The sequence below is a fragment of the Castanea sativa genome, chromosome 7, assembly GCF_040712315.1.
Source record: "Castanea sativa cultivar Marrone di Chiusa Pesio chromosome 7, ASM4071231v1".
Classification (NCBI taxonomy): Eukaryota; Viridiplantae; Streptophyta; class Magnoliopsida; order Fagales; family Fagaceae; genus Castanea; species Castanea sativa.
In genome coordinates this window covers 26,603,427-26,664,374 of record NC_134019.1, presented here as the reverse complement: position 1 = coordinate 26,664,374, position 60,948 = coordinate 26,603,427, and the positions used below count along the sequence as shown (strand labels likewise).

General features: G+C 35.2%; 1 pseudogene; it reads right to left on the bottom strand.

Annotated features, from left to right (window-relative positions):
- Window positions 1–21,303: 21,303 nt before the first annotated feature.
- On the bottom strand, window positions 21,304–25,505 carry LOC142642868 (protein TRIGALACTOSYLDIACYLGLYCEROL 2, chloroplastic-like; annotated as a pseudogene).
- Window positions 25,506–60,948: the final 35,443 nt, after the last annotated feature.

Below are 60,948 nucleotides of genomic sequence, written 5' to 3'. Positions count from 1 at the left end.
ATCTCCAAAGATCAACGTCATGGTTCTCTGTTATGTTGCACCTACATTCTTTAATCCAACAGGCATCACCTTATAAAAATAATTCCCAAAGGGTGTTTTGAAAGCAGTCTTTGGAGCATCTGCTAGGTCAATTAGAATCTGATTATACCCATTACCCATCCATAAAGGAGAAACACTCATGACCAGCTGTTGCATCTACCAGGATATCAACGTTAGGAAGTGGGAATTCATCCTTTGGGCAGGATTTGTTGAGATCCCGAAAGTCTACGCAAATCCTTATCTGGCCATTTTTCTTCTTTACAAGAACTATATTTGCTAACCAGCTTGGGCATTCAATCTCTTCAATGAATCTTACCTTTAAGAGCTTCTGCACCTCAAGCTTTATCTTTTCTTCCACATCCAAATGATACTTCCTCAGTAGTTGTTTCACAGGCTTAGCATTAGGATCCACCTTCAGCTTATGCACCACTAAGTTCGGACTTCAACCTAGCATTTCTTGATAACTCCAAGCAAAAACATCTTTGTACTCTTTCAAAAAAGCTATCAAATTTCATCTTTCCTTTTCAGGCAGATTCTTACTAATCTTTACCATCTTCTCACCTTCTTCACCTTCACCTAGATTGACTTCAATAAGTTCTTCCTGCACATTCTTGACACCATTATTCATACATTCAGGAGCTTCTTTCACACACTCCTTACCTGCATGAACTTCCTCTGGCTGTTGTATTGGATTAAGGGAATTAGGCTCGCCATCCTTCTCATCCCCTTCCTTTAACCGTTAGAATTCATATACCACCCGGCCATTAGGCCTAGTGATCCTTCTTATCCTGGAAGGCCTTTCTAGTTCTACCACTTTGCCATCATCTTCTTCTTTTTCTTGTAAAGCAATAGGGTTGAAAGGAAGAATCCTATTCTCGCCTTCAGGTTTGTACTCTTGATACAAAGCTACTTTAGCAAAATGAAGCTCTGCCCTATCAAAAGGCATCCTAGTGGCCTCAATGATTACTTGCTTGTTTCTCCAAATGGCCTTTCACACATTGATAATATGTGGAAGCCACTGCTTTGTGCGCTCTTAACCATGGATAACCTAGGATAATGTGGAAAGATGTGTTCCCTTCCATCACGTGCATGAGAGTAGGTGCCCGAATTGGCCCAACCTTAACGTCCAAAGATTCATGCCCAAGGGTATTCTGCTGTAAAGCTTCTATTCCTGCCACCTGCATTGGCTCTAGAATAATTCTTTCTCTCGAAATTCCCAATGCATCAAAAGTTGGGAGAGGTAGAATATTAATGGATTCACTAGTGTCTACCAATGCTCTTTTGATCCGAGATGCTCCCATAAAGGCAGTAACATACAAAGGTCTATCACCATCATCAACTTGGTTGACTAGATCTTTAATAGAAAAGGTGACTGAATCCTTTGCTTCCTGGTATGCCACTTGCATTAAACTCCCTTCAACAATGGCCACTTCATGATTCCTTTCCATCTCCCTGGTCAAGGCTTGGGCTGCTTCTCTTCTAGCCATTGGCTTGAGACCTATTCCTTCAAGAAAGGAATGTATTTTATCTTCCTGCTAGATTCTCGCTATCATTTCTTCGTCTAGTGATGGCGGTGTCCAAATACTACTAGCCATATTCTTTTCTTCTTCTTCTATAGGATCCTCACGACCTATAAAGAAAGTCATTGCTACCTTTAGTCTACGCATTCTTGGATCAGCTCTCTTTCCAGTTTTGATAACCAAATCTCCCTTGGCTACCCTATCATGGAAGATATTTCTTAAAGCATAGCAATCCATAGCATGGTGGTCACATCTCCTGTGATACCTACAATAAAGTGGACTTCGCTTTTCCTCTTTTGTAGGCTTATGCTTGCATTCAGGCAACGTCACTACACCATCTTTCAGCCAAGCTTTTAGGATGCTATACAACTATTCAGTGGACATAGTAAAAGGAGGGGGAATACCGCTTCTGTCCTTCTTCTTTACTTTGGCCACCTTCTTTGGTTCTTCTGTCACAGCAACCTCTACTTTCTTGTTTTCTCTCCTCCACGGTTTTCTAGGAGCATTCATAGTTTGTCAATTTCAACTCTTTGAAGGCTTTCTTATATACATACTTGTCCTCCTTGCAGCCTCTACAAGTCTCGTAAAGCTAGAGATCTGAAGATTCTCTAAGTAAGGCCGATATTCATACAACATACCCGTGATACAAACATCCACTAGCCTTTCTTCCTCCACAGGATCATAACACAGCAAAGAGAGATCTCGAAACCTGCGAATATACTCCAGCAGTACTTCAAATACTCTTTACTTCTCGTGTTGTAGATCTGATTGTTGGGGTTTATGCCATAAAATCCAATTTATTGGCATGTTATAAATAATCAAATTGTTTAATTATATGAGACCATTTGTAAATGAACTAATGAGACATTATCATAGTCCAAGAAATGCATAGTATGTGATTAATGTGATTTAGTCACAGAAGATATAAATTACAAGTTTTTTGTAAATTCAAAATTTTAGTTCGTAGTTAGTGATGAAATTGGGCATTTCATCTGCGAAGACTATAATATATCAACTAAGATAATTTGTCTTGATTGTGGAAGTGGAGAGTTCTACTTGATGTGTTGATATATTTTAAGAGTTAAGACATATTGAACTGGACTATTGTGAGATTTATTATTCTCCTAATGACTGTCAATTGAATAATAAATCTCACGACTTCTATTTACATGAACTCTCAATCCTGAGAGAATAATGAACTTGATCATGAAGTGTAGGTTACTTTGATATATCAGGAGTGAGATCTAAAGTCACGATCAAAACCTCAGTATGTTGGGCAGCCGTGTTTAATGTTGATAGAACATATATTCTCAAGATGGAATTTATAATCTCTTAACGGAGATATAAAATATTCATTTGAAATAAGTTTAATGGGTTTGGTTATTTAGAGTGTTAGGCCAAACCACTTTAGTAAGGAGTTACTAAAGTATACAAATTGGATTTCATAAATATATGATGAATAACTTAAAGAATTAAACCGGGTACTCAAGGATTAAGATGTGGTAATCTTCAAAGTGGCAGTCAACATTCATGACTTTGTATTACTACGAATATTTTAATGAAGGGGTTGCTTGTATATTAAAGTCTCGGGATATAATTTATTAATAAGGCCTAGAGTCCAATTATATATATATATATAGTGGTATTAAATATAATTAATGGTAACATTGAACTTGTCAAGAGTTGATAGAAAAGCCTAAGGCCCATTGGAGCTAGAGTCTTATTTGTTCCTTTTTAGTCTCACTCCAAGCCACATACTAAAGCCCAATTGGAATGGCCCAAAAGGCTAGCTCAATTAGATAATCAATTATATATAAGGAAAGAAACATACGGAATTTCATAAGGTTTTATGATGAATGAAATGATATGTATGTGAGTGTAAGCCACTCTCTTATTCTTCCTTAAACACATACATGTAAACTGATTGAGAGACCACACTTCTTGGGCAGAAGTGGAATTGGAGTGAAGATTAAAAGTGTTCCCAACAACTTCTAATCTTTGGTTTTAAATTTCACTGCACAAAGGTACACTTTCTTGTTCTTAAATTCTAGAACTTACATAGTACAAGTTATCTATTGCGAAAGAAGCATATTCATTAATTTTCTGCTGTGTATGTTTTGTATGCGATAGAAACATGTGTTTTTCCAACAATTGGTATCAAAGTGGTCTTCAATTTCGAATTTGTATAACATGTTTTGTGAGTTTTGGAATCAAAGATAATAATTTCATGATGTTAGAAGATTCTACAATCAATTTTCTGCATGGTTATTGAAATGATTGTTTGATAAAAACTGATATTGATGTTATGACGTTGTTTAAGTTTGATATTAAGTGTGTTAGATTGAACTTTAAGGCTATAGCATCAATGGAATTCAGTTTTGTTCTCAATCTCTTTCTAATGTGATCAAGAAACTATGTTTTGTTCAAGTGAAACGTCAAAAACAGTTACCAAAAAAATTTGTAAAAATTTAGTTTCTCTAGTTTCGATCAATCGAGAATCACTTTCGATCGATCGAGTCAACCCAAGACTTTGTGATGAATTTCTTCAATTTTTCGATCGATCTAGAATTCCCTTTGATCGATCGAATGTTCCTTTTCGATCGATCTAACAGGAATCAAGAACCAATCAAGTCATCCAGAAACTTTGAAATGGATTTGATGAAGATTTCGATCGATTGAGAAATAGCTTCAACCGATCGAAATAAACTGTTTTTAAATTTTCACTAAGTGTTAAAACATAGATGAAGTGCAAGGTTATGTGTGATGAGATTACACATGGTTCTATATAAAGTGATTAATTTTTATGGTCCTTAAAATTTAAGGACATTTATTAATCATTATCTAAATTAAAGAGCTAATGAGATCAAAGATATTAGTTAAATAGAACTCTTAGTCCTAAATAGTTTGGGACTTGTCCTTTTAAGAAACCTTCTAATGAGATTATAATTTTTGTATGATTAAAAGTCCTTAATTTATTTTAATTAGATGTTTTAATGAGATTAAAGCTTTAATTAAAAGGTATATAGTTTCTAATGAGATTAGAATCCTTTATTTAGTAAATTAAGGATAGAGTTCTTTATAAATAATTTTTGATCCATTAGGATTTAAGGAATCCTAAATAGTTTAGGACTTCCATTTTTAGTTAGTGATTTCTAATGAGATTAGAGTCTTCAACAAGTGCAAGGTTATTAGTTGTGATGGGATCACAATTATTTAAAGAAAAACCCAAATAACGAGTGGGAGTTCTGAACCAACGATTTTGTTAAGTTTATTGTAATGTGAATAGGCACCTTGTCTTGGCCTTGAGCTTTGCATTCCATGCGGAGGGTATTTACTTCACGGATTACAAAGTTAAACTTCTTTGTGATTATGCGAATGTTTGTTACGCTATTGTGACGTGACTTAGTAAGATCACATCGAATTTAAACAATTAAACACATTTGATGTATAGGGTTAAAATTGTGATGAGATCACAATGATTTCAATACAATCCACTTGTTCTAAAATTTCAAGTGGGAGAGAGATACAAGGGTTGGATCTCATGGCCTCCATTATCAGTTCGTAGTAGTGTGGGTAAGCACCTCGTCTTGGCGTATACGCCTCGCGATCCCAAAGGAGGGTGTTTACTTTATAATACTACAAGATTGAACTTACCCGTTTAAAGTAGTGTGAACAAGCACCTCGTCTTGGCATATATGCCTCATGATCCCAAAGGAGGGTGTTTTGTTTCATGGTACTAAAATTTTAAACACTATAAGGGAGATGAAATGTGGCTACACATAATTCTAGATAATAGTGTACACTAAACTAAGTGTAATGTTACTCCCAAATGAGCTATGTCATTATTATTTAGAGGCTAAAGGAAGAGCGGCAAATTATTTTTGTTTGGTAAAAGTTACCATGATAGCATTAATAATGAGAATAGTTCTCGCCTGATCATAGTAGTTGGTATTCACTCTATGCTAAGGAATATTAAGTGCGGGATTAGGTTGTCGTTGCATCTAGTATAGTATGGTTTTCGGGTTCCATATTATATAGTTATGGATGCAAAATTATAATATCTTTGTATTTATGTTCATAGTCTCAAAATAAAGTTGTCATAAATTTTTGTTCTCTAACTACTATTTTAATTGAATCACATTAACTAAGAAATAATTTTGGACATGGTGCTTAAAGGAGCTGAAGTACATAACTATGTTTCGATTCAACATTGTCATAATTTCCTATAAATGATGTATTTATGGAATATAGCTTATGATGTTATCATAGTCTTCATTGAAATGTTAAAATGTTTCATTGGTTTTTATCTCAATTGTGCTACAATATGAGATGCAAGAGTTAGTACTAGACTTAAACTTTATATTAAGTCTAAATGAGATGTTGTTGGGGTTTATGCCCTAAAATCTAATTTATTGACTTGTTATAAATAATTAAATTGTTTAATTATATGAGACTATCTATAAATGAACTAATGAGACATTATCTTAGTCCATGAGATGCATAATATGTGATTTATGTGAAAAGTCACAGAAGATATAAATCACAAGTTCTTTGTAAACTCTGAATTTTCAGAATTTTAGTTCATAGTCAGTAATGAAATTGGGCATTTCATCTATGAAGACTATAACATATCAACTAAGATGATTTGTCTTGATCATAGAAGTGGAGACTTCTAGTTGGTATGTTGATATGTTTTAAGAGTTAAGACATATTGAACTGGACCGCTGTGAGATTTACTATTCTCCTAACGACTGTCAAATGAATAATAAATCCCACGACTTCTATTTACATCAACTCTAAATCCTGAGAGAATAATGGACCTAATCATGAGATATAGGTTGCTTTGATATATCAGGAGTGAGATCTATTAGTTACAGTCAAAACCTCAGTATGTTGGGCAGCCGCATTAAGTGTTGATGGAACATATATTCTCAAGATGAAATTCATAATCTCTTAACTGAGATATAAAATATTCACTTGAGATAAGTTTAATGAGTTTGGTTATTCAGAGTGTTGGGCCCAACCACTTTTAGTAAGGAGTTACTAAAGTATATATTTATGAAATTGGATTTCATAAATATATGATCAATAATATAAAGGATTAAACCAGGTACTCAAGGACTAAGATGTAGTAATTTTCAAAGTGGTAGTCCACATTCATGACTTTGTATTACTACGAATATTTTAATGAATGAGTTGCATGTATAATAAAGTCTTGGGATATAATTTATTAATAAGGCCTAGAGTGCAATTATATTCATATAGTGGTATTGACTATAATTAATGGTAACTTTGGATTTGTCAAGAGTCGACAGAAAAGGCCAAGGCCCATTGGAGCTAGAGTCTTATTTGTTCCCTTTTGGACCCACTCCAAGCCACATACTAGAGCCCAGTTGGAATGGCCCAAAATGCTAGACCAATTAGATAATCAATTATATATAAGGAGAGAAACATACAAAATTTTATAAAAGAGACTTTTCATAAGGGTCTTTCATTAAGATTATACAATTAATGAAATGTTTTGTATATGAGTGTTGGACACTTTCTTATTCTCTCCTTGAAAACTGATTGAGAGACCACACTTCTTGGCCATCAAGTGGAATTGGAGTGAAGATTAAGAGTGTTCCCAAGTACTTCTATTCAAATTGTTTTGAATTTCACCGTACCTAGGTACACTTTCTTGTTCTCAAATTTTGAAACTTACATAGTACATGTTATCAATTGCGAATGAAGTAGATCCGTTAATTTTCCGCTGCGTATGTTTTGTATGCGATACAAACATGTATTTTTTCAACAGATGTTTGGTATGAATCATATTGAGTGCTAAGAAAGGCTCAAGGAGTTCCAATTATATATCATTTTATGAAGATATTTTGTTTTTTAAATGAATTGGAATTCTTGGATGTAGAGACTAAATGTTAATCTCATATGGATATAATCCACAAGTCCTTGTTAGAATCATTTGATCAATTCAGATTGTTTTGAAAATAAATACATTTTTTTTATATTATCTGAATTGATAAGTGAGTTCTACACAATGGAAGACATCCTAAAAGTTAAGGCTAGGATCAACATGATTTAATTCAAATTCTTAGTCTAAACCAAAAGGTAAGGATGGAAAGAAGAGGAATTATAATACCAAATAATTAGACAAGCTAGTTGCCCTAGTAGTTGCCAAAAGGAAATTAGACTCAAAAGTATGACCAAAAGGAAAGTGTTTCCATTTTGGTAAAGCTAAGCATTGTCCATGATTGTTTTCTAGATGGAAATTTACATGTTTTACTTTTTAAAGAGAGTTTTCATCCTTTGGTATTGTATGTTTTGACACTTATGTCTAGATCTTATTAATTTGAATGATATTCAAGATTAGTGAAAGACGGGCTTTTAGAACCATTATTTTGTTATATTCCCAATCTATGAATTCTATTTAGAGGATAATATGATCTAGGGCTCCTTTATTTTAAAGGAATATAGTTTCAATGACTTCTTTAAGTCAGTGCATACATTAAGGAGGAAAAAGACTCTTTTAGAAATAGTAAAGTACATGATAAGTATTTCCATTTGCTTATTTCTTTTGGAGATATACTCTAATTATTACTATACATTTTATAAAATTGATTTCAAAAGTTTGTTCTTAGGACATTTGTCAAAATGTGGATTGAGTGAAAACCTAGTATATGATACTTCCACTTTTGGAGATGTCCAGCACTTGTGCTAGAAAGGAAGTTTGACAAATTGGAATCAAAAGGTAGAAAAATGTGTGTTTATGTTGAGTATCCAAAAGGAATTGCGGAAGATTATTTTAGTAGTCATAAAGATGACAAGATGTTTGCAAAGTACAAATACAAAGTTTCTAGATAATGACTATGTGAATAATCTTAAAGCTAACTGTAGAATTGTTCTAGAAGAAAAATGCCAAAATTTGTTGTGGGAGAACAATAAAATACATTTAGAAATGAGATGGTAGTATTAGATACACCACAAGACATTATTCTATAGATAACTATTACATCGACACAATATCGTAGTGGGAAGATTATCAATTAGCAAATAAATTTATACTTTTGGGATAAACTTTTGAAGTCATTCCACAAGGATATGAATTTGATCCTCAGTCCTACATAAAGGCAATAGATCATATAAATATGGATTACTGGATCAATGTTATGTGAATAGAATTAGATTCTATTTAAAGTCTAGAACTTGTAGAGGCACCTAGTGGCATTAAGCATATTGTTCTCAAATAGGTCTATAAGAAAATGAGATTGATAGATTTGAAGGTGCAAACCTTCATAGTCAAGACTAGTGGCGAAAAGATTTATTTAGAAAGAAATATTTTGACTATGAAAAGATTTTTCACCAATAGTCAAGTTTGACTCTATCTAGATTCTCTTATCCATTATATTTCAATTGGATGAAATATGACAATGGATATAAAAAAAAGCTTCTTTTAGTAGCAATCTTGAGGAAGACATCTATATAATGTAACTAAACTTGTTCATAGCAAAGAACCAGTAGTGTTTAGTATTTGAGTTGCTTAAATTCCATTTATGGACTAAAGCAAACATCTGAGTCATAAAATATCATCTTTGATCAAGCAATAAAATTGTTTGATTTTGATAAGTATTAAAAGGCCTTATGTGTGTAAAAGCTATATAGAATAATAAATCTCTTAATGTATGTTGATGACATTCTAATCATTTAGAATGACTAGTCACATCCTAAAAATTAAACTTTATTAAAATTCAAAAATTAGGATGTTGGGTCTGTCTCAAACTACTTAAATAGATTAGATTCTAGCCAAGTATAGCATGTAATACTTCAAGAAAGAATTCTTTCCTTTTAAGTTTGAAGTTCCTTTATAAAGGACTATAGTCCTAAGATATATAAAAGGAAGAGCATATTAAGACGGTTCCTTATACCAAATCGATAGGAAGTCTTTATGCTATGCTATATACTAGGATAAATATCTATTTTGTGGTGGGCATGGTAAGCAAATATCAATCAAATCAAAGATCACTTAATTTAGTGGGAGTAAAGCATATAATTAAATATCTTAGAAGAATGAGGGATTATATGCTTCTCCACCAAAGTGAGGTTTTGATAGTTACTGGTTGTACAAATACTGACATGTGGTTTGATTGTGATTCATGAAGTTAGACTTCAAGATAAGTGTTCATCCTAAGTGGTGAAGATACACATTAAGCGTAAATATTATCTTATTAGAGAGATATGAGTACGTGAGATGTAGTAGTAGAAAAGATAATTTATACAATAAATCTGGCTGAAACTTGTTTCCAAACCTTGCCTTAGAGTGACTATAAATTACTCTAAAAGGAAATAACTGTCGGATATATGGTAAATTGTCTTTGAAGGCAAGTGTGAGATTTTGGGGTTTATGCCCTAAAATCCAATTTATTGTCATGTCATAAATAATTAAATTGTTTAATTATATGAGACTATTTGTAAATGAACAAATGAGACATTATCATAGTCCATGAGATGCATAGTATGTAATTTATGTAATTTAGTCACAGAAGATATAAATCACATGTTCTTTGTAAACTCGAAATTTTAGTTCGTAATCGGTGATGAAATTGGGCATTTCATCTGCAAAGACTATTACATATCAACTAAGATGATTTATCTTGATCATGGAAGTAGAGACTTCTAGTTGATGTGTTGATATGTTTTAAGAGTTAAGACATATTGAGTTGGACCGTTGTAAGATTTATTATTTTCCTAACGACTGTCAATTGAATAATAAATCTCACGACTTCTATTTACATGAACTCTCAATCCTAAGAGAATAATGAACCTGGTCATGAAATGTAGGTTGCTTTGATATATCAAGAATGAGATCTAAAGTCATGATCAAAACCTCAATATGTTGGGCAGCCGCATTTAATGTTGATGGAACATATATTCTTAAGATGAAATTCATAATCTCTTAACGGATATATAAAATATTCCCTTGAGATAAGTTTAAAGTGTTTGGTTATTCAGAGTGTTAGGGCTAACCACTTTAGTAAGGAGTTACTAAAGTATATATTTATGAAATTGGATTTCATAAATATATGATGAATAACTTAAAGGATTAAATCGGGTACTCAAGGATTAAGATGTAGTAATCTTCAAAGTGACAGTCAACATTCATGACTTTGTATTACTACGAATATTTTAATGAAGGGGTTGCATGTATAATAAATTCTTGGGATATAATTTATTAATAAAACCTAAAATACAATTATATTTATATAGTAGTATTAAATATAATTAATAGTAACTTTGGATTTGTCAAAAGTTGACAGAAAAGCCCTTGCCCATCGGAGCTAGAGTCCTATATGTTTCCTTTTGGTCCCACTCCAAACCGCATACTAAAGCCCAATTGGAATGACCCAAAAGGCTAGCTCAATTAGATAATCAGTTATATATAAAGAGAGAAACATGCAGGATTTCATAAGGTTTTATGAGGAATGAAATGATGTTTATGTAAGTGTAGGCCACTCTCTTATTCTCCCTTGAACACAAACGTGTAAACTGATTGAGAGACCACACTTCTTGGGTGGAAGTGAAATTGGAGTGAAGATTAAAAGTGTTCCCAAGTACTTCTAATCTTTGTTTTTGAATTTCACCGCACCAAGGTATGCTTTCTTGTTCTTAAATTCTGAAATTTACATAGTACATGTTATCTTTTATGAATGAAGTAGATCTGTTAATTTTTCGCTGCGTATGTTTTGTATGCGATACAAGCATGTGTTTTTCCAACATTGACAATGTAAGCTTCTCTTCCAAAGCAAAGAAATTTTCATGAACTGTGTTGCCAAATCGTTCAAACTCAGGATTGACCCTAGTGCAAGGCTGGTATATGAAGTAAAACCTCGACCCTCCAAGGACTTAGAGAACTATCTGAGCCTCAACTGGTGATCATGAGAGTAGCTGTCAGCGCGTCTACATATCATTTGATATGCTTTCTAGTGTTCCCTATTATGCCATCATACTTAGGGAATATGGGGGTGTGTAGTTAGCTCGGAAAGGTTCTCTTGCTATCTTTTCAGGATTATGAGGTCTGGTATCAACATAAACAACACTTTCCATCTTCTTGGCTTCAATAGAATAGCATGTATATCTTCCCTAGTCAAGTAAGGAGACCCATGAGGACCTTGAGGAGATTGAGGTATAGCTATCTCCTGATGTAAGGACTGAAACTCTGCCCACATAGCATCTTGAGAACGTTAAAGTTTTTCAATGGCAGCCATCATCCCCTTGCTATGACGATGAGCAGTTTCGCCTGATGATTTTGCGCCCTTAGAATGCATGGACATGTGATTTGTGCTTGGTTCTGACCAATGATTCTTACCCACACCAATCAGTATCCCAGTAACCACCTTCTTCTTGGAGGCATGAAGAAAGTGTCTACAAAGAGGAGTGTATAACCTAACAAAAACACTCTAAAGATGGAAAATAACCAAAGATCCCGAGCAGAGTTGCAAAAAATGTACGTGCAAGTTAGATTTGAACTTATTTATGAGAGTGAAATAAGTTATCTAACAGTACATTTACATGAGAGAGCTTGATAAGATGCAAGCTTTGACATGACAGTCAAGAAAATAAAGAAAGTGATAGTAGGACATGAAAAAGTCGCACATTTAGAGAAGAAGAAGAAGCTAACTTTCAAAATAATACAAGATGTACATGAAAAACCCTAGAGAAGGGATAAAAAACCACAATTTGAGAAAGAACACAACATTTTTTCTTGACTTAGTTTGTATTATGTATCAGAAAGAGATTAATTTACAATGAAGTTGCCATTTTCTTCCTATCAACTCTCCACTTTCATCTCAAAATATCTAGTTGGGTTCTTGCCCTAAAAGTTCAGTTGCATGTTCCTTTTATACTTTAAGGAACATGGTTGAGTACAAGGACATGTGTCAAGTTATTATAATCTCACTCTCAAGATCTTTTTACAGTTGTGAAGTTATCTGCTGACTAAAGGATAAGGATTGCGCTAATGTGGCACTGGGACCTGTAAGTAGGTAGCCTTGCCATTGTTTGGGAGACAAGTCTTGGTCATTAAAAGGGATGTTAGGAATACTGTGATCAGCACACATGTCTCCAAGGAAACTCACCATGCATTCAACCAATAAGGGATGTCCTCATAGCCTTCAGATCTGAAAAGTTACTGTGTCCCTTTTTGGTAACACTTGAGTACCGTGTCAGGTGTAAATCTGACTTCCTTCCCAAAGCAGTCACGCATTTGGTCCTAACCAAGACAAAGTCTCTTAGCTATCAACTGCTCTCCCTTATCTCATAGCTGCTTCAAGTGTAGAGTTTAGATTCAATCACTTATGCATTCTCTCGTGCCTTAGTGGTGTTATGTTCAACTATAAATGGGAACAACCCCATAAAAACTGAGATCTCTATTAGAGAATGTGGGTATTGAGTAAAAAGAAAGGAGGTAGATGGTTTGGTGGAGGAAAATGGATGGGTTGGTGGAGGTGGGTCGGGAGAGGGATGGATCGGTGGAGGTGGAGGTGGTTCAGTGGAGGAAAATTGATGGGTCAGTGGAGGTCAGTCGAGGGAGGAAGAGGGATGGATCGGTGGTGTGGAGTTGGGTCGGTAAAGGAATATGGATGGGTTGGTGGATGAAGATCTGCCCAAACTACCTTCATCGGTGGTGGGGCTTGCATGCACAATGGCGGGGCGTTGGGTCGGGGACGACAATCTGAGCTTCACTGGTGGGGTTGTGGGTCGTAGATGATCTAGTCTTCATCAGCTGCCAATCTCTCCATCCTTCGGGTTGGGTTTGATGTGACACGTGAGTGATGAGAGTGAAAGTGAGGAGAAATTTTTTTTTTCAGCAGGAGTGTAAATGGTTTGAAGGTAAAATCAGTGTGTAAAATATTTTACATGTCTGGGTGGGTTATTTTACGGTCAAATATATTAATTTTCAGTTTGACTTTATTTTCCTAAGTTGCCAAACACCATCATTGATGTAAAAATTTTCCCAATTTTCCTTTACACCCAAAACAAACACAGCCCTAATGGGGAAAAAACAAGCCCTCAAGTGAGAGCAGTTATCTATACTACTATTTAAGGGGTTTTCCCAGTTTGGATTGGACATTTTTGTGGTTCAAAAATACCCCTACACCTCTAGATTTAAACAGAGACAAAAATAGGGGTCCATTAGGTTAGAGAAGTGGAAAAGTGAGGATAGAAAATAAGGAATGGATAGAAAAGTTGGAGGATAAAAAAGATTTAATTCTCTCTCCTTTGTGTTTGGTTGGGAGAATAGAAAACTTATTTGTTTGGTGAAAAATAAAGTTGGTATAAATTTACAATTATATCCCTGTTAAATAAAAAAAAGTAACACATTTTTTGATTAAAAAATTGTGTATGGAACCAAATTTTTTTTTTTTTGGTTGAAAAAAAAAAAGAACAAGCCAAAGGAAGATGAAAAAAAAAAGGGATTGAAAAGTATAAGAAAAGAAAAAAAAATATAGAAAAAAAAAAACTGAAATACATAGTATAATAGAGAAAAAAAAATAGAATATAAGTTTTAGAAAAAAAAAAAAAAAAAAGGAATAGAAGCATGAGAAAAGACAAAAACTAAAGAAGATGAAAAAAGAAAAAAAAAGAAAAAAAGAGACAGATGGTAGTATAAAAAAGATGAAAATCAAAGAGAAAAAAGAAAAGAAAGAAAGACGCACTGGTAGTGGCAGGAACAAAACCCAGTGCAGGGCATTTTCATCCACTCTAAGTGTTTCTATTTCCCACTCAGTTTTCTTCCCATTTTGAGGAGAAAACATTTTGGTATGCCCGGAAAGAAAATATTTGGGCCCACCAATTTTTCCTCCCCTCCTTTCAACCAAACACTCACCAAAAATGTTTTCTCTCCCTTTTTTTTTTTTTTTTTTTTTTTTTTTTTTTTTCCATTCTCTCTGAAATCCGCTCCACCAAACATACCCTAAAGGACACCTTGGAAAAAATTTATCTCTAACTCCTTACAAATTTATCACTATTCTGTTGGTTTTCAAACTCAACTCTCTCATATTCCTCCAATCACTAGAAAACTCACCCAAGTTTTCACTTTTTTTTTTTCTTTTTTTTTCCCTTTGTTAAGATTTATCTATTTCTTTTGTCCTTTGTTTTTTCAAAAAAAAAAAAAATCAGATTCCTTTCTCTAATCTAATCTCACATTTTTTTTTCAAATCTCGTCTTCTTTATTTTGGAAAAAAAGTCTCCTACTATAAAAATCACGACTATAATTTCTATCCACATCCTTAAATTTAAGTAAGAGACAAAACTTGAGGATAACACTATAATAATACATCTCTAACTCTCACCTAAAACATTTCCTACAAGATGGGATTACTCTCCCTCTAAACCACTTCTTCAAAACAACTAAAAAAATACAAGTTAAAAAAAATTAAACAATCCCTTTAAAAAAAATCCTCAAGTGTATCTTCTTATCAAATTTTTTTTTTTAAATCCTCATGTTTATCCAAAAAAAAACTAAATAGATATATACTGTTAGGATTAGTGCTCTTAAATCCTATTGTATAATACTATATATGACATTATGTATGATTTAATGTTGTAATTAATAAAGTTGTTTTATTATTATCTAAAATATTAGTAACATGAATATTTGGACATTTTATCTGCGAATACTATAACATATCAACTAAGATTATTTGTCTTGATCATGGAAGTTGAGACTTCTAGTTGATATTTTGATATGTTTTAAGAGTTAAGACATATTGAATTGGACCGTTGTGAGATTTATTATTCTCCTAACGACTGTCAATTGAATAATAAATCTCACGACTTCTATTTGCATGAACTCTTAAGCTTGAGAGAATAATGGACCTGATCATGAGGTGTAGGTTGCTTTGATATATCAGGAGTGAGATTTAAAGTCACGATCAAAACCTCCAGTATGTTGGGCAGCCGCATTTAATGTTGATGGAACATATATTCTCAAGATGGAATTCATAATCTCTTAAAGGAAATATAAAATATTTCCTTGAGATAAGTTTAATGGGTTTGGTTATTCAGAGTGTTAGGCCTAACCACTTTAGTAAGGAGTTACTAAAGTATATATTTATGAAATTGGATTTCATAAATATATAATGAATAACTTAAAGGATTAAACCGGGTACTTAACGATTAAGATGTAGTAATCTTTAAAGTGACAGTCTACATTCATGAATTTGTATTACTACGAATATTTTATGAAGGGGTTGCATGTATAATAAAATCTTGGGATATAATTTATTAATAAGGCCTAGAGTGCAATTATATTTACAGAGTGGTATTAAATATAATTAATGGTAATTTTAGACTTGTCAAGAGTTGACAGAAAAATCCAAGACCCATTGGAGCTAGAGTCTTATTTGTTCCCTTTTAGTCCCACTCCAAGCTACATACTAAAGTCCAATTGGAATGGCCCAAAAGGGTAGCCCAATTAGATAATCATTTGGATATAAGGAGAGAAACATACAACATTTTGTGATGAGATGAAATGGTATGTATGTGAGTGTGAGCATTGTCTTATTCTCTATTGGAAAATGATTGAGATACCACACTTCTTGGGCATAAAGTGGAATTGGAGTGAAGATTAAAAAGTGTTCCCAAGTACTTCTAATCTTTGGTTTTGAATTTCACCGCACTAAGGTACGCTCTCTCGATCTTTGTTTTAAAACTCAGAAATTACATGCTATCTCACATGAATGAAGTAGATCTGTTCATATTCCGTTGCGTGTATTTATATATGTGTTTTCCCAACATATACATGTTTGATTACAATTTAAACTGCTTTTAATTTCTCTTTTAAAAAAACTAACTGCTCTTAACTTCTTATACTTATCCTTATTTATTTACACGCACTCAACATAAATTAACAATATCAAATCCTTCATTGTTCATAATTTTGTCTCTATAAGTTGGAAGTCTTGAATCCAGAGGTTTAATGTGATTTTATGGTGTTTAATCATTAATGTTGTTTTGAAAGTCATATGCCTGATTTTAGGTTCACCGCTAATGCATTATGTTGTTATTTACTTATTTTTATTCTTTTGTGGATGAATTTCTCGGTTAACATTTTTGCCTTGCAGATTGTGTTGGGACCTCAACTATCAGACCTCTTTAAAGTTTCAGGTTTAATGTTTCAAATTAAAAACAATGTCAAAATTTAATCTTGCTTTAGACACTTCTTCACATCTATCATGTTCTATTTTGCTTTAGTTTTTGATCTCGCACATTCTGTCTTTCTTTTTCTTTCTTTTTCACCCATGAGTTATGGAGATGTGTTCCAGTCTAGCAATACTGATGCGGTAATAGGGATGAAGGGAGGACTGTAGCGAAAAGCGAGAAGAGAGAGACAAGAAGGGAGCATGGACTATGGAGTAACCACAACTAAAGCATCTGCTTTGACGTTTTGTGACAATGCAATAATAGAGTAGTTGAGTTATGAGTCTATTACTAATGTTGGGGTTGTCATCTACCACATCAAGGGCCGATCTACAACACTGCATGTTCTTCTTCTTCTTCTTTTTTTTTCTTTTTTTTTTTTTCCTTTTTTCTACTGGGGTTATTGTTGAAAACTTGGATTTGGGTGGTAATGCAAATTGCACAGGATAAGTCTTCACGTGTAGATATAATAGTTTTTTTTTTTTTTTTTTTGAGAGAGTTAGGAAGTTAATCATGAAAGTTACAATGGTTTTTTATTTTATAGTGTCTGTTTGAGAATTACTTATTTCAAATAGTTTATTTGTATATGTGAGACAAAAAAAAAAAAAAAAAAACTGACTTGTTTACCAAAAAGAAAATTGAAAATTAAATTATTTGAAATAAATTTGAGACAAAGATTAATGTGAGACTCACAAAAAGTACATAAATAAGCGAAAAGGCTATCCATATTATTTAAATAAATCATACATTTCATTAAAATAGTCATAGAACTAAAATTATACATTGATAATTTTTTCAACTGCCACATATTAAGTTTGAGAAAAATTATTCCAAATCGATTTGGAACAAATTCATTTCCTAAAATAATATCTGCATTAAGAAATAGATTGATTAAGGAAAAGTAACTTACTTGAAAACTAGCAATTTAATTTTTAAAGTAATATTCCAAGTGAATTATTTTTTGGAAAAATATCAACATTATGTATGAGAGGATCTATTTCAATAGCTAAGTTGAGCGACGTGATAGTATTTTGCAACACTTTGATTAATGAAATTGTATTGAATATAAAATTTTATCAATGATATATTGAAATTTGTTTGGCACAGAAAATCGCAAAAATCAGCTTAGATCTCCTCGAATCTCGCCAACTATGGTTGATATCACATCGGATCTCCTTGAATCTGAGCTTGATCTTGCCAGAGTTGGCTGAATTTGTATATAACATCGGTCGGGTCGGGTGGTATGAGTTTTAGAGAAGAAAACCCACCACTCGACCTGCGAGAGTCGGGTCTTGGGCGCGGAAACCCGTCACCGACCGACGGGAGCGTTAGTTCGAGCTGAAATTGGGTGGGGATCGAGCGGGTTGGTTAGTCCGGCAGGTCTAGGTTGGGTCTGGACACCCCTACCCACAATCAACATGAAGAGACCAGGTATAGAATTTTTTTAATTAAAATTATTGTAATTTATGTGAGTATAAATAAATAAAAAAATCGTGTCAATTTTTGAGTTAGGTCTATGCCAATAGACTCAATACAACTCAACTTGTTTATTAAATGAGCTAAATATGTTGTCTTTGTCAACACAATACTACATGTTTATTAAGTGTTACGTGGATCATGTGTTGTCTACCTAGTTACTAAACAGACAATGTTAATGTTCTAGGGTTTTGACATGATTGTTAAATAGATTGTGTTTGTGTCAAATCATGTAGTCAAAGTATTCAATTAGAAGAACACAAATTGTAACCCCATTGTAGAGTGATATGGGTGAGTGAGTCTGCAGGTTCAAGTATTTGATTAGAACAATTGCATATTATGTTATCTTGCGGTGTGATTTGTGATATAGAAACCTATATAGTGTCAATAGTATTGTATTAAACTGCATGAGAGCATGGTTATATATATATATATATATATATATATATATATATATATATATATATATATATATACCTTTGGCTTTTCAAAAAAAACAAACATTGTTAAGAAGTGAAGCTGTCTAGTTCTATACTCATTTACCTATAGATCTTAGAATATTTTACAATTTACACAAATTTTTTAGATGAAAGGAAGAACACAGATCCATTTGGGACTAAAAGTAAGAGTCAAGGCCCCTTATTTTTCTGCAAAAGCTAGGTTTGATTTAAACTATACAGTTGAATCTAAGTAAGGTTCGTATTCTGTTAACAAATTATTGCATACTTGCTTTAGTAAATGTGTGACCTTGACATAATGAAACTAAAACCGGATACAAGCTCAGACTAGAATATTCACTGCTGTCTTTCTAAATATTGTTTAATCTTTCGAGTAATTTATGGGTAATGACTAATGTCTCACCTCTGTAGTCTACCTTAGTCCTTAAAAAGCCCTCAATTGTAGAAACATTTAGATTTTATATTTTGCTATGTATGTCAATGATAATTTAATTACCTTAAGCAAAGCTTGGCCGTTGAACTGTCTATCACATTATCTAATCTGTGGAAGCAATGACATATGAAAAGTGCCAACACCCAAATGAGAACTGGTTATGTTTATGCTTTAAGGACGTGCCAGCCGTTTTGTGAATATGCTGCAGCATTTTCAACAGTCAAATCATTGCCTGGCACACAACTACAGGTATACATATTACAGTTAGCATTATTTTCTTCAAATTGTCTTCTTTAATTTTCTCCGCAATGTTTTACAAAGTTGTCTTGTTCATGTTTTGTTTACTTTTGGAAACAGTGATCTGTCAGTTTGGTGTTTCTACTGCGATGCCTATTTGGATGCTCAAGTGATTATGCAACTGCGGCCTGTTTATGAGATAGCCTACATTCTGAAATTTGGTAAGGCTCCACCATTTCGCAGTCTAATAATTAAGTTTGCAAGATTGTCAAGCTAGGGGTTGAGGGTTCATCATCAGGCAGTGGAAGTTTGACATTGTAGAATTTGAAGTTTACCTTTTGGTGCATAGGAGGGTTGGAGTTTGAACTTACTGAAGATTCAATGTACTACTCACTTAAATCCAACACTAAATAGGAAATTGTAAAAGATTATTGATATATGATTGTCACATGACCAGTGCATGAGTTGGACTTTCTGTTGCAAGCAATCTTTGTACCTGACCAAAGGTAAAAATATCTATGAAAGGACCTTTTTTAATCTCATATGGATCCATCCAATGATTATAGTGGGCACATTGCAAGTCACTTGCAAACTGAGAATTTAGGTTTGCAAAAAAATTTCCTTTGTATGTATGGTATTCTCTAAATTGGTTGTCTTGCCCCGGTAAGCTTTGTGGCAATGTCTAGCAGTAGCCAAGCTCCAGTTATACGTCTCTTTGTATGTTGATGCACATCACAAAAGGTTAAGAGTAGTATATCAAACCTGTTTCTTTCAATTAATTACTATTATACAGCGCAAGGCATGAAATTACAGGGTTCTTATAAAGATGCTACAATGTGCCATTTTGGAGGATGTCATTAATGTTTGGTTGTTTGAACATGCTGGACAAGTGGGCATAGGGTTTTATCATTAAGGACATAGTTTGTAGGGAGTTTTGGGTAATGTCTGTGGAGTCAGAAAGGTTGAGATGTTCCTTCAAGCTGCGCAGGAATCGTGTAAATTTCTCAACTGATGCAGTCCTTTTCTCCAACCTGTTTAATATAGCAAAAAACATGTGGCTTCTTTTTAAGTAAGAGACAAACTGGGCCTGGTTGGTCAAGTGAATTAATAAGAATTGTTAGGTTGTCTGTTATAAGAGAGCCAGATGGTTATGCTTTGGACCATTTATAGTGTGAGTTTGGCATGAATTATTTTTGCCAACTTATGTTATTATTTAACTTATTTTTGCTACTATTTATGGATCTCACTATACTATTTTAGCTAACTTTTAGTGTTTTAATTTAATGTTCAACTTCTTAGGACCACCATGGTGTTGCTTTGTCTTAACTTGATGGGAGTTGCAGGGTGGGAATGGCATTGCCAAGCGTGAAGCAAGTGTATCTTGCTAGGGGTTGGCTGCACGGCCTTTTCTATATGGATAGCACATACATCAGATTGTTCATATTGGACTATTCTTGGGGCCAATAATTTTCCATGTCCTACTGTGCAACAAAAATGGCATTTCCATGTAAGTGAAAAGACCAAGGCAGCGCAAATACATGCTCTAGAAGCTGCTACATGTCCTTGTACTGGAGATGTGGTCTTCAAATATACCAGTAGGGACAAGACAACCACCACCCAATTATAACAAGGAGTCTTTGGTAGAATCATGGAAATCGAGTCTCAAATTGCCAGGCATATAGAAAAATATTGGCTGAATAGCAACAACTGTTGTCTAGTTATAAGTTACTAGACGACTAGGGTAAAATGACGAGTGAAGAAACAAAGAACTCAATAAAAAGGAATGTAATTCAGTCCCATTAGACTGTATAGCATCAGTTACAAATTCCAAATGTCACGAGCTAATCTAGGCATTCTTTTTCCTTAGCTGCATCTGCCAACTCAAATTTTAAAAATTAAAGGGAAGGAGACAACCCGATATGAGAAATTTATCCATGATCATATGTTTGATGTTGCAATAAAACCCTTTGCAATAAACAAACGGAACCTCCAAGCCAAATGCTGAGAATGCATACTTTGACTAGAATTCACATTTAAACCAGATAAAAGTATGCAACTTTTACCTTTAGCATCAAAGCCTTTCTATGCAAGTGCAACCAAAAGAAAATCCCAAAAAGGACAAACTTCAGATTCTCCCTAAAATGACAATGAAAGAAGCGCACCGTTTTTAACCATCTAATTAACTATCATAATATGTTTCCCTATTTCCAACTTTCATTTGTCTTCACATTAGCCTGCTAAGGGACCTGACAAGTGCTTTCAAATTCTGTTTTGTAGCCTCATCACCCGTAAATCCCTGAATATCAGAGCATATATTCTGCAATGGTGGTTGGACCGAGAAATGGAAATGTATAGAGAAGGGGAAAAATTAATAAATAAATAAACACAGCTCAGGACTTATAATCAGCAAAAATTTTAGGCAGTTTGTCAATTTAGGATCTCACCTCAATGTTCTTCAAGGTAAAAAGCAAAGTTTGAATAGAATCCTGAATCAGTAAAGTGTTCTCTGGGGTCATGATAGTTGAATGTACCCTGCTGCACAAATAAAAATGAAAATATTAAAATGGTTTCCTTTTTGGGGTAGGGAAAAGCAAAAGGGATTAGGATCCCTTTTCATGGCAAATGACAAGGATCCTTTTCCGGGTATAAAGTGTTAGAAATTAGTTGGAATCTACTAAAACGGTAACCATGTGATACAAGATGTCAAACCTTATATGTCCAGATTTATACATAAAATAAAGGTTGCACAATTCACCTCAATTCCTCACAGGATTCTGTAAGGCTTCTGGTTAATTTATCAACGTCCTGTAGCAAACCACTATCACGAACTTCAGCCAGCAAAGGTTGAACATCTTCAGCCAGGGCTTTGATCTGAGACATAACTACATTAAAACTAAATAGTGCACAAGAAACATTAATGCTGATTACACAAATGGATCTTTCTTAGTTATATAGATGCATGCACATGACAAAACATAGACACACAAATTCCAATTTCTCCTGCATAATGAATTTTCTAAATATTGTTGAAGTTGCCAACTTGTCATGAATCTTGGCACAATACATCAGGCACTGCTACCATGTCCCTGAAAAAAGCTAGGGTAAACTAGAACAGTTCACCATTTTAGTTTTAACATGAATAATGAAACACAGTTATCTTAATTGCCATGATGTGGTTCTCTATGACAAAAAAATAGACACAGCAACAGTTACAGATAATATAACTCAATATGCAAGGATCAGGTAAGCTTAAATGCAAGAGAAGATATGCTGGAAACGTGTCTAAAGTGTGTCAATATATCCAGAGTTGTGAAAGATCTACTAACTTCTTCAACATAACACTGACATTTCTCCAAGTGAGATTCCTTGAAGGATCACAGCCCTATTAAGCAACTTTTTAAATGACTATTTCCCATCTGATTTAATTACTTTTACCCCAATAACTAACTGTGGAAAATGTCCAAATGCTTCCTGTAAATAGCATAACTGTAGAACAATGAAGGCATTATATGTTCTCTTAAAGCCAAAGCCAAAGATGTCAGAAGTTCCCACTCACAATACGTCTTACACCTAATTTCTTTAATAGTGTAACACATAATGCTCAAGAAGATAATTCTTGCTAGTGGACTTGTCAAACTAAGCCGCAGATGGCAGACTAGGATGTTTATCTCATTACACACTTTGCCAATTCCCTGATGACAACAACCCTCCTAAACAATTTTGAAAATCTGATCTTGAAGAGGACTACAAGAATATAAATGGGTGAATTCCTCAAGGATTGTCTTAAATTGAAAAATAATTGGACAACAGGAAAGTTCTTAAAGAAATCAAGTTTTTAAGGGACAATACTGCATACTCAAGATGTAACTTCCTTAACTATGTAACTTATACGCTAGATTTTCAGTTTGTATAATCCTCACTTCTATCTCCATGGATATTCAATTGATTTGATGTTTATATGGCAATTTCTAAAGCTACTCTCACTCCACTCCACATATATTCAATTTAAGAATTGAACTCTTTCAAGCTTTGCAATAAATCCATGTTTCATATATCAAAAAGCTTCATCCATAATCTTTAAGGACTGCCCCACTGCCACATCTCTTTAGATATGTTTAAGGATGTAATCGGTTTCCTATGGTAAAGGGCAATGCTCTGTTAAATTCTTTAGATTAGGCACATTCATTTGGTTTGCACTTTTCCCTTGTAAATAGATGCCTCAACAATTTCTTGCATGTAGACACTCGACCTATCTTAATAAATCAAATAGGGTAGCTTAATAGGAAAGTATGTAGCTACTACATTCTATATCTTTACTAACAAATTCTTCATTTTTCCATAAACTTGCTTGGCATTTGCAACAGTAATACCGTTATCTAGTTCTACAACGCAGTCAATAACTATTTTCAGTTAAACATATAAACCAAGAGATGCACATCCTACCTTTGAGAGCAATGGCCTTGCTTCTTCAATAGCAGATAAAACTCGTTTAGCCAGTGAATAGTGGTTGGCAATACCAATGTCCTCCACTTCACGTCCCAAACGGGTGAATATCCCCACCAATGCATCCAAACTTACTCCATGATTTCCCTTTATCTTGTGGCGATCACATACAATTAGTCCTTCTTCAGAACATTTTGGGTCACGTGGCCCTACTGAAGGTGTTGGAATTGGATTGCGAGGTGTAATTTCAATTAAAGTTTCCATGAGAAGACCCGATTGGTTCACCTCTATAAATGAATTTTGAGGTATGACTGTTTTATCGTCATCAACCTACAAAGAGAAGGCAATACATTAAAGTAAAATACGTACACCAATTTCATTGTTGAGATGGAAACATGAACAAAATTATGCATCTGTAACAAGATTATGGTGTCAAACTCACCTCAACAACTGCTTCAATACTTCTCAATGAAGGATTAATGCAGATGACATTGCCAACATTCACCCCTCTGATCCTCACTGGTGTTCCGATGCTAATACCACAAGCTTGAGCAAACTCGAACACAGCCTGAGACTTGTGGAATTTATGCCGTATTTGATACCCCCTCAACCAAGACAAACTGAGAGCTATGAGAACAGTACCAGACACTAGAAACAACCCAACACCACCTTCCTAAATGCTCTTCCGACAAAACCCAAAATCATTCAATGGCCACAATGTTTGCCACCAAATAGTTTGAGGAACATCCAAAACCAAAGAAAATGGGTTCTTAGTTTCCACATTAGAGGGTGGGTGACTACGTCCTGTATCAGCGGATGTAGCTCTTATCCGGGCTGGTTTCCTCTGTGATTTCAATGGCAACTGGGGCAAGCAATTTGAAGAACTACTCGGTAAAGTAAGAATTGGTGAGTATAGCACTTTTGGGCATCCTGAGACATGGGCCATAGGATTTCCAACCATCTTTTACTCAACCCCAGCTGAGAAATGTTTGCATCAATACCCCTTTAAACAATGGCAAGAGCACTAAAGTTTGAAATTTGCAACTATGGTCTATCAAGAACAAAAGGAAATGTGGGTTTTATATGTCTAAAGCTGATATATATATATATATACACACACACACTCCAATTTGATGGATTTTACACTCCCTTTAGTTACTATGAAACTGATAAAAAAAATTATAAAAAAAAAGTTCCAAGTCTTATGATCTACGTTCTTATTATCTTTATGCACACAAAAAATAATAATAATAAAAAATAAATGCAACTTGTTTAACAAGAATAACTAAATAAATGACTTATATTCAATAATTGGTTTTCTTTTTGAAAGGAAAAGAAAGATATAAGAAAAGCACACCTAAACTAAGAGAAGCACTTGTATTCTACCAGAGTTGATTTAGGCTTGCCTTCCGTGTCCCACTTACTTTCTCTTCACTTCCTTCCCTATATTTTCTCACAAACCAGACAGAGAATGTTGTGAAAATGAAAAGCATGCATAACAAAATATATAGAAAATACTAGCAGTCTAATGAAAACCAAAAAGCAGGATGTCATATCTATATATTCTGACATTTTTACCTTGGCTAGGACTCAAGGTATCTGAGAATTGTGTCACAGTCCGTGACACAATTCGCAGGATTTTCCGACATGGGAAATCTAATCACGGTGAGGTTTCGATTCTAACATACGCAGTTGTACTTTGTATTGGAGTATAAAGTACTATAAACTATATATAAGTCTAGTTGGTCAAAAATGAAGAGGAAAATGCTAAAGGTGCTCGTGCGGCACGTGACTCGCACCTGCCAGCCCATTGGTTTTATAAGACTCTTTTTTTTTTTTTTTTTGTGGAAACGGTTTTATAAGACTTTATAAAGTGGTTGAGCCTGTGCTACTGTCTTCATCACCCTTACATTGTCACTTTCCAAGATCACCTCCATAAAACCAGCATCTATAGCAAATTAAAGAGCTTCGTGACAAGCCAGCACCTCCACCTCTTCACTATCCCTCACTACTCCACTCTTGGCCGAAATAGCAGCCATCACTTCACCATTCCCATTACAAACCACAACCCCAAAACCCGAAGTAGCTCCATTATTAAAACATGCTCCATCAAAGTTCAGCTTGAATAATGTTAGAAAATCACATATTTGTATCGCATGCAAAACATACGCAGCGGAAATTTTACAGATCTATTTCACTCGCAATCGATAACATGCACTATGTAAGTTTCAGAATTTAAGAACAAGAGAGCGTATCTTGGTGTGGTGAATTTCAAAACAAAGATCAGAAGTACTTGGGAACACTTTTAATCTCCACTCCAATTCCACTTTATGCCCAAGAAGTGTGGTCTCTCACACTCACATACACACCATTTCATATACTTCTTAAATTTTGTATGTTTCTCCCTTAATATTTAACTGATTATCTAATTGGACTAGCCTTTTGGGCCTTTCCAATTGGGCTTAAGTGTGTGGCTTGGAGTGGGACCAAAATGGACCAATATGACACTAGTTCCAATGGGTTTTGGGCTTTTCTGTCAGCTCTTGACAATTCCAAAGTTACCATTAATTATATTTAATACCACTATATACATATAATTACACTCTAGGCCTTATTTATAAATTATATCTGAAGACTTTATTATACATGTCCCTTCATAAAATATTCGTAGTAATACAAAGTCATAAATGTAGACTGTCACTTTGTAAATTACTACATCTTATCCTTGAGTACCCAGTTTAATCATTTAAAGTTATTCATCATATATTTATGAAATCCAATTTCATAAATATATACTTTAGTAACTTCTTACCAAAGTGGTTAGGCCTAACTCTTTGAATAACTGAACCCATTAAACTTATCTCAAGGGAATATTTTATATTTCCATTAAGAGACTATGAATTCCATCTTGAGAATATATGTTCTATTAACATTAAATGTGGCTTCCTAACTTACTGAGGTTTTGACCGTTACTTTAGATCTCACTCCAAATATATCAAAACAACCTACATTTCATGATCAAGTCCATTATCCTCTCACGATTAAGAGTACATGTAAATATAAGTCGTGAGATTTATTATTCATTTGATAGTCGTTAAGAGAATAATAAATCTCACAGCAGTCCAGTTCAATATGTTTTAACTCTTAAAACATATCAACATATTAACTAGAAATCTCCATTTCCATTATCAAGACAAATCATCTTAGTTGATATATTATAGTCTTCACAGATGAAATGCCCAATTTCATCACCGATTACGAACTACAATTCTGAGTTTACAAAGAACTTGTGATTTATATCTTCTGTGACTTTTCACATAAATCACATAAATCACATACTATGCATCTCATGGACTATATGATAATGTCCGAATATTCGTGTTACTATTATTTTAGATAAAAATAAAACAACTTTATTAATCACAACATAATGTCATACATAGTATCATATAATAGTAATTAAGGGCACATATCCTAACAAATAAATCTCCTTGCGGTAGCTGCCATCCCTGACTTACTGAAACGTGAACTGTCACAGGTACACTCAGATGCTCTTGCACTTCATGAAACTCACTCAAATAATCCAAAGCTAGCTGGTATGACCATGATGGATGTTGAAACGAACCCCCATGCTAGACCGAGTTCCGCTGAAGCCAAATTTGCCAACAGATCACCCAAAATAATTCCAACTCTTTAAGTGACAACCTCCGCATGAGACTAGCAACCAGTTACCCAAAATCCACTTGCATAGCACCGAATTTTTGAAACCTGATTGCACTGCCAGCCCAAACGTCCTGTTCTGCCCTACACTCCCAAAGCACATGCAGCACCAATTCATCTACTTTATGACAAAAACAACACCGAGCATCCTCTAACACCCTCTTTCGCACCAGGTTGTCCTTTGTAGGCAATATATTATGGCATGCTCTCCATGAAAAAATTCTAACCTTATTTAGAACCTCAGCCTTCCATATCCGTGACCACAAGGAAATATTTGATCTTTGCACTGAAACCTCCCCATACTCTCCGCCAACCTCAGTTGCTTAGCCACATGGTACCTGGACTTCACATTGTACTTGCCATTCTTTGTAAAGGACCAAGCCAAGACATCCTGCACCCCTCGCCTACTTAAGGGAACTTAGAGAATAGCTTCAGCATCATACGGGTGGAACAAAGTAAGGATTCAATCTCTATCCCACTAGTGGTTCTGCCAATCAATCAAATCTGAAACTTTCTGCTCCCAAATTTGCTCCTCAGGTTGGAAAAGAACACTCCTTGTTGGCTGATTAGGTAACCAACAATCCTTCAAAACATGGATAGAAGCACCATTCCCCACTCTCTAATAACACCATTTCCTCAATACCGGTTGAGCAACTAATAAACTCTTCCAAACATAGGAGTTGTTCTGACAATCCTTCGCCTCAAGGAACTCACACCGTGGAAAGTACTTTGCCTTAAAGCAGCTATACAAAAGAGAGTTTTTGTCCTGGAAAAATCGCCATCCTTGTTTAGCTAGCATAGCTAGATTAAAAGCTTGAATATAAATCCCATCCCTCCCTTCTTCTTCGACTGCGTCAGAAAACTCCAACTCTTCCAGTGAATTTTCCTTTCCTCACCAATTTGACCCCACCAAAATCTAGCACGCATAGCACCCAATTCATCACATATTTTTCCAGGCAATTGAAACACCCCCATCATATAAGTGAGAATAGATTGAGCCACTGCTTTTATCAAACCTCATTTCCAGCCCTTGAAAGCATCTTCCCCTTCCAACCTTGAATCTTTTTCCAAACCCTTTCCTTAATGAAATCAAAAGTTTCATATTTCCTTCTTCCAATCAAAGTAGGCAACCCCAGATAGGAATCAAACTTAGCCACCTCCTTCACCTTCAGTTGGTCAACAATCCATGCTTTCTGCTCCACCTTCACATTGCTACTGAAATAGGTTGAAGACTTCTCAAGATTAATGCATTTACCAGAAGCATCAGCTTATAGCTGTAAAGTATCTGATACAACCTGCACTTCCTCGTTATTAGCCTGACAAAAAATCAAAGAGTCATCAGCAAAAAGCAGATTAGTTATATGAGGAGCATTCCTACAGATTGCCACTCCATGCAACCTCCCATCTAATTCTGCCTTAGCAAGGAGCGAGGTAAAACCTTCTACATAAATCAAAAACAAATAAGGGGACAGCGGATCTCCTTGACGAATACCTCTAGAAGGCATGATATTCCCATAGGCTTTTCCATTGATCTGAACTGAAAAGGACGGTGTAGAAATACATTTCATAATCGTATCCACCCAGACTTCCGGAAAACCCAATTTAATCATCATACCCTGAAGGAAGCCCCATTCCACCCTGTCATAGGGCTTACTCACATCCAATTTAAGAGCTAATGCCCCCTCTTTTTGCATTTTTTTCTAATATGCAAGGCATGCAAAGTCTCATAGGCTACTAGCACATTATCAATAATAAAGCAGCCAGGAACAAAAGCACTTTAAGAAGGAGAAATAATCTGTGGCAAGATCAACTTCAATCTGTTCGCCAATACTTTTGAAATAATTTTATAAATCACATTATAGAGGCTAATCAGTTTGAAGTCAGCCATTTTTTCCAGTTTCTTTACTTTAGGAATCAGCGCTATATGAGTATAATTAACATCAGGCTCTATATTACCAAAATGTAAAAAATCTAACACAGAATCAGTCACCTCATTACCCACAATATTCCAAATTTTTTTTATAGAAAAGTACATTAATACCATCGGGACCAGGAGCCTTTGTTGGTCCCATCTAAATCAATGCTGCTTTAACTTCTTCACTACTAAACGGCCTAGAAAGCACCTCCAGCATATCATCTGTAATTTTGTGATTTATTGTGCTGAGACATTCCTCCATTCTGTCACAAGTACCTGCATTAAAAATATTCATGAAATAATTAGACGCCACCTTAACCACATCCTCAACTTCCTCCACCCAAACCCCATTAGCATTTTTAATTCCCTCAATAAAATTCTGCCGCCTTTCTTTGGGAGGCTTTGGAATGAAAAAAATTTAGTATTCCTATCTCCATGTTTTAGCCATGACACTCAGGATCTCTGACGCCCAAAATATCTCTTGCTTCAACAATAGGTCCTCAAGTTGCTTACTTACATAGAAACTCACTTCTGCTCTCTTCGGTCAGCTCAAATTCATTCATCACCTCCAATTTTTTTTTTGAAGCCTTTTAATCTCTTCTGTTTCAGGTTTGGTCTTAGAAGAACCCCATGCATGTAGTTCAACCCCACAAGCTTGGACTTGATCCCTTTGTCCAAGCTTCAATCACGGCTTCCTCACAATCTGCCCACAACAACCAATTCTCTTCAAACTTGAAACCACCAGCCCCCCTTCCCCTAACCCGCCTATCAATCATGGTTTTCAAAAGAATAGGAATATGATCAAAAGCAGGGTTGAACAGATGGGATACCGAACTTTCAAGAAATTTGTCAATCCACACCCTATTAGTTGTAGCTCTATCCAACCTTTGTTTTTTGTGAGCTGAACCTGGCCACCTATTAGTCCATGTAAATTTATGCCCAATGAACCCTAAGTCAGTCAACCCGCAATCCTCTAAGCTACCTAAAAGTCCTCCATCTGATTATACTAAGGTGCATGGATACTTTGCTTCTCAGAAGCATGAAGAATGGCATTGAAATCACCTATACAACACCAAGGACCCTCAATGAAAGACCATAAATGAGATAAAAGAGCCCAAGACTTCTGCTTTTCATGCCTCTAGCCACCCATAGAATCCTGTGAGATACCACACAAAACCATCATCTTCCACTACCTTCGCTAAAATATGGTTATTAGAAAAATTAATAACATCTAATGTCATCTTCTCCCTCCAAAGTAAAGTCAACCCGCCAGCTAAATTTGGCTTTTTAACTATCAATTTATTTTTAAATGGTAAATCACAACAATGCTTCTTAAACCCACCTCTATCCAACCTTGTTTCCATCAAGAAGCATACATCGGGAACTTGTTACCTCACTAACTTGTGAAGGCTTTGAACTATCCAAAGGTTCTCAAGCTCTTGGCAATTTCAACTTAAAAGCCTCATTGCTCTAGGCAAGGGTGATTCAACACCCTTGCCACTTCATTCATGTTTGATTCATCACTGACCTTCCCCATTTTTCCTATACACTTCTCATCCTCTGTCTCCCCAAAAGAAAACACCTCCAACATATTTCTTTTACCCAAGATGGACTTAGCTTCTTCCTTTAATATTCCCACAGGCCCATCATCCATACGTGCAAGCCTAGTCCAAGTATTTTTCTTTTAGTTACTGTTCAGCCCAACCCCTTCTTCAGTATAGTACACGTGCTCTTTGTGAATAGCTAGCGCCAAATCAGTCCCTACATCTAGGCTTGAATTGTGAACACCTAAATCAACTGAACATGATACTCTATTTTCCTTATCCACTTCCCCAAGCCCATGATTCTTGGCCCAATCCTTGTGACCTGTGAATTCTGCCCCCACCAATCCGGTTACCCCTCCACCACTTTCCATAGTCGTTTTGTTAGGGAAACTATCCTTGCCGCCGCCGTTTTCATTCATCTCTAGCGTGCTCTGTGAACCACTCGACCCCTTCCTCCTTCCATTATCTCTATCACTGTTACCCTCCTTCATAAATTTCCATTTCAATGGTGAACATGCCCTCCCACCTGCCTTCAACCAATCCTCATTGCCACAGTCCACCTCACTCCCAGATTTTGTTTTACTGAAGTACTTCGCACAGTGTCGTAAGTCATGCCCTAAAAGTCCACAGTAATGGCAAAATACCGACAACCGGTCATACTTGAAGTTCACCCAGTGTTTCTCCCCATACGAACTTGCCAAAAAAGCCCCTCGTTGTATTTCTTTATCTAAAGGAATAGCAATCTTGACCCTCATAAAGAAATTTTGGCTATCATTGATGCGCCACTTCTCCACCTCCAAAACCTTGCCCAACCGGTTCCCCATCTCCTCTGCTACCAGAGAAGATCTCATATCAAAAGGAGCCCCCCAGATTTGCACCCATAAAGGAACTGAGTCAAACTTGACATTCATCGCCGTCATCCCCGATTTCCATCTGGTAAGCAACAGAGTGTTATCAAAACACCAAAGGCCTCCTATATAAACTCCGTCCAACTCGAATTCAAATCTAAACTTGAACTGGAACAGGTTTGACCCCACCTCAACGACCTGCACTCTATCTTCCAATCCCCACGCATTTTTTAGTGTAACCAAGCAGCTCTTTTATTAAAGGTTTTGCATGTTAAAAATTTTCCAATAAGACTCAAAGCATAGCTCTCTAATTCCTCTCTTCAACCTTCATCTGAAATAGTAATAATCTCTTCTTCCTCCATAGTTAAAGTCATCTTCTCTAAAATCTGTGAGACGTCGTCTACCATGATGAAGGAGTCTGCAACGTGAAAGACAAAAGAAAGCAACCCCGTATAATTATATTTTAATTAACTCTTTAACAAATAAATTTTCAACATTTATATTTTTACTAATTTTTAACTTGTAATTTTAGGACCATGAACAATTTCATTATTATTTTCACAACCATCTTATTTGACAAATTGTGATTGATTGTCTCTTTTACATGAATCTGCCACTTTTTATTTTTTTCACAATTTCCAATCGAGAAGTGATAATTTATTATACGCTATTATAAATGGACAAAGTGGTTTTGTTGATGCCCATTCTTTTGGCAAAAGGGTCCAACGACAGAAGAAGCCCAACAATATAAAAAAGGTGGAGAAAGAAAAATGGCAAAGTAAATACCATTGAGCCAGAATGGCAGGAATAATGATCCACATGCCCACAAAATAATAAAGTAGCCCCAAAGAAAGCAATTGGGCCAAGGAAGCCCCAAAAAAACAAAGTAGTAAGCCCATGGAAATCGTAAGAAATTTTAAAAAAAAAAAAAAAAAAAAAGCAAAAAAGAGATAGAGGAGCCCAAAGAAAGGAATTAGTAAATGGGATTGGTTCAAAGGCCAATAAACCCAAAGGTAAAAGATGTGGTAATAGGGTCGAGAAAGCCCAAAGGATTTAGCAAAAGCTCATGGGAAAGTAATAAGTAAGAAAGAATAAAATGGGCGATGCCCAAAGAATGAAACGAGTCGAGGACGCCTAAGGAATAAAATGGGCCGAGGAAGCTCGAGATGTTGTATAAACTGATCCAGCAAAAATGATGAGCAGTAGCAACTGAAGGAAGGAATAATATATGTGAAACTGGCATGGCAAACACTTTAACCCGCAAGCCCAAAAGTAATAAGGTAAACAAGGGTAAATAGTATCATAGCAGGAACTATGTGTTGGAAAAACTGATTTTGTATCTCATACAAAACACGTAGCGGAAGTAACAAAGATTGATTTATTTCATTCAAAATTTAAGAACAAGATAGCGTACCTTGGTGTGGTGAAATCCAAAATAAAAGATTATAAGTACTTGGGAACACTTTTAATCTTCACTCCAATTCCACTTTACGCCTAAGAAGTGTGGTCTCTCAATCAGTTTCCAAGGGAGAATAATTGAGTGGCCTCACTCACACATTCACACGATTTCACAATGATGTCTCTCTCTTTCTCATTCTCTAATAAAAAATTCTGTATATTTCTCCCTTTATAACTAACTGATTATCTAATTGGACTGACCTATTGGGCCTTTCCAATTGGGCTTTAGTGTGTGGCTTGGAGTGGGATCAAAAGGGACCAATAAGACACTAGCTCCAATGGGCCTTGGGCTTTTCTGTCAACTCTTGACAAGTCCAAAATTACCATTAATTATATTTAATACCACTATATAAATATAATTGCACTCTAGGCCTTATTAATAAATTGTATCCCAAGACTTTATTATACATGCAACCCCTTCATAAAATATTCGTATTAATACAAAGTCAAAAATGTAGACTGCTACTTTGAAGATTACTATATCTTAATCCTTGAGTACCCGATTTAATCCTTTAAGTTATTCATTATATATTTATGAAATCCAATTTCATAAATATATACTTTAGTAACTCTTTACTAAAGTGGTTAGGTCTAACACTCTGAATAACCAAACCCATTAAACTTATCTCAAGAGAATATTTTATATTTTCGTTAAGAGATTATGAATTCCATTTTGAGAATATATGTTCCATCAACACTAAATGTGGCTGCTCAACATACTGAGGTTTTGATCGTGACTTTAGATCTCACTCCTGATATATCAAAGCAACCACACCTTATGATTAGGTTCATTATTCTCTCAGGATTAAGAGTTTATGCAAATAGAAGTCGTGAGATTTATTATTCATTTGACAGTTGTTAGGAGAATAATAAATCTCACAGCGATCCAGTTCAACATGCCTTAACTCTTGAAACATATCAACATATCAACTAGAAGTCTCCACTTCCATGATCAAAATAAATCATCTTAGTTCATACGTTATAGTCTTCGCAGATGAAATGCCCAATTTCATCACCGACTACAAACTTAAGTTCTGAGTTTACAAAGAATTTGTGACTTATATCTTCTGTGACTAAATCACATACTATGCATCTAATGGATTATATGATAATGTCCGAATATTTATGTTACCATTATTTTAGATAATAATAATAATAAAAAAGCTTTATTAAATACAACATAATGTCATACATAATATCATACATAGCATCATACAATAGGATTTAAGGGCACTAATTCTAACAATCTCCCACTTGCCCTAAAGATTATTGTGCACTAATCTAACTCCCATTCCTACCAAATGTGACTTAAAAGTCCTTTGGGGGAAGGTTTTGGTAAAGGGATCCGCTAGATTACTTGCAATATCAATCTTTGCTACTACTACATCTCCTCGAGCAACAAAATCTCGAATAATGTCATACTTCCTCTCAATGTTCTTTCCTATCTTATGATTCCTTGGATCTTTTGATTGTGCAATCGCTCCACTATTGTCGCAAAACAATGTGATGGGAACTTGCTCCATTCTCACAACACCAAGATCAGAAAGGAATTTCTTGAGCCAAATAGCTTCCTTTGCCGCCTCACAAGCAGCAACATATTCAACTTCCATGGTGGAGTCCGCAATATAAGATTGCTTAACACTTCTCCAACTTATGGCTCCACCACCTAAGGTGAACACACAACCTGAAGTAGATTTTCTGAAATCAAGATTTGACTGAAAATCTGAATCTGTATAACCAATGGGAATCAAATCCTCACTATGGTAAACAAGTATATAATCTCTCGTTCTCCGTAGATACTTGAGAATATGTTTTACTGCTTGTCAATGTTTAAGTCCTGGATTTGATTGATATCAGCTAACCATGCCAAGTGAATAACAGATATTTGGTCTAGTTCATAGCATGGGATATATGAGACTTCCCATTGTAGAAGCATAAGAAACTTTTCTCATTATATTTTTTTATTCCTCAAGAGTTTAAAAGGAAGTAATCCTGTCTTAGAGTTTTGCATTCTAAACCGTTCTAGAACCTTATCTATATACCCAGTTTGTGATAAACCTAACATTTTATTCTTGCGATCTCGCCAAAACTCGATTCCTAGAATAAATTTAGCTTTACCCAAGTCCTTCATTTCAAATTGGCTTGACAACCAAACCTTTACCGATGACATTAACCCTACATCATTTCCAATGAGAAGAATATCATCAACATAAAGCACTAGAAACATTACTATATTTTGTCTTGATGTCTTTTGTGCACACATGGTTCATCAAGATTTTGTTCAAAACCAAATGATTTAATTGCTTGATCAAATTTGATGTTCCATGACCTAAATGCTTGCTTAAGTCCATAAAAGGACATTTTCAACTTGCATACCATATGCTCTTAGTTCTTTGCTATGAAACCTTCCAGTTACATCATATAGATTTCTTCTTCAAGATTGCCATCAAGAAATGCAGTCTTGACATCTATTTTCCAAATCTCATAATCATAATGAGCAGCAATGGATAAGAGAATTCTAATAGATTTAAGCATGGCTACTGGCAAAAAAGTTTCATCATAATCAATACCTTCTTTTTATGTATACCCTTTTGCTGGCCAAAATGGGCAAATGCCCTTTTCGCGCAAAAAAAAAATAGCATTATGCCCCCTTTCCCAAACTATTAGGAAAATGCGCCTCTTTTGAAACTCGATTTTCTCAAAATCGAGTTAAGCCCTATAGCGGCTTTTTAAGGAGTCTACAGTGATGTTTTAAGGAGCCTATAGTGGTGTTTTTGAACTTGAACTCCATGAACTCGAGTTATAGGTTAAAAAAAAAAAAAAAAAAAAAAAAAAAACTTGCATGGAACTCGAGTTCATAGAGCTCGAGTTAGAAAACGCTACTATAGGTCCTTAAAACATCACTATAAACTCATTAAAACGCCATTATAGGGCTTTCGAAATTTTTTTTTTTGAAACTCGATTTTGAGAAAATCAAGTTTCAAAATAGGGGAATTTCCCTAATTAGTTTGGGAAATAGGGCATTTGCCCTTTTTTGTGTGCAAAATGGGCATTTGCCCATTTTCACCTCCTTTCGTCACTAGTCTTGCTTTAAAGGTTTCAACCTTTCCATCTATCACTTTCTTCCTCTTGTAAACCCATTTGCAACCAACAGGTTTAATGCCGTTGGGCGCCTTTACAAGATCTCATGCATGATTAGAATATATTGAATCCAATTCAGATTTCATAACTTGGACCCAATGATGTGTTGGAAAACCTGGTTTTATATCTCATACAAAACACACAGCGGAAGCAACAAACATGGATCTATTTCATTCATGATTAATAACATGCATTATGTAAATTTCAGAATTTAAGAACAAGATAGCGTACCTTGGTGTGGTGAAATTCAAAACAAAAGATTAGAAGTACTTGAGAACACTTTTAATCTTCACTCCAATTCCACTTTACACCCAAGAAGTGTGGTCTCTCAATCAGTTTCCAAGGGAGAATAATTGAGTGGCTTCACTTACACATTCACGCAATTTCACAATGATGTCTCTCTTTTTCTCATTCTCTAATAAAAAATTTTGTATGTTTCTCTCTTTATAACTAACTGATTATCTAATTGGGCTGGCTTATTGGGCCTTTCCAATTGGGCTTTAGTGTGTGGCTTGGAGTGGGACCAAAAGGGACCAATAAAACACTAGCTCCAATGGGCATTGGGCTTTTCTGTCAACTCTTGACAAGTCCAAAGTCACCAGTAATTATATTTAATACCACTATATAAATATAATTGCACTCTAGACCTTATTAATAAATTATATCCTAAGACTCTAATAATATCATTTGACCCCTCCACGAAATATCCATAGTAAACAAAGTCAAAATAATTTGTCACTTTGTAAATAACTATTTTATCCTTGAGTACCCGGTTTAATCTTTTAGTTATTCATATTTATTGAAATCCAAATTCAATAAATATAAGCTTTAATAACTTCTTACTAAAGTGGGCGCTCTGAATAACTAGTTTTCATTAAACTTATCTCAAGGGGATATTTTGTGTCTCTACAAAAGAGATTATAGATTCCATCTTGAGAATATGTGTTCCCTTAACACTACGTGTGGTTACCCAACATACTAAGGTTTTGATCGTGAATATTAGATCTCACTCCTGATATATCACAGTAACCGACATTTCATGATTGGGTTCACTACCCTCTCAGGATTGAGAGTCTATGAAATCAGAAGTCGTGAAATTAATTATTTAGGTGACAGTTGTTGATTGAATAATTAATCTCACAGCGGTCCAGTTCAATATGTCTTAACTCTTAAGACTCATCAACACATCAACTAGAAGTCTCTACTTCTATGATCAAGACAAATCATCTTAAGTGATGTGTTATAGTTTTCATAGATGAAACGTTCAATTTCATCACCGACTACGAACTATACTTTGAGTTTACAAGGAACTTGTGACTTACATCTTCTGTGACTAAATCACATAAATCACAAACAATGCATCTCATGGAATATGATAATGTCATATTAGTTCATTTATAAATAGTCTCATGTAATTAAATAATTTAATTATTTATGACATGCCAATATATTGGATTTTAGGACACAAACCCTAACTTGATATGCATCTATATCATTCATTGCCTCTTCATAAGTGTAGGGATCCAATTCAGCCTCTTCTGAGATAGCTTTATAAGTTTCTCCCAAACCTATAAATCTTATAGGAGATCGAACAATTCTCGGAGGCCGAACAATTCTCCCACTACGACGAGACACCTGTGTACTTGTCATCTCATGAGTAGTATCTTATGGTATATCGAATACAACCACATCATCCCTAGTTTTATCTATTGGTTGTTCACTTACAGGTTTATTCATTTCAGCCAATACAACTCTACTTCTAGGAGTAAGATTATTCATATAGTCATTTTTCAAAAATTTAGCATTTGTACTAACAAAAACTTTGTTATCATTTCGAATATAGAATAAATAACCCCTAGTTTCTTTTGGATAACTCACAAGCAAACATACTTCTGATTTTGGTTCCAACTTATTAGGCTTCCCCTTTAGCATATGTGCTGAACAACCTCAAATGTGGAGATATCTCATACTAGGCTTACGCCCACTCCACAATTCCATGGGTGTGTTGAGAACAGATTTTGATAGAACTAAATTCAAAAGATGTATTGTTGTATCTAAGGCATACCCTCAAAAAGAAATTGGTAAAATTGAGTTACTCATCATGGACCTAACCATTTCCAAAAGAGTCCTATTCCTTCGTTCCGCTACAACATTTTGTTGGGGAGTTCCAGGTGCAGTCAATTGGGAAACAATCCCATTTTGAATTAGGTAATCCTTAAAATCTCCAAGAAGGTATTCACCACCTCGATCAGATCGAATGGCCTTTATGCGTTTACCCAATTGATTTTCAACTTCAACCCTAAACTCTTTGAACTTTTCAAAGGCTTTGAACTTCCGTCTCATTAGGTACACATAACCATATCTTGAGTAATCATCCGTAAAAGTGATGAAATACTCATAACCTCATTTTGCTTGGGTTGACATGGGACCACATACATCTGTATGAACTAATTCAAGCAACTCTTAGGCTCTTCTACCTTTTGCATTAAAAGGTTGTTTGGTCATTTTACCTTTCAAACTAGATTCGCAAATTGGAAATCCATCAAAGTCTATGGGTTGTAAAAGTCCATTTTCGATTAGTCTTTAAATCCTATTTGAATTAATATAACCCAAACGCAAGTGCCAAAGATATGCATCACTAGTAGAAGGAAACTTTCTCTTTAATGATTTGACATGAGAGCTACTATCTAATTTAGAATTGTATAATTCATGCTTCTCAGGAGTTAAAATATAAAGACCATCCACAATATTGCCAGAACAGATAAACATTTTATCCTTCTTTATTACAATATTGTCTTTCAGGATAACACAATATCCATGCTAACTTAAATAAGTTGCAGAAATTAAATTCCTACAAACATTAGGTACATACAAACAGTCTTCCAATATTAAAACTCTAGACACAAAGCATAAATTAAACACTCCAACAGCTACAACCAGAATCTTGCTCCCATTAGCCAAAGTAAGAAATAGTTCTCCCTCATTCAACTTTATGGTCTCTTGGAACCCTCTTATTCTTGGTAGCCTTGAATATTGGACAATTCCTCTTCCAATGTCCTTTCTCACCACAATGGAAACACTTTCCTTTGGTTTTTTTTTTTTTCCTTTGTTGGCAACTCCTAAGGCAATTTGTTTACCATCTTGCTTAGTGAAGTCCTTCTTCTTCTTCTTCTTCTTCTTCTTCTTACCCTTGCCTTTCGACTTAGATTGAGAAGTAGAAGCTTCACCAACATTAGCTGCAACAGTAGAAGTACCAAGGATGCCTTCTGCCGCTACCAACTCATTCATTAATTCAGACAATGAATAAATCTTTTTGTTCATATTATAATTAAGTTTGAATTCCTTGAATGATTCCGGTAGTGACTGGAGTATCATATCCACTTGGGATTCTCCATCAATATCGGCACCTAAAACTTCCAATGTATTCAGATTAGAGATCATTCTAAGACAATGCTCCCTCACTGAAGTACCTTCAGCCATTTTGGTATTATAAATCTGCTTCATAGTTTCCTGCCTTGCAGAACGGCCTTGCTTACCAAACATCTCATTCAGACTTAGCATAATGTCAGAAGCTAGTTCTACATCCTGCATTTGATGCTATAGAACATTTGAAATAGATTGTAGGATATAGCACTTGGCCATCTCATTAGATTTCTGCGAATGATCATATCATTGTTTTTCCTCAAGAGGAGCATCTAATGAAGGAAAGCTAAGACATGGTTGAGTAAGTAAATATTTGTGCTCTTCAGCTGTAAGAACAATGTCCAAATTTCTCTTCTAATCAACATAGTTGGATCCAGCCATTTTGTTTTGATTAAGAATAGCAAAAGTGGGCTAAATGATGCCATGATTTAAATCTAAAATTAATAAACATGAATATAATAAGCAAACTGGATATTATCAATTTAGCATTAAACATATAGTATGGAACCTTAGTAAAATCATAATATAAAATATGCAACGACATCCCAATCCCATGTTTAAAATTCCTTGGAAGTAAGCAAATTATAAACATTATGATTGATTGAGAACTATTCTCATTATAAGTGCTATCATGATAACTCTTATCAAACACTAATAACATGCCGTATTTCCTTTAGCCTCTTAGTAATAATGACATAGCTCTGAAGGGAGGTTAACATTAAAATTAGTCTAGTGTACACCATTGACTGAATTCTATGTGAGTTATTAAGTAACTCCACGGTAGTGTGGTCATCCTTAATGTAAAAACACATATCATCCATCATTAAGAAGCTTATTCTGTAGTATCATGAATTAAACACCCTCCGAAGGGAGCAAGGCATATACACCAAGACTAGGTGCTTAATCATACTACTATAAACTGACAATGGAGGTCGTGAGATCCAACCCTTGTATCTCTCTCCCAATAGATTTTTTAAATTAAAGGTTTTTAAGATCATGAACCATAATAATGATAGACACCTTGAAAACATAATCCTAATCTCATTAAAAATAAATTTCATAATGCTAGCATTAACAAGATAGCATATAGCATATGTATCCATGTATCTCCATATAAATTGCAACATATGAAACACACTTTAATATATGGATCCAAGACGTCCAAGGCATATAAAACATGCTACGTTCATCATTCAGATCTTAATATATATATATATATATATATATATATATATATATATATATATATATATATATATATATATATTAATCAATTCATGAAGAAGCCTTGAATGCATATAAACCCATATAAAATTATAAAATATAATATATACGGATTGGATGAATTCATGCACCACTTCCTTATATTAGTCAATTCATCAATTAACTTAATATAGCCAAGCGGTGCAAAACAATGAGTTCACGCACATGACAATTGTATAACTTACATTCAATAGTCATATAGTCATACAATAAGCCAAATGATACAATAATAGTCCAAGCAATGCAATGACAAAAATCATACACTTGGCAGTTATTGAATTTCAATAACTATATCCTTGGCAATGATAAGACACGGAACAATATATATATATATATATATATATATATATATATATATATATATATATATATATTAGTCATGGCAGTTACGCCACTTACATTAATATACCAATCCATTCCAAGAAAACAAGAGACCGATACATCAAACTTTATCAATGCATTGGACATGAACACAATCATAACACGCCATACATTGAAAGACATAATCTTGACCACTTTGATTCTAAAACTCAATCACATGTTATACAAACATGATATGAAAACCTGGCTCTGATACCAATTGTTGGAAAATCTGGTTTTGTATCTCATACAAAACACACAACGGAAGCAACAAACATGGGTCTATTTCATTCATGATTGATAACATGCACTATGCAAACTTCAGAATTTAAGAACAAAATAGCGTACCTTGGTGTGGAGAAATTCAAAATAAAGATTAAAAGCACTTGGGAACACTTTTAATCTTCACTCCAATTCCACTTTACACCCAAGAAGTGTGGTCTCTCAATCAGTTTCCAAGGGAAATTAATCGAGAGGCTTCACTCACACATACACACCATTTTTCAATGATGTCTCTCTTTTTCTCATTCTCTTATTAAAAACATTTTGTATGTTTTTCCATTTATAACTAACAGATTATCTAATTGGGCTAGCCTATTGGGCCTTTCTAATTGGGCTTTAGTGTGTGGCTTGGAATGGGACCAAAAGGGACCAATAAAACACTAGCTCCAATGGGCCTTGGGCTTTTCTATCAACTCTTGATAAGTCCAAAGTTACCATTAATTATATTTAATATCACTATATAAATATAATTGCATTCTAGGCCTTATTAATAAATTATATCCCAAGACTTTATTATATATGCAACCACTTCATAAAATATTCGTAGTAATACAAAGTCATAAATGTAGACTGCCACTTTGAAGATTACTACATCTTAATTCTTGAGTACCCGGTTTAATCCTTTAAGTTAATCATCATATATTTATAAAATTCGATTTCATAAATATATATTTTAGTAACTCGTTACTAAAGTGGTTAGACCTAATACTCTGAATAACCAAACCCATTAAACTTATCTCAAAGGAATATTTTATATCTTCGTTAAAAGATTATGAATTCCATCTTGAGAATATATGTTCCATCAACACTAAATGTGGCTGCCTAACATACTGAGATTTTGATCGTGACTTTAGATCTCACTCCTGATATATCAAAGCAACCTACATCTTATGATTAGGTCCATTATTCTCTCGGGATTAAGAGTTCATGCAAATAGAAGTTGGGAGATTTATTATTCATTTGATAGTCGTTAGATGAATAATAAATCTCACAGTGGTCCAGTTCAATATGTCTTAACTCTTAAAACATATCAACATATCAACTAGAAATCCTCACTTCCATGATCAAGACAAATCATCTTAGTTGATACGTTATAGTTTTTGCAGATAAAATGCCCAATTTCATCACCGACTACGAACTATAAATTCTGAGTTTACAAAGAACTTGTGACTTATATCTTCTGTGACTAAATCACATACTATGCATCTCATGGACTATATGATAATGTCCAAATATTCATGTTACCATTATTTTAGATGAAAATAAAATAACTTTATTAATCATAGCATTAACTCATACAAAATGTCATACATAACATCATACAATACAATTTAAGGGCACACATCCTAACAATCTTCCACTTGCCCTAAAGACTATTGTGCACTAATGTAACTCTCATTCCTTCCAAATGTGACTCAAAAGTCCTTTGTGGCAAAGTTTTGGTAAAGGGGTCTGCTAGATTACTTGTACTATCAACCTTTGCTACTACGACATTTCCTCAGCAACAAAGTCTCGAATAATGTGGTACTTTCTCTCAATGTGCTTTCATTTTTTATGATTCCTTGGATCTTTGGATTGTGCAACTGCTTCACTATTATCGCAAAACAATGTGATGAGAACTTGCTCCATTCTCACAACACCAAGATCATAAAGGAATTTCTTGAGCCAAACAACTTCCTTTGCCGCTTCACAAGCAGCAACATATTCAGCTTCCATGGTGGAGTCCGTAATACAAGATTGCTTAACACTACTCCAACTTATGGCTCCACCTCCCAAGGTGAACACACAACTTGAAGTGGACTTTCTGAAATCAAGATCTAACTGAAAATCTCATTCTGTATAACCAATGGGAATCAAATCCCCACTATGGTAAACAAACATATAATCACTCGTTCTCCGTAGATACTTGAGAATATGTTTTACAGCTTGCCAATATTTAAGTCCTAGATTTGATTGATATCGACTGACCATGCCAACTGAATAACAGATATCTGGTCTAGTATATAGCATGGCATACGTGAGACTTCCCACTGCAGAAGCATAAGGAACTTGTCTCATGGTATTTTCTTCCTTAAGAGTCCTAGGCCTTTGGTCATCAGACAGAGGAACTCCATGTCTAAAAGGAAGTAATCATTTCTTGGAGTTTTGCACGCTAAACCGTTTTAGAACCTTATCTATATACCCAGTTTGTGATAAACCTAACATCTTATTCTTGCAATCTCCCCAAAACTTGATCCCTAGAATAAAGTTAGCTTCACCTAAGTCCTTCATTTCAAATTGGCTTGACAACCATCCCTTTACTGATGACATTACCCCTACATCATTTCCAATGAGTAGATTATCATCAACATAAAGCACTAGGAACATTACTACTTTGTCTCGATGTCTTTTGTACACACATGGTTCATCAAGATTTTGTTCAAAACCAAATGATTTGATTGCTTGATCAAATCTGATATTCCATGACCTAGATGCTTGCTTAAGTCCATAAATGGACCTTTTCAACTTGCATACCATATGCTCTTGGTTTTTTGCTATGAAACCTTCTGGTTGCATCATATAGATTTCTTCTTCAAGATTGCCATTAAGAAATACAGTCTTGACATCCATTTGCCAAATCTCATAATCATAATGAGTAGCAATGGATAAGAGAATTTTGATAGATTTAAGCATGGTTACTGGCGAAAAAGTTTCATCATAATCAATACCTTCTTTTTGTGTATAACATTTCGCTACTTGTCTTGCTTTAAAGGTTTCAACATTTCCATCTATCCCTCTCTTCCTCTTGTAAACCCATTTGCAACCAACAGGTTTAATGCCGTTAGGCACCTTTACAAGATCCCATACATGATTGGAATACATAGAATCCAATTAAGATTTCATAGTTTGGACCCAATGATGTGCATCTATATCATTCATTGCCTCTTCATAAGTGTAGGGATCCGATTCAGCCTCTACTGGGATAGCTTCATAAGTTTCTCCCAAACCTATAAATCTTATAAGAAGCCGAAAAATTCTCCCACTACGACAAGGCACCTGTGTACTAGTAATCCCATGAGTAATGTCTTGTGGTGTATTCAATACAGCCACATCATTCCTAGTTTCATCCATTGGTTGTTCAATTATAGGTTCATCTAATTCAGCCAATACAACTTTACTTCTAGGATTAAAATTATTCACATAATCATCTTCTAAAAATTTGGCATGAGTGCTAACAAACACTTTGTTATCCTTATGATTCTAGACTAAATAACCCTTTGTTTCCTTTGAATATCCTAAAAACATGCATACTTCAATTTCAGCTTCCAACTTATCAAACTTCCCTTTCAACACATATGCTGGACATCCCCAAATGTGGAGATATTTCATACTAGGCTTACACCCACTCCATAATTCCTTAGGTGTGTTGGGAACAGATTTTGATAGAACTAAATTCAAAATATGTATAGCAGTTTTTAGTGCATATCCCCAAAAGGAAATTGGTAAAGTTGAATAACTCATCATGGACCTAACCATTTCCAAAAGAGTTCTATTCCTTCTCTCCACTACACCATTTTGTTGGGGAGTTCCAGGTGCAGTCAATTGGGAGACAATCCCATTTTGAATTAGGAAATCCTTGAAATCCCCAAGAAGGTATTTGCCACCTTGATCAGATCGAATGGCCGTTATGCGTTTGCCTAATTGATTTTCAACTTTAGCCCAAAAATCTTTGAACTTTTCAAAGGCTTCGAACTTCCGTCTCATTAGGTACACATAACCATATCTTGAGTAATCATCCATAAAAGTGATGAAGTACTCATAACCTCCTTTTGCTTGGGTTAACATAGGACCACATACTTCTGTATGTACTAATTCAAGTAACTCTTGGGCTCTTCTACCTTTTGCATTAAAAGGTCGTTTGGTCATTTTACCTTCCAAACAAGATTCCCAAACTGGAAAACCATCAAAGTCTATGGGCTGTAAAAGTCCATCTTTGATTAGTCTTTGAAGCCTATTTGAATTAATATGACACTAACACAAGTGCCATAGATATGCATCACTAGTAGAAGGAAACTTTCTCTTTAATGATTTTACATGAGAGCTACTATCTAATTCAGAATTGTATAATTCATGCTTGTCAGAAGTTAAAATAAAAAGATCATCCACAATATTACCAGAACAGATAAACATTTTATCCTTCTTTATTACAACATTGTCTTTGAGGATAACACAATATCCATGTTTACCTAAGTAAGTTGCAGAAATTAAATTCCTACGAATATTAGGTACATACAAACAGTCTTCTAATATTAAAATTCTAGACTCATAGCATAAATTAAACACTCCAGCAGCTACAACCAGAATCCTGCTCCCATCAGCCAAAGTAAGAAATAGTTCTCCCTCATTCAACTTTCTGGTCTCTTGGAACCCCTGCAAAAAATTGCAGATATGATTAGTACAACCTGAATCCACACACCAGGAATCCATGGGATTCTATACCAAACATATTTCAAGAAGAAATGAACTTTTCATACCTTTAATCTTGGCAGCCTTGAATATTGGAAAATTCCTCTTCTAATGTCCTTTCTCACCACAATGGAAATACTTTCCTTTAGTTTTCTTTCATTTGTTGGCAACTCCTAAGGCAATTTGTTTACCATCTTGCTTAGTGAAGTCCTTCTTCTTCTTTTTCTTACCCTTGTCTTTCGACTTAGGTTGAGAAGTAGAAGCTTCACCAACATTGGCTGCAACACTAGAAGTACCAAGGATGCCTTCTGCCGCTACCAACTAATTCATTAATTCAGACAATGAATAAATCTGTTTGTTCATATTATAGTTAAGTTTGAATTCCTTGAATGATTCTGGTAGTGACTGGAGTATCATATCCACTTGGGATTCTCCATCAATATCGGCACCTAAAACTTCCTATGTATTCAGATTAGAGATCATCCTAAGTCAATGCTCCCTCACTAAAGTACCTTCAACCATTTTGGTATTATAAATCTGCCTCATAGTTTCTTGTCTTGTACAACGGTCTTGCTCACCAAACATCTCCTTCAGACTTAGCATTATGTTCAAAGCAAGTTCTACATCCTACATTTGATGCTGTAGAACATTTGAAATTGATGTTAGGATATAGCACTTAGCCATCTCATTAGATTTCTACCAACGATCATATCGTTGTTTTCCTCAAGAGGAACATCGAATGAGGGAAAGCTTAGACATGGTTGAGTAAGCACATATTTGTGCTCTTCAGCTGTAAGAACAATGTCCAAATTTTTTTCCAATTAACATAGTTGGATCTAGTCAGTTTGTTTTAATTAAGAATAGCAACAACTGGGCTAAATGATGCCATGATTTAAATCTGATAATAATAAACATGAATATAATAAGTAAACAGGACATTATCAATTTAGCATATAAGCATACAATATGAAACCTTAATAAAACCATAAAATAATATATGCAATGGCAACCCAATACATGTTTATAATTCCTTGGTAGCATGTTTATTATAAACACATTAATTGGTTGAGAATTATTCTCATTATTAGTGTTATCATGATAACTCTTATCAAACATTAATAATATGCTGTATTACCTTTAGCCTCTAAGTAATAATAACATAGTGATGAGAATCAACAAGCATTCAAGGATCCATTGCATGTTCCAGTTGGGCCTATTACAAGAGCAAGATCCAAGAAGCACTTAATGGGCTGATTAAAGAGATTTGGGCTGATTCTAACCCAGGATATTCCAAGCTTGGCCCAAAGGAAGATGAAAGTGTAGTAAATTTAATTCAAGCTATTTAAGGCTGATCTGGCTTAATTGGGAGTGATTTATGGCATGAATTAATGACTGATTGACTTTCCAGCTCTGTATCAGTTAAGGCAGATTTTTTCCTATTTTGGATCTGCTAATTCAGACCAAATCAACTTTTATTTAGGGTTTTATTATTTAGCACGTTTTTTAGGTATTTTCCTTGTTTTTAGGTGCATTTAATGCTTTTTAGGTCAAACTTGATTCCTGATATGGTAAGGTATCAATTAGGAGTTATTTTAGAATATATTTTCTTGTCTGTCAAGTTTTGTGGAGTCCTTAAATAGGCCTTGAAGTCTGTAAACGTTTTTTAGAATATTGTTGAATAAAATTCAGAAAAGGTGAGGCTTTGCTCTCTTTTGGTTCTTCAAGAACTGTGAACTTATCAAGGATTCTTCCTTGTGGCGTTCAAACTTTATACTTTTGGTTCGTGATTCTTTATAATCATTGGGTCAAGGTCAACTTATACCTTTGGTTCGCGTTTCGATTATAAACGTTGGGTCAGGGTTTCTATCATAAATCTGAATTTTAGCTTTCCTGGGTAAATATTCCAATATTTTTGTTGGGTCTCAAAGCGTGTCGATTGAGGTTCGCATCACATAGCTCCTTTAGGAGGTTAACATTACACTAGTCTAGTGTACACCATTATCTAGAATCATGTGTAGCCACATTTCATCTCCCTTATAATGTTTAAACTATAGGAAAAATTCTAGTTTTGTATCTCATACAAAACACATAGCAAAAACAACAAATAAGGATCTATTTCATTCATGATTGATAACGTGCACTATGTAAATTTCAGAATTTAAGAACAAGATAGCGTACCTCGGTGTGGAGAAATTCAAAATAAAGATTAGAAGCACTTGGAAACACTTTTAATTTTCACTCCAATTCCACTTTACGCCTAAGATGTGTGGTCTCTCAATCAGTTTTCAAAGGGAGAATGAAAGCATGTCTCACTCTCACATCCACATCGTTTCTTATATCACTAATAAAAATTGTGTATGTTTCTCCCTTTATAACTAACTTATTATCTAATTGGGCTGGCCTATTGGGCCTTTCCAATTGGGCTTTAATATGTGGCTTGGAGTAGGACCAAAAGGGACCAATAAGACACTAGCTCCAATGGGCCTTGGGCTTTTTCGTCAACTCTTGACAAGTCCAAAGTTATCATTAATTATATTTAATACCACTATATAAATATAATTGCACTCTAGGCTTTATTAATAAATTTTATCCCAAGACTTTATTGTACATGCAACACCTTCATAAAATATTCATAGTAACACAAAGTCATGAATGTAGACTGCCACTTTGTAAATTACTACATCTTATCCTTGAGTACCCAGTTTAATCCTTTAAAGTTATTCATCATATATTTATGAAACCCAATTTCATAAATATATACTTTAGTAATTTCTTACTAAAGTGGTTAGGCCTAACACTCTGAATAACCAAACCCATTAAACTTATCTCAAGGGAATATTTTATATCTCCGTTAAGAGATTATGAATTCCATCTTGAGAATATATGTTCCATCAACACTAAATGTGGCTGCCCAACATACTGAGGTTTTGACCGTCACTTTAGATCTCACTCCTGATATATCAAAGTAACCTACATCTCATGATCAGGTTTGTTATTCTCTGAGGATTAAGAGTTCATGCAAATAGAAGTCGTGAAATTTATTATTCATTTGACAGTCGTTAGAAGAATAATAAATCTCACAGCGGTCCAGTTCAATATATCTTAATTCTTAAAACATATCAACATATCAACTAGAAGTCTCCACTTCCATGATCAAGAAAAATCATCTTAGTTGATACATTATAGTCTTCGCAGATGAAATGCCCAATTTCATCACCGACTACAAACTATAAATTCTGAGTTTACAAAGAACTTGTGACTTATATGATAATGTCTTTATATTCATGTTACCATTATTTTAGATAATAATAAAACAACTTTATTAATCACAATATTAAGTCATACACAATGTCATACATAATATCATACATAGCATCATACAATAGGATTTAAGGGCACAAATCCTAACAATCTCCCGCTTGCCCTAAAGACTATTGTGCACTAATCTAACTCTCATTCCCTCCAAATGTGACTCGAAAGTCCTTTGAGGCAAGGCTTTGGTAAAAGGATCTGCTAGATTATTTTCACTTTCAATCTTTGCTACCACAACATCTCCACGAGCAACAATGTCTCGAATGATGTGGTACTTCCTCTCAATGTGCTTTCCTTTCTTGTGATTCCTTGGATCTTTCGATTGTGCAACTGCTCCACTATTGTCGCAAACCAATGTGATGGGAACTTGCTCCAGTCTCATAACACCAAGATTAGAAAGGAATTTCTTAAGCCAAACAGCCTCCTTTGCTGCTTCACAAGCAGCAACGTACTCAGCTTCCATGGTGGAGTCCGCAATACAAGATTGCTTAACACTCCTCCAACTTATGGATCCACCTCCCAAGGTGAAAACACATCCTGAAGTGGATTTTCTGTAAATCTAGATCTGATTGAAAATCTGAATCTGTATAGCCAATGTGAATCAAATCCTCACTATGGTAAACAAGCATATAATTTATCGTTCTCCGTAGATACTTGAGAATATGCTTTACAGCTTGCCAATGTTTTGGTCCTGGATTTGATTAATATCGGCTGACCATGCTAACTAAATAACAAATATCCGGTCTAGTACAAAGCATGGCATACATGAGACTTCCCACTACAGAAGCATAAGGAACTTGTCTCATCATATTTTCTTCCTCTTGAGTCTTAGGCCTTTGGTCATCAGACAGAGGAACTCCATGTCTGAAAGGAAGCAATCTTTTCTTGGAGTTTTGCATGCTAAACCATTCTAGGACCTTATCTATATATCCAGCTTCTGATAAGCCTAACATCTTATTCTTGCGATCTCGCTAAAGCTAGATCCCTAGAATAAAGTTAGCCTCACCCAAGTCCTTCATATCAAATTGGCTTGACAACCAAACTTTAACCGATGACATTACCCCTACATCATTCCCAATGAGTAGAATATCATCAACATAAAGCACTAGAAACATTACTAGTTTGTCTCGATATCTTTTGTACATATGGTTCATCAAGATTTTGTTTAAAACTAAACGACTTGATTGCTTGATCAAATCTGATGTTCCATGACCTAGATGCTTGCTTAAGTCCATAAATGGACCTATTCTTGCATACCATATGCTCTTGGTTCTTTGCTATGAAACCTTCTGGTTGCAACATGTAAATTTCTTCTTCAAGATTGCCATTAAGAAATGCAGTCTTGACATCCATTTGCCAAATCTCATAATCATAATGAGTAGCAATGGATAAGAGAATTCTGATAGATTTAAGCATGGCTACTGGCGAAAAAGTTTCATCATAATCAATACCTTCTTTTTGTGTATACAATTTCGCCATTAGTCTTGCTTTAAAGATTTCAACCTTTCCAACTGTCCCTCTCTTCCTCTTGTAAACTCATTTGCAACCAACAAGTTTAATGCCATTAGACGCCTTTACAAGATCCCATACATGATTAGAATACATAAAATCCAATTCAGATTTCATAGCTAGGACCCAATGATGTGCATCTATATCATTCATTAACTTTTCATAAGTGTAGGGATACGATTTAGCCTCTTCTGAAATAACTACATAAGTTTCTCCCAAACCTCTAAATCTTATAGGAGGCCGAACAATTCTCCCACTACGACGAGGCACCTGTGTACTAGACATTTCATGAGTAATATCTTGTGGTGTATCCAATATAGCCACATCATCCCTAGTTTCATCCATTGTTCGTTCAACTACAGGTTCATCTATTTCAGCCAATACAACTTTACTTCTAGGATTAAAATTATTCACATAATCATCTTCCAAAAATTTGGCATGGGTGCTAACAAACACTTTGTTATCCTTGTGGTTATAGAATAAATAACCCTTGGTTTCCTTTGAATACCCTAAAAACATGCATACTTCCATTTTAGCTTCCAACTTATCAGACTTCGCTTTCAACACATGTGCTGGACATCCCCAAATGTGGAGATATTTCATACTAGGCTTACGCCCACTCCACAATTCCTTAGGTGTGTTTGGAATAAATTTTGATGGAACCAAATTCAAAACATGCATAGCAGTTTTTAGTGCATATCCCCAAAATGAAATTGGTAAAGTTGAGTAACTCATCATGGACCTAACCATTTCCAAAAGAGTCTTATTCCTTCTTTCCGCTACACCATTTTGTTGGGGAGTTCCAGGTGCAGTCAATTGGGAGACAATCCCATTTTGAATTAGATAATCCTTGAAATCCCCAAGAAGGTATTCGTCACCTCGATCAGATCGAATGGCCTTTATGTGTTTACCTAATTTATTTTCAACTTCAGCCCTAAACTCTTCGAACTTTTCAAAGGCTTCAGACTTCTGTCTCATTAGGTACACATAATCATATCTTGAGTAATCATCCGTAAAAGTGATGAAATACTCATAACCTCATTTTGCTTGAGTTGACATAGGACCACATACATCTGTATGAACTAATTCAAGCAACTCTTGGGCTCTTCTACCCTTGCATTAAAAGGTCGTTTGGTCATCTTACCTTCCAAACAAGATTCGCAAACTAAAAATCCATCAAAGTCCATGGGCTGTAAAAGTCCATTTTTGATTAGTCTTTAAATCCTATTTGAATTAATATGACCTAAACGCAAGTGCCCTAGATATGCATCACTAGTAGAAGGAAACTTTCTCTTTAATGATTTTACATGAGAGCTACTATCTAATTCAGCATTGTATAATTCATGCTTGTCAGGAGTTAAAATATAAAGACCATCCACAATATTGCCAAAACAGATAAACATTTTATCCTTCTTTATTACAGCATTGTCTTTGAGGATAACACAATATCCATGTTTACCTAAGTAAGTTGTAGAAATTAAATTCCTACAAACATTAGGTACATACAAACAGTCTTCCAATATTAAAACTCTAGACTCATAGCATAAATTAAACACTCCAGCAGCTACAACCGGAATCCTGCTCCCATCAGCCAAAGTAAGAAATAGTTCTCCCTCATTCAACTTTCTGGTCTCTTGGAATCCTTGCAAAAAATTGCAGATATGATTAGTACAACATGAATCCACACACCAGGAATCCATTGGATTCTGTACCAAACATATTTCAAGAAAAAATGAACTTTTCATACCCTTATTCTTGGCAGCCTTGAATATTGGACAATTCCTCTTCCAATGTCCTTTCTCACCATAATGGAAACATTTTCCTTTGGTTTTCTTTCCTTTGTTGGCAACCCTTAAGGCAATTTGTTTACCATCTTTCTTAGTGAAGTCCTTCTTCTTCTTCTTCTTACCCTTGCCTTTTGACTTAGGTTGAGAAGTAGAAGCTTCACCCATATTAGCTTCAACACTAGAAGTACCAAGGATGCCTTCCGCCGTCACTAACTCATTCATTAATTCAGACAAGGAATAAATCTTTTTGTTCATATTATAATTGAGTCTGAATTCCTTGAATGATTTCGGTAGTGACTGGAGTATCATATACACTTGGGATTCTCCATCAATGTCGGCACCTAAAACTTCTAATGTGTTCAGATTAGCAATCATCCTAAGACAATGCTCCCTCACTGAACTTCCTACAGCCATTTTGGTATTATAAATTTGCCTTATGGTTTTTTGCCTTGCAGAACGGCCTTGCTCACCAAACATCTCCTTCAGACTATGCATTATGTCCGAAGCAAGTTCTACATCCTGCATTTGATGCTGTAGAACATTTAAAATAGATGCTAGGATATAGCACTGAGACATTTCATTAGATTTCTACCAACGATCATATCGCTTTTTTTCCTCAAAAGGAGCATCTAATGAAGGAAAGTTGGGACATGGTTGAGTAAGCACATATTTGTGCTCTTCAGCTATAAAAACAATGTCCAAATTTTTTTTCCAGTCAACATAGTTGGATCCAATCAGTTTGTTTTGATTAAGAATAGCAACAAGTGGGCTAATGATGCCATGATAAAATCTGAAAATAATAAACATGAATACAATAAGTAAATTGGACATTATTAATTTAGCATATAAGCATATAATATGGAACCTTAATAAAACCATAAAATAATATATGCAACGACAACCCAATCCATGTCTATAATTCCTTGGTAGCAAGTTTATTATAAACACATTAATTGGTTGAGAAGTATTCTCATTATTAGTGCTATCATGATAACTCTTATCAAACACTAACAATATGCCGTATTACCTTTAACCTCTAAGTAATAATGACGTAGCTCCTTTGGGAGGTTAACATTACACTTAGTTTAGTGTACATCATTATCTAGAGTAATGTGTAGCCACATTTCATCTCCTTTCTATAGTGTTTAAACTTGTAGTACCATGGAACAAAACACCCTCCTTTGGGATCGCGAGGCATATACGCCAAGACGAGGTGTTTGTCCACACTATTTTAAACGGGTAAGCTCAATCTTGTAGTACTATGAAATAAACACCCTCCTTTGGGATCGCAAGGCATATACGCCAAGACGAGGTGTTTACCCATACTACTATGAACCGATAATGGAGGCCGTGAGATGCAACCCTTGTATCTCTCTCCCACTAAAGGTTTTTAGGAATAAATTTCATAATCCTATCATTAATATATATAAATATATATAATATAATATATTACGTTATAAAATTATATTATAGATTATATATAATATAATATATATTTTATATAATAATATATTATATTATTACATGGCAATATATATATATATATATATATATATATATATATATAACTTACGGCCATGTACAATTCTTGCTTTAATTCATGCAAGATGGCCAAAATGAAACACATATATCCGTACAAAACCAAGGCATGCAAATTAAATCCTAGCCATGCAATCACACTCCAAGCAGTGCAATTAAGATTTACATAATGCATGATGGCCAATCGGTATAATTAGGTTCAAGCCATGCAAACCATGCATGAAAATCCAAGCCGTGCATTTATAATCCAAAAGGTGCAAAAATGAATACAAGCATAAGGTAGTTATTTATATATATATATATATATATATATATATATATATATATATATATATATTGGTCATGACAATAACTACCCCAATAACTACCATTCAATCCGTGCACTCTAAAGACATGGATGACCAAGGATATATATATATATATATATATATATATATATATATATATATATATCTCTCATATAGAAGATTGCATTTGTACAATCCATACAGCCATTCTTTATGGCATATGAACATAACCGAATCATCTTCATGAAAATTAAAAACCATGACACAACACCATAACTTGATGCAAAAAATTGAAACACAAAGATAACGGTTTTCTTAAATTCAAAAATTCAATCACACGCTATACAATCATGAGATGAACACCTGGCTCTGATACCAATTGAAGGAAAAAATCTGGTTTTGTATCTCATACAAAACACATAGCGGAAGCAACAAACAAAGATCTATTTCATTCATGATTGATAATGTGCACTATGTAAATTTCAGAATTTAAAAACAAGATAGCGTACCTTGGTGTGGAGAAATTCAAAACAAAGATTAGAAGCACTTGGGAACACTTTTAATCTTCACTCCAATTCCACTTTACTTCGAAGATGTGTGGTCTCTCAATCAGTTTTCAAAGGGAGAATGAAAGTGTGTCTCACTCTCACATATACACCGTTTCTTATATCACTAATAAAAATTCTGTATATTTCTCCTTTTATAACTAACTGATTATCTAATTGGGCTGGCCTATTGGGCCTTTCCAACTGGGCTTTAGTGTGTGGCTTTGAGTGTGACCAAAAGGGACCAATAAGACACTAGCTCCAATGGGCCTTGGGCTTTTCCGTCAACTCTTGACAAGTCCAAAGTTACTATTAATTATATTTAATACTACTATATAAATATAATTGCACTCTAGGCCATATTAATAAATTTTATCTCAAGACTTTATTGTACATGCAACCCCTTCATATAATATTCGTAGTAACACAAAGTCATGAATGTAGACTGCCACTTTGTAAATTACTACATCTTATACTTGAGTACCCGATTTAATCCTTTAAAGTTATTCATCATATATTTATGAAAACCAATTTCATAAATATATACTTTAGTAATTTCTTACCAAAGTGGTTAGGTCTAACACTCTGAATAACCAAACCCATTAAACTTATCTCAAGGGAATATTTTATATCTCCGTTAAGAGATTATGAATTCCATCTTGAGAATATATGTTCCATCAACACTAAATGTGGCTGCCCAACATACTGAGGTTTTGACCGTCACTTTAGATCTCACTCCTGATATATCAAAGCAACCTACACCTCATGATCAGGTCCATTATTCTCTTAGGATTAAGAGTTCATGCAAATAGAAGTCGTGAGATTTATTATTCATTTGACAGTCGTTAGGAGAATAATAAATCTCACAGCGGTCCAGTTTAATATGTCTTAACTCTTAAAACATATCAACATATCAATTAGAAGTTCCCACTTCCATGATCAAGACAAATCATTTTAGTTGATACGTTATAATCTTCGCAGATAAAGTGCCTAATTTCATCACCGACTACGAAGTATAAATTCTGAGTTTACAAAGAACTTGTGACTTATATCTTTCTATGACTAAATCAAATAAATCACAAACTATGCATCTCATGGACTATATGATAATGTCCAAATATTCATGTTACCATTATTTTAGATTAAAATAAAACAACTTTATTAATCATAACATTAAGTCATATATAATGTCATACATAGCATCATACAATAAGATTTAAGGGCACACATCCTAACATATTCTCCAAAGTGAGTAACTTCTACGACAGAATCCCTGTTTGAGGTTAACCACATTGAGGGTCGGTCTCTTTTTGGACTTAAGTCTACCAAAGGAGTCAAGTCTATTCCTTAGCAGACTATGCCTCTTTTCCTTTGTTATGTTTGACTAAGGATTAGTATGACATCTCATTATTAACCTATTCTTGCTATAATTATGTATTAACACCGCTTCGTTTTGTGAAACTGTTCACATATTATTGTTGTTAATAAAGGAAAATATCTTAATTAAAGTATTTTAGTTATTCTGCTGTATTGCATCTTTTCAGCCATAACGCTTGTAACAGTTATATTCCTATGATGGACATGTGAGCACACTCAAGATTCCTGAATGCGTCAAAACAAGGAGAGCCCAACTCACGCACAAGCTGGCTTAAGGTGTGTTTTAGTTAGGTCATTCCCAACTCTCCTACCGCAGAATCATAGAGCCGTGACACAGTAGGAGAGATCCAGCCCAAGACGCAAAAAATGCCCACCACATTTAAATTGGCAACTTCACTAGGGAGTTGAGAAAAAGACAGGGAAAGCATATAAAGCCCTAGTGAGTTATGCCCCCAAGATCAAAAACGACACGAAACATGAGTGTCGTGCCCTTATAGGCGGAATCAAGGCTAGCCATGCCCCATCAACACCAGCCCAATCAGGCAAAAGGTGTTAACGGAGCAGGGGCTGGGCCGCAGTAGCAACAAAGAACTCCTGCTGACAATACCAACTTCTTTATTGAAGTGTTCCAGTCTGTGCAGCATTCCTAGCAGCAGCTGATGGAAGAGATTCACCAGATGAAGGTGGATAAGACAAAAGAGAAACAAAGTTAGCATGACCCAAAGCATCCGGCTGATAAGGAAGAAACCCTCGTAGGGGGTGGCCCACAGAATGCAGAACAACATTTCATTACCATGGCCGAAGTTGCAGCGCTTTTAGAGTAGGAAAGGGCCAATGTAGCCAAGGAGAGATTCTATGCACGAATGCCTCCTTATCCGCTGAGGATACTCAGCAAACCATATCCTAAGAGATATGAACTACGAACTTTTGCACAATATGATGGCAGAAGGGGAAGTGCTATCGAACACATGAGTAAGTTTATTGACACCTTCAGTCCTTATGCAGTAGACAAGGACTTGTGTCTAATAGGCCAAAAACGTATTGACCCCTTGTGATGAATTAACTGATTAATTAGCCAAATGAATTAATTAGGTTCAATTACATGCAATAAGCATGGTAGCACAAACAAATCACCAAATAACTAAATGCAACGGAAATTAAATTGACACAATAATTTGTTTACGAATGGAGAAAACCTGCACGGCAAAAACCCCACCAGGTGATTTTAAGGTCACCATTCCCGAGAATCCACTATTATCAAAACAAGCGGTTACAAGTAAAGAAATTCCAGTACCTTATACCAACCTACAGTTGAACCCTTACCCTAATACCCAATTGGACTTGTTCTGTAGAGACAATCTCTCCTTGTATTGCACGACTCCTAGTATATGACTAACCAATTGCATGGATCCCAGTACGTGACTTCAATCACCAACTTGAAAAGGATGTTGGCTGCAAAGTTCTTCTACTCTTCAACAAATGAAGATCATGAAATTTCTTGGTCACAAAACCCTATGGTGTACAAACACAGCAGTTTCTTCAAGAACTAGGGCAAACTAGGTTTCCGGTCACACTTATGGAGTTATGCTCTTGTGCAATTGTGCTCTCAGCTGTGTAACTTGAAACGGCCCTTAGAATAATCCTTATATATGTTTAGGATTGTGAGAAAAGAAAGTCCAAACACATAATTACGGATTGGATAAAAAACAGTCCAGAAAAACTGAGTTTCATAAACCTCGATAGATACCCTAGCTATTGAGCTGCTGTCGAGCCACGGACTAGAACAACTCTTTAAATCTCAATAGATGCTAGCTATCAAGCTAGCTGTTGAGCTTTAATGAACAGAAATTTTCACACTTGAATCTTGGACAGACTTGCATGATTTCAATACTTGGACTTGAACTCTTGTTCCTTGAAGTATTAGACACATCCTAGATCTACCCAATTACAAGTCAAGTGCGTTTTGTCAAAGGATTTGTCAATTATATAAAATGTTGACATATGTTTTTAACATCCAATCACATATGTCCTAACAGTGTCTTCGAGATTTTTCTAAATCCCTATATGACTAGGTGTACACCTGGTACACCGACCTGAAGCCAGGGTCAATCTCGACATGGGACGACATGGTGGATGTATATTGTACCAAGTACTTTCATGGAGAAGAAACAGTAACATTTGCAACCTTGCAAGCAACCAAGAAAAGGAGCAGTGAAGACTTGATGGAGTACATTAAGAGATTCAGGGACAAAGCCCTTGATTGCTATGACCATTGTGAAGAGAAAACATTGGTGGAAATGTGCATAAGCAACATGATTATGGAATACAGAGCTATTCTGGAGAACTTGGAAATCTCCCAGTTCGCACAGCTGTTGTAGAAAGCCAGGAAAACTACCCAATCAGTAAGGCCAAGCTCTAACAGACCCAAAGAAACGAAATCCCACTCCGCAGGCTATAGCGGTGTCTACTGGTGAAAAGAAAAGGAAATCGGATGGGAGGGAATATGAGACCCCCCCCCCCCTCGTCACCACCATGTAAACCAAAGAAGTTAGATGTGCTTCTAGATAAATGAATTGCAGATAGGGTCTTCAAGCCCAACCAAGTTTCTAGGGAACCCACAGAAGAAGAGCGAAGGGACCCATTTTTTGCCATTTGCACAATTATGTGCAACACCCTACCACAGAATGTTGGGCGCTTCATAGACTAGTGCACTACAGAATCAGAGAGGTAACTCTCGAGTTGTCCTAGCCAAAAGTTCAAAGAAACTTACTCCTGAACCACAAGGAAAAATTGGTAACAGCAGTTGTTATTTGCACAGATTCAAGAGAAGATGAAGAGGAAAGGTCGGCCTTGCCTGCCGCAGCTATTAGCACCTTACAGAGAAGTTCTAGATTCGAGAACCTGTTCGATCAGCTAGAACTCATGGCTAACGAAAGAAGAATTGCCACAAAGGCTCTAGTAAGCATCGACTCAAGGGCAGGAGTAGAATGCATGGCGCTAGAGACTATAGCTAATAAAGCCTTCCTACAAGACACTAACGAGATTACTTTTAACGATGAAGACATGGAAGTAGGCTATTCAAACCACATGAGACCTCTCTACTTGGCGGCCTCCATAAACCAAATCCCATTAAGAGAGCATTAGTGGATACAGGCACCTCAGTGAATCTCATCTTGCTTAGCACACTACAAGCAGGAAGGATTTTATAAGACAAGATCCAGGGATGTCCAATGGAAGTAACGAGATTCGGAGGAAGAGGCTAGTACACCACAGGCCACATTCAGCTATGGTTGAAAGTGGGACCAATAGCCTCCTTGGCTCGCTTCCATGTAGTGAAAACAGAAGTTTCATATCACATATTACTGGGAAGACCGTGGTAGCACAAACACTGATTGGCCCCGTCTACCTACCATCAATGGGTGAAAGGAAGGTTGAATGGCAGGATGATATGGATAGCAGCAAACCCATCACCCTTTGAGCAAGCAGAAGCCCATTTAGTAGAAACCATGTTCTATGATGAATGGGCACCATCTGGTGAAATTTTGGTGCCTAAACCACAAGGCACCTTCGTCCCTAGGTGAAAAGATATTCAAGATGACTCAGAGCCTGACCTGAGGGAGCTGCTGATGCGAAAAAAGAAGAGGAAAGAAGTGCCCACTTCATAATCAAGTGGCACGTCATGATGCATCAAGATTCGAACACCTGATGGCAGGATAGTCTACACATTATGAAGGTGCACAAGGCCCACCTGCAGTACACAAGGGTGTCCCGGACAAGGGTCATAGCATAAAATTTTAGTATGCTGTGTGGCCCAAGAAAATGTGCAAGAAGAAAGTGACACGAAAAGTGAAAAAGAGGTTACTGCAGAAAAAGACACACAAGTAATGGTAGAAAAGAAGTTAGAAGAAGTTGATTTGGGTACAGATCCATAGAATCCAAGACCCATTTCAATAAGTTCAAAATTTTCAAAAGATGAAAAATGCAGAATTGATCCTACTATTGAAAGAGTTTAGAGATGTTTTTGCATGGGACTACAACGAGATGCCTAGGCTAGACCCAGGACTGGTGGTACACACGCCCAATCTAGATCCCAAGGCTAAGCCAGTGGCTCAGCCTACCAGAGTGTTTCATACCGAAGTAGAAGAATAGATAGTGAAGGAAATGCAAAAGCTGTTGAAGGGTGGCTTCATCAAACCCATTCAACACCCGCAATGGTTGTCTAACATAGTACCAGTGAAGAAGAAAAATGGGTAGATAAGATGCTGTGTGGACTTTAGGAACCTTAATCGGGTCTGCCCCAAAGATGAGTTCTCGCTACCCAACATGGACCTGTTAATAAACTCTGCAGCCGGAAGTGCCATGTTTTCTTTCGTGGATGGGTTTAGTGGGTA